Source organism: Nelumbo nucifera, chromosome 5, assembly GCF_055504915.1.
Source record: "Nelumbo nucifera cultivar China Antique chromosome 5, China Antique-T2T, whole genome shotgun sequence".
In the NCBI taxonomy this organism is placed as follows: domain Eukaryota; kingdom Viridiplantae; phylum Streptophyta; class Magnoliopsida; order Proteales; family Nelumbonaceae; genus Nelumbo; species Nelumbo nucifera.
This window is the reverse complement of record NC_142653.1, coordinates 62,066,611-62,138,699: the sequence shown is the minus strand read 5'-3', so window position 1 is coordinate 62,138,699 and position 72,089 is coordinate 62,066,611. Positions and strand designations below refer to the sequence as shown.

Sequence of the window (72,089 nt, the reverse complement as noted above, 5' to 3'; positions counted from 1 at the left end):
TATTCATTTACAATAAACTCCTAAAGTACATCATTCTGATTGAAGCTAAAGGGCATACAAAACTGTCTAACAGCTCCGACTTGCACTTAGGTCCAATCAGGTTCTAGCCAGAGTCCCATGCTTTCCACGTGTTTCTCAAACACTTTCTGTGATAGTGTCTTCGTCAATGGGTCTGCTACATTTTCCGCTGACGCTACCTTCCGAATCAGGACGTCCCCTCTACCAACAATCTCCCGCAGTACGTGGTACTTCCTCTCGATGTGCTTCGACTTCGAGTGGGCTCGTGGCTCCTTAGCCTGAGCAATGCTTCATTGTTGTCACACAACAAAGGGATGGGTTATGTGCTGGATGGAACTACTCCCAACTCGTGAACGAATTTCTTCATCCAGACGACTTCTTTGGCAGCCTCACTTGCGGCAATGTACTCAGCCTCGGTCGTAGAGTCTGCAGTGGACCCCCGTTTGCTGCTTTTCCAGCAAACAACATACGATCCTATCGTGAAAATATATCCAGATGTAGACTTTCTATCATCTGGGTTCGACTGGAAATCGGCATCTGTATACCCTTGGATCTGTAGTGCTACCGTCGAATACTAGACAAAACTCTTTTGTCCTTCAAATGTACTTAAGTATGTTTTTCACAGCAGTCCAATGTTCCTGCCCTGGGTTGGCCTAAAATCTGCTTACTACACGCACTGTCTGAGCTATGTCAGGACGAGTGCACAACATGGCATACATGATGCTCCCTACGGCAGAGGCATAGGGAACGTCTTTCATGCCATCTATCTCCTCAGAAGTCTTGGGAGACATCTTCTTGGAGAGAGTGACTCCGTACCTGAAAGGAACATTTCCTTTCTTGGAGTTTTCATGTTGTATCTTTTGACTATTTTGTCAATGTAAGCACATTGGGATAATCCTATTATCCGCTTCGATCTATCTCTATAGAGTCGAAAACCCAGTATATAGGAGGATTGTCCAAGATCTTTAATGGAGAATTGCTGTGATAGCCATACTTTCACCGTAGTTAACATTCCCACATCATTCCCAACGAATAGAATGTCATCTACATACAGAACCAAGAAGGTAACCTTATCTCCACTGTACTTCCTGTAGACACAAGGTTCATCCGGATTTTGCTCGAAGTCAAACGATTTGACAGCAGAGTCAAAACGGATGTTCCAACTTCTAGAAACTTGCTTAAGTCCATAAATGAATCTGTTAAGTTTACATACCATGTTTTCTTGACCCGTAGCAATGAAGCCTTGCGGCTGCTGCATATAGATATTTTCAGAAAGATCTCCATTCAGGAATGCAGTTTTGACATCCATTTGCCAAATCTCATAATCATGGTATGCTGCTACGGCTAGCAGAATCCTAATGGATTTAAGCATGGCCACAGGCGAAAAGGTTTCCTCATAATCGATGCCCTCTTTCTGAGTGTACCCTTTCGCCACCAGACAAGATTTGAAGGTCTCAACCTTACCATCGGGGCCCTTCTTCCTCTTGTAAATCCATTTGCAACCGATTGCTTTTACCCCGGAGGGCAGATCTACTAGAGTCCAGACTTCATTGGTCTCCATTGAGTCCATCTCTGCTCTCATGGCCTCCACCCACTTCTAGGAGTCTATGTCCAACATAGCTTCCGCGTAAGTCATGAGATCCTCCTCATTAGTCAATGTTTCCCCCAGGTAATTATCCTGGTCATAACCATAACGGACTGGTGGCTTGGATACCCGAGTTGATCTTCTAAGTTGATCACTACCTGGAACTTGTGGGACATCTCCCACTATTCCTGAGCTCTCCTCATCAAGAAAAACTTCATGACGATGGGTGTCCAGGATATAATCGGTTTCCAAGAATTGTGCATTTCGACTGCAGAACACTTTCTGCTCACTTTGGTCATAGAATAGGTAACCTACAGAGCGTTTTGGGTAGCCTACAAATAGGCAACGGCTGGTCTTGGATTCCAACTTGTCTGCACTTGTTCTTTTAACGTGTACTGGACAACCCCAAATCTTCAAGTGTCTAACCCTTGGTTTCTTTCCAATCCAAAGTTCATATGGAGTATTCGGAACCGATTTGGTTGAAACCCGATTCACACATGGAATTGTAACCTAATGGAATGCATATCAAAAGATGCTGCGAGACTCCACATAGGGTTAGCGTGACACCGCCCGCAAAGCAGTAATGTCGTCAAATTTCACATCAGTTAAATAAAGTGGATGAAAGGAAGTAGCACACATGAGCAATGAGGGATCTTGGGGAAAAGGAAAGTCGATCCTTGAGAGAATCTTCATGAGACATGTGGCGTAACCCTAGTAGTGCACTTTATAATTGACAGTGAATTAAATATTCCATTTCCCGTAACGTCACAAATGCCTTTATCTCCTACCTTTTTAGGATCTTGGGATCTCCTTCATAAATAAAGATCCTCCTTGTACTGGAATTCATCCAACCTTGCATCTTTAACACAGAGACCCCATTTCCTTACTCACAGGCCTCTCTCTGTCTTTTAAAGAGACTGCTCCCCAATCAAGCCTTACCCCTCCTACAATCGTCTCAACGAAAAATAGTCCATAAGATCGTGGTGCGGTGACTGATGGAAGTTGCACCACCTTCCTCTGCACCTTTCCTTTTCTGAGTCGACTCCTGCTGGCGGTGGCGGCAAGTTAATGACTCGGTCCTCCACGAGTTTATTCATTGTCATTATTTATTCCTCCTTAGTGCAAGTGAAAGGAGGTGGGATTGGTAGGTTGTTCCTTCTGCCTTGGGGATTGTTGCGGTAATAGGGCCCCTGCTGGGCCCTGCAGTGTTGTGAAGCTTTCTATCAACCGCATGCCGTTCTGTGCTACGTAGGTTGGCCATCGTCAACCGCCACTCTGGGGTGAACCATTTTGATAGAAAGCTTTTGGCCATCTCTGCCCACGAGTCAATGCTACCAGTGATAAGGTTGACGAACTAGGTGTACGTCGTCCCTATTAAGGACTTGGAGATCTCTCGGACTTTCAAGTCTTCATCGAGAGAGAAAGACCCCAAGACATATTCGAACTTGTTCACGTGCTCTTGTGGGCTTTCTTTCTGTCCATCATACTACGACCACTGCCGGGAAGGAAAATAGAAAACAAGATAAGGTTTGTAGAGGATCCGGTTGGAATAGAGCCTTTGTAGGACAAGCGAGGTCTGGGCTCAGTTTTGACTCTCCACCATCGGTCCCTAAACATACTCTCTTAACTCATTGCAGCTGAGCGGTGCTTCTTTTATAGGGTCTGCCTAAGGAGTAACTTGGGATAGCCTGATGATGTGTGGATTGTTTTGTACGGGTACATGGTTGACCCTGGCAGGTCGCTCAGCCATGGTGGGGTTTAGATTGGTAGAATGATTGTTGGTGGGGACAGACGTAGGAAGAGCGACTAGGGTAAAAGGGGACTGTTCAGCCCTGGCTGAATGGCCCTCGTCTCAGCCTGCATTTTCTCTAGATGGTTGAAACAAGACTTGAACTCATAGACCTTGTTTCAAAAGTATTTCAATATCGACCTTCTCGGTCGATTCCACGAACGGATCCCCAACCTCTGGGTTGACGTTTTGTTTGGTGTTGTTGTGCTCTTTGGGAATAGGGGAGAGGTTGATCCGGCGTGTGGCCATGCTTCGTGATCAAGGAACAACCAGAAATTCTAATGTAAGTGAGGTGGGTGTGGCTACGTATGAGGGTCTCCTTAAAGGACAAAGGAAGACCGGGTGTAGGAGGTAGGCTCAAGGCTAGGGAAAATGTTAATGATAAGATGATGATTTCGTTATTCGATGGGTCCCAATTAGGGAGAGATCCCGAGATCCCAAAAGGAAGGATTCATTGTTAGTTGTCAGGGAAAGGGAATATTGGATTCATTGTTAGTTGTCAGGGAACGCTGCTAGGGTTTCACCACGTGTCTTACGAGATATCTCCGAAGTGAACTTTCCTTTCGTCTGAGGATTCTCATAATTTGCATGTTCTACTTCATTTCGTGACCCATTTGACCGACGTGGCATGGGTGACATCATCACTTAGCTAGCACTCATATTCGGCCTATAGAATGTCTCGTCATGTTTGTGGTTTAAAGATGCACATGTATATAATATTTATTCTTGGTTGTATAGTAATCCTGCGTTTGTCATGGGCCTACGATGTCTTAGAGCTCATCGCAGATTTGTGTACATCTAGAACTCATCACGGGTCCGCGCATGTCAAAAACTTATCACTAGTTTGCATGGGTCTAAAACTCATCGCAGATTTTCGTTAGCCAAAGTTCATCGCAACTCATTTCGGGCATGAATTCGTCCCAAATATGTGATGGGCTATGAACTCATCGCACACATGTGACGAGTTATGTACTCATCCCAGGCATCTGTGTAGTATTGACTTGACACCTTCTATGCTTCGATGGTTTGAGTTATTTGAAATCAGTTCTCAAAGTGGGTGAATGAGATGAAATTTTGATGAATATGTTCTGATATATTATAGAATTGTTCTATTACAGATTCTTTAAATCAGAGGCTGAAACTGTGATGGAGATCGAAATCTTGTTGGCAACAAGTTTTGTGTACACCAAAATCATTATTTTGATTATGAGGTCTGTAATTAATTTTTTTTCTTTTCTATAAAGAATATAAAAGGTTTTTCTATTGTAAACTGGAAATTAGGGTTTTTCTATTTTTTTACATCAGAGAAATCGCTGAAGCTTACGGAGAAGACAGAGATTGTAGATGGAGATCGATTTGCATATTGTAATTTCGTAGGGATGTAGTTTTTGTCCAAATTGGATTCAGACCATCACACTATCAACCCTAGCCCTTTATTTCTATTTATTTTCTAATATGATTCTGTTTCATAACCGACAATTTCAGACCATTACCTATGTGAATTAATGCATGTTTTAGACGCCAAACACTAGGCCGATTTGACTTGGTTTTGGTCCAATTTTGTTGGGATGAACCTATGATTCTTTGGGGTCTGATCATAGCCCCTTGCATCATGGTTTAAGTGACGCAAAATTGGTTTTAGGCCAGGGGTTTGATGGCCCATTGCCCATACTTGAAAATCCCTTTTATGTTAGATTAAAGCAAGACTAGCCCATTTAAGCATGCACAGCTATATGGGCCGAACCACTTTTTACAGTTTAGCCCATATACCAAGTTAAAATTGTTAGATAAGTTGGTCCATTGATGGGTTGATCGTGTGTTATTCTAAATGTATAAGGGTTCTACAAGCTTTAAAGTGATTAGGATCAATTATATTTGTGTATGGGATGTGTTGAATGGATGTGCTTTGTTCATGGACCATAAGTGTTTGGTTCATGTATTGACTTAGTTGGGTCTTTGCGAACATCATGGATGAATGCATATCATTACCATAATGCCCATAAATCATTGCATGATCTCCTTTTTTAATGGGCCCCCTAAATAACTTCCTCCCCAAGAGGAACCTTGCGGGAACCTTACGCATTAAGGGCCCATTTGAATATGACTTTATGAAAGTCAGAAGGAGCCACTATGGTATGACCTAAATCTGACCTAGTGACTGATATACACGTTGCCTTGTGATTAATATAAGTGCAATGAGATAGGGAGCATCATATGATGATTTTATAAAAGCTTTCCATCATTAGCATGAAAACATGCCAAATTATATTGGTAGGTGGAGATGCACCAAAAATTGGGTTATCCATTTCACAAAAACAATGAGTGGGATTGCTTCATGAGATGATAGGGGTGTCATAGACTAGTGGGAGGGCCTATCCTAAAAATTTAAGACTTTTCCAAAGTACCTTGGGGCTCATGATATGATGGGTTTACACTTACCAGACATAGAGGTTTAACCTAAAATGGCAATGAACATTGTCTGATGGCGGCCAAAGGGAAATTCATTAGATGGGTGGATATGTGATCATTCACAAAAAGTGGTGGGGTTATGCAGTTAAAACAGTTGGCCCTATGCACCTATATAGCATAAATAAAAGTCCATTGTATGACAGATAACATAAAACAATATTATGGTCGTAGACTAATTATTCATGCCTTTTATCAGAAATGACACACAAACAGTTCAGTAAATTGTTACACGACAACAAACTGAATGGACCCAACTATGTAGTTCGCTAAATTAGACAAGTTTGCCAAAAACATAGAACCAAAACATCCAGGTGATAGGGATTTTGAAGCAAGATTGAGGGAATATCAGGATTGGGAACTGACAATTTCTCTTACCCGGCGTTATGTCATATCCTCCTTGGACAATTATATACAGAGACAATCTGACAAAATTGATATTTGCAAAGATATCCTAGATAGTTTGAAGACCATGTATGGGGAGCATAATCGTTCTATAAGACTTAAGGTCCTAAAACTATTGATGACTATGAGGATAACCGACCAAAATTCAACAAGTTCATGACCATTTTATGTGGATGATAGGTTACATAAATGAATTGGAGACTCTTAGCTCTTAGCTCTCAACTCGACAATGACACCAAGACTAATGTCGTCATAAACTCTCTGCCCTCATCCTTCAATCAGTTTGTAAAGAAGACAAGCTAGTAGCCGTGCTTGTTGAAATGGCAAATGTGGCAAGAATAAAAGGAAGGGTAAAAACAAAGAATGTAATTCCAAATCTCTTATCATAGAGACCAATATGTTGGTCACTTCTGCATTTTGGTGTATTAACACTAGGGCTTCCACTCATGCATGTAACATATTGTAGGAAAGGAAAGTAGAACGATGAATGATGACGGAGTTGTGATTTACTTGAGTTAAACTGCAACTGTGGTATTTACTACTATATGAACAACAGATTTTATTTTTAGAGAAGTAGTTGTTACATTGAAAGATTGTCTTTATGTACCATTATTTAAAAGGAATTTAATTTCAGTTTCTAAACTATGTAAGGATGATCGTTCTATTTTATTTAGTAATAAGATTAAAATTAATTTGAATAACAAAATCATTACTCATGAAGAACATGAGAATGGTTTTTATGTTCTTCATCCGTATTTAAAAACAAATGTGACTAAAACTGTACCAAAACTCATCCTTAAGAAATGAACACGTGATACAGTTATTACCACGTGCATGTGGCATTGTCGACTTGTCTATATAAATATAGAATGTCTTATAAGATAGGGAAAGGATGGTCCTCTATATTTTTTCACTATGGGAGATTTACCAACTTTTGAGTCGTGCCTCCAAGGCAAAATGACAAAAAAGCCATTTACATAATTTTGAAAGATCTACAAGCACACTTGACCTAATACATACTGATGTATGTGGTCCCATGAATGTTAGGACACGAAATCAACACTATTATTTCATAACTTCCATAGATGATTATTATCAGTATGGTTATGTATACCTAATGAGACATAAGTCTGAATCCTTTGAAAAATTCATGGAATTTAAACAATAAGTCATAAAACAGTTGGGGAGATTGATCAAAACCCTTCGATCATATCAAAGAGGTAAATTATCTCTATGATGAATTTAGGGACTACTTAAAGGACAATGGGATTATACCACACTTGTCACCTCCTGCTACTTCTCAATTATACGGTGTGTCGAAGAAAAGGAATCAAACTCTAATAGATATGGTCTGATTACTCCTTGTCCATTCAGAGTTATTCATATCCTTTTGGGGGCATGCATTAGAGACTACAATTTACGTGTTTAACTGGATTCCAACTGTCAGCACCCGATTTTTGCTCAATCTACCACCTGAGCCCCCAATTCACCCCAAACACCCGATCAAACTCTTTCAACCTCTCCGAAACACCCAAAAACCCAGCAAACCCAAATTTCACCCAGAGATCCCCCAGATCTACAATTAAACCCACTCGATACCTATCCGATGGCCCCGATCGACCCTTACACCTCACCCATTAGATCATACACAATTATCAGACCCGGGACATCCCTAAACACCTACCCATGAAATTTGAACTTCGTATCCCTTCGTTCACCCGTCCAACAAAAAAATATTGCATTTCGATCATTCTCACACCCATAGCCCATATCCACCTGATCCGAACACATCTAGACCAATCAAACTTTTCCAATCACCCCAGAATACCAAAAAAACCCCTATATATGAAATCTCAACCCAAAATATCTCCATTTATCCTCCAATCGCATAATGATTCTATTTCAACGCTCCAGATTGACTAGATTCCAAATATGCCTGATCTGGACCCAGTTGTCTCAATCAGATTTTGCCAATCATCATAGATTACCCATAAACCCTACTCCATGAAATTTCACCTAAAATTGCCTTCATTTGCCCCCTCATCAAACAAATATTATATTTCGACCTTCCTGATGTGTATTTGCTACACTAGCAAGTGCACTAGCCGCTCAAGTAATAGAGTGATGAATAGAGTATCGTTTCCCACGATGACTTATGCAGCAACTACTAGCAAACTATCTCTAACGCATTGGATCAAACACCTTGCATGCGAGTTGAGAAGATAAGCTAAGTATGCACAGAATTGGTTCAACAATTAGTTTTCTAGGTCATTCGATTGGATTGGGATTCAGCCTTGGTTTGGTAAAACCCCAAGGCAATGAACAGCCTCTCTCAAGCACATGTTCATTCTATGCATGTGTGATGATTCTTATATCTCTATCAAAAATCTAATCCTCATTCATGCATTAACATCAAGAATTCTAGGGCATCATTTCAGATTCAATGAACACCAACCGAATTGTACAAGTTATATCTAACCTTGTGCTCAATTCGGTTATTGATTAGCATATCCGAATTTCAAGACTCTTTCTCAAGCAATCTAGAAACTCCAAGAAAGAAGAACAGTTCGGCCAAACAGAATTAAGATTGCCTAAATTCTTTCTCAAGCCATTCAGCACAATAGAAGAATGAAGATCAATTCGGTTAGTTGTTCTAACAATTAAAATCATAATCAAGAGAAATCAAGATTGCATCGAATCCATTCGAATAACCCTAGAAAACTAATTACATATCTGAAATTACAAGAAACATCATTCAATTACAGCAATAAATATGAATTAATGGAGAAAACAAACATGAAACCCTAGCTGAATTCGATTTCCACTTATGCAGAAATCAAGGAAAAAGACAACCTAGATTGATCTCCTCCAATGGCTTCTTCTCCAAATTCGAAATCAGCAACTCTTCTTCTCTTGAAGCTTCTTGAGTCTCCCTCTTTCTTCTCTCTTGTGCGCCTCTCTCTCTTTTCTCCCAAGAGAATTCGAACTCAAGGAGTTTGAACCTCCAAGGTTTTTGAATCACAAGGTGTTAACACCTTTTCCCTCCTTCTCTTCTCCTTATATCGTTTTTCCTCCGCCCTCCTCTCTCTTCTAGAAGGTTTGCCGCCCTTAGGCTCCTTGGGATGCTCTTGAGCCATGAATGGGCCTCCCTCTTGATGGGTCGAATGGGCTTTCTTAGAGAGCTTCGGTAGGCTATCTCTTTGGGCTCTCCCCAAAGAGTGTTGCATGGGCTTCAAGGGCCGAATAACCCCTCTTTTGACCTCTAGGCTAGGCTTTTATTTTAATTGGGCTGAAGTGCCTCCACTTTGGCCTCTTTTAGCAAGGTTTTATTCCCTCTTTCCCTTTGACTTGTCTCCCTTGATAATTTCCTAAAATTAAGCTCAATTAGGGTAAGAATTCACACAATTCAGCATCAAGACCATGCATAAACACGAGAATTTATATGTAAATTATGCACACATCACTTCCTCATTAATCTAAACACCTATAGCCCAGATCACCTCACACCCGAACCAATCAAATCACACCTTTAGGCTCCAGATACACCAAAACACCTTCCCCTGAAGTTTCAACCCTAGATTCCCTCATCAGTCCCTCTATCAAACCAAGATTCCACTTTAAAACATCCTATTTACCCAAATTCCTATGACCTCGAGCCTCCGAAGACAGATCAAACCACATCATCAAATCATAGACATCCTCAAATGTTCAGCTGAGAAATTCCTGCCCATAATACCCCTACCATTCCAATGCTCCAGATTCCAAATCTGCCCAATCCGGCCCAGTCAAGCCAATCTATCCCTACCAATCAATCCGGAATGTCCAAAAACCCTACCCTATGAAATTTCATTCAAAACTAACCTCGTTTGCCTCTTCATCCAAAAAGATTTTGTTTCGGCCAATCTCACTAGCCCTCACGCATCAAAGCCCTTCTCAACCATTAGACCCATCTCAACCCTGCAAATTTTTTAACCAGAACCACCCATTATTGAACCATAACCCTGGTTTGAGCCTTTGGACCAGTTTGACCCATTTTATGAACCTTACAAAAATATCCCCGAGTTTCCAAAATTAATGAAATTACCCTTATGCCCCATGACTTTCTTCCTCATTCGATATAATGCACTGTTCACTCTCCCTCACCCATCGACTCACAGCAGGGGATCGGCAAAAATCTCTCTCCACCGATCCCTTTCTCTTATTTTCTTCTCCTTCTCCTCCTCCTCCTCCTCCTTCTCCTTCTTCTTCTTCTCCTTCCTCCCACTATGTTTTCTCTCGGTTCACTTCTTGTAATCGTTGCTACAGGTTGTAGCGCAAATCTGGGCTCTTCTTCTTCCTCTGTATCGAAACGGAACAACAACTAATCGGCGGGGCGGCAGTTACTTTCCATTGGCTTCAGCGCCCCACTGTAGCTCATCCTCTTTGTTTGAACGCAGAAACTACAGAGTGGCAGAGAATTCACTATAGCTCGTATTCTCCTTCGAACCCAGAACGTAGAGCAGAGCAGCGGCTGCTCCAATCTCCATCTCTAGTCTTCTCTCCCATTCAATCTCTCTCAGTCTTCTTTCTTCTTCTTCTTCTTCCCTTTTCTCGTCCCATTTCCGCCGCTGCAACTGGTTGCAACGGATTTGAGCTCATCTTCGATCTGCTTTATCTTCACCATCTCTCTCCAACCATTCACATCTTTGTTTGATGGATGGGTGATTCAAATTTCATGGGTAGGTGTTTTGGGATGTCTTGGGTTTGATGGTTGTGTCTGATCTAACGGTTGAGGTGTGAGGGTCAATTGGGGGCCATCGGATAGGTATCGGGCAGGTTTAATGGTGGATCTGAGAGCTTTCGGGGTAAAATTCGGGTTTTTTGGGTTTTGAGGTGTTTCGGAGAGATCATATGAGTTTGATCGAATGTTTGGGGAAATTAGAAGTTGAGGCGGCAAACTAAGCAAAAATTGAGTGCTGACAAAGCCTTAAGGAGCACCACTCCTATTCGAATTAGGAGTTCCTAATCCAAATCTTTTTTTGGATTTGGACTCTATTAGTGGATAAGACTTATCCTCTTATATGAATGGGTGCTCCAAACCCATATTCACCCAACTCACATGACAAATTGATTAATTTCATTATTCATGGGCTTTAGGCCCATTAAGCAAGTAGCTCACGTCCCAAGATAGTTGTTGGCCCATTTAGGTTCAATTTGTATGGTGTGAGACCCCAACAATGACCTCACATAAACCCACATGGGTTTAGCCCAGCTTCTATAAAAAGACACGGTTGAATTCAGTCAATACGGGCCGAACATTTATAGTTAATTGATCCCCGAGTCCATCCATCCTATGAAGGCCTAAGGATAATGGACTTAAGTAAGATATAGCCCATTTAGTAAATGGCCCTTAATGGTCTCTTACGCTTAACCTCTTAGCCCACAATGATCAAACACTACCCGATAGGGAAGGACCTCTCCCCTGACTGTAAGGTGTAGTGTTGTATTCTCTGCTTGGATGGGTACCGTGAATTAAAACATTTTGCAAACACTTTTCTCAAAACATAATGTATAAATATCGTATAAATATATTTTACAAAAAAAATCTCAAACAAGATTGAAATTGACTGCTGACAGTTTTGGTTTCCATCAAAGAGAGTGCAGTCCCGATCATTCACTTTGTCCGACAAAGGGGCTGATCCTATCACTATGATCATCCACTAAAGTGAATTCTCAAATTGCCCCAACATACCCAAGTTTTGACCCCCAAAGAATTTCACTGATTGGCATATCAAAGACAGCCTGATCCGACACTTAGTGCAGTATCATAATCGAGTCTAGGGGTGATGTGTAACTTTCCAATTTTGCCCTTTAGTCTCAAAGGTTCAGGGCATAACTGGAAATTGGTCTGGGTTCAGTGCTTCAAAGAAATACACACTACATATGCTTTGGGTCTAACCCAAGTTGGTGTGACAGGCCGCCCCAACTTCTTTAACTGCACATCAGTGTCAGCCTTGACAGGATAAACTCCCCAAGTCTATCCAATGACTGAGAACATTCTAAACTAACACGAGTCTCGTAAGTGTTCAGATTAAGGGGAAATTACACAGAAACACACCAATGATAAGATGAAACAAGTTTGTACTTTTATTCATTTACAATAAATGTATTTGTACATCAATTTAATTGAAGCTAAGAGCATACACTATCTAACAAAGTGTTGTGGACTATTCTAGAATCGAAGTCAAATTACTTTATGAAAGAATATATCAATGAAATTCTATGAAATGGTTTCACAGGATTCAACCAATTGTTTCGATCGTGGGATATCATTGAAAAATACTAATCAGTGTGCCATTCATCCACTTTGGTATCTTATTGAACAAAAAGGGTGATATTGTTCCTCCATTGATCAAGAATTACGATTTTTGGGAAGTATCATTATCATCCAATAAGAAAGGTTTCAATTTATTTAAATGAATGATTTAAACACCAATTGATTCTAACAATTGATTGCATAACCTTTCAATTCATAGATATGGATCTCAAACCTATGAATGGGGATATTCCTAAAACTCACAAAGAAAATAGGAAGTGACTTAGACAAAAAAGAGAAGCAACTCAGACAAAAAGAGAAGTGATTTGGACAAAAAGAAATGAAGTAACTTAGACAAATCTCGTTTGTCGATAACCTCGGACCAATCAATCGAATATTGATTAATACGTAATCGATCGAATACTACTTGATAATGGTTCTTCTTATCAGAAACAAAATGTTACAAACGTTCTTGGAAATTATTGCTCCCATTGGACCATTTGTATCTATATGCATTAGGATCTCGATTCATGGATATCTCGGTTCAAGAAATAAGAGGATTGAACCATTTCTTTTGCCTCTTTTTCAAATACAATAAGTGTTTGTTGATGATATATTTCATTATAGTTCTATGATTCAAAGTATTATTTCCTATTTAATCTCTTTGAATTCCATATTCAAAGTTGTGAACGGATCTATTCATTAAAAATAATTGATTTGATACATTTCTTATTTATCCATAAGTTCTATATTGGATTTCAATCAGATTTCAGATCAATCTATGTTGATTGACTGCCTCCATTATATTGTTGTTAGCAAATACCACTCTTTTTGGTTTTGGATCTTCCTAATCATTCCTACAAGAAATTCAAACCAATTTTTTTTTCTGATCCTTCAATAAAAAGATTCATTCTCTTCATAAAAATAAGAGGTTGAACCAATAAAGATTTCTTTTTCAATTCATCAATGGAGTTGAATACCTCATTCAATAATTTTTTATCCAATCCATTGGAATTAATAGAAAAAGGCAAATCCCATATGATACACCGGATTCGGCTCGGTTATTGATAGAGTGAATAGATCTTTCATTTCTTAAAATCTCTCTTTTGATTCAAAATCGTGTTGTAATGTATATACCCTCTGTTCCAGTTATGGAATTGATAAAATAAATCAAAAAATGAATTTTTGCTCAAGAATGAAATCTTATTGGAATTGTCCATATCTGGTTCATCCTTCGAAACCATATTACATCCCGAATATGATGAAATAGGATGAATTGAAATGGTATTTTGTAAATATGTAATTATCTAGAACATATCAACCATTTATTTATTTTCTAATTGCGTGGAAGGGACAAAAGCCCCTCTAGGTGACCGTAATCAATAGGACGGTTACTAATTGCTCATTACTCCTCTCCCGATGACTCTGACTATAAAATGGGCACCACCACTGAAGGTACACACAAGCATACTTAAGTTAGCACTTACTCTCCTGTTGTTACCTCGACTTAACTTTGAACCCTCGACTAATTTGACCGTAGGAGTCTTTGCCCTTGGGAACACTCCCAGGGCCTCTAACGTCCTTTCACTTTTGGCAGGTGGAACTTGCAGCCTTTGAACCTCAAAAATTATTACACTGCCCTCGGCTCCAAATTTCGCAGCAATAGCATTAAATCATTTTTTTATAAATAGTACTTCAAAAATTCATTAATAAAAATTCAAAATTAAGTAACAAAACTTTTGCACATATTACATTAATAAAATTCACTTAATAATATTATAACAATTCCAATTAATTATAATTTGGGTAGATTTAAATTACTTTTAATTATTTTAAAAAAATGATTAAAAATAACAACATTAATAAAGTATAAGTTTAATTAATAAATAAATATAAATTCAAATCAGAAAATTTAATAAGCTTTCAATTATTAATAAAAATTAAATGTATTAATAATTAATAAAAAAATAACAAAGTTCATCTTCCAAAAAATAATATTGGGAGTGAACTCAAATCTGCACAACCCAATTAGAAATGTCACAAGACTCCTTTTGCATCAATTTCTTTTAACAAAAACAATATGTGGATTAATCTTTTGCTTCAATTTTAATCGCCTCACAATTAGAGAGGGACCAAATTCAAAAATCAGAGTATTTTAGTGAAGAATGGAATTCAATGAATGTTATTAGGGTTAATTCCTTGAATATAAGGCTTAATGAGAGAAATTAAAATAATTGTTCAAAATACATTTTTGTCTCAGCCTTCATCAAAGTCCACAAATTTGAAGGCCAAGCTTATCTTGGGCATAATACTTCAATGTTGGCACGGGCCATATCCAATTGTAATAAAATAACAATTTAAAAATTAGTTAATAAAAATATCACAGATAGTTAAATCACTAAAAATAATGAGAGAGGGTGTCTAAGAGAATTCTAAGACATAGGTCCCACCTCTTCCATCATTAAACTATTTTAGGAAATTTCTATAGGCCTCTTCCATTATTAGCCTATTGTATTCAAAAGAGAGAAAGAAAGAAAGAAAGAAAGATAGATACATAGATAGATAGATAGAGAGAGAGAGAGAGAGAAAGAATTTTACTCTCATCTAAAATTCCATTTATTTGTTTCATATTCAAATTTTATTTAATTGGTTAATTATTAGAAAATTGTAATTGGAAACCTAATAACTATAATTAAAAGAAATTAATAAACTTAATAAAAATATTAAATTTTAGCAAGTTTTTATCTAGCAACTATTAAAAATTAGTATTCCATAAAATAAAACATAAATTGCATTTGAATGCCAATTAAGAATAACTAATATTAGTATGATAACTAAAATTAATAATAAAAAGTAAAAAAATATTAAAAGTAATAAAACAAACCATTTGCATTCCATATAAAAATTAATTAAAATAATAAAAATAAAAATAACCCAATTAGAAATGTCATAAAACTCCTTTTACTTGGGGATAATCATTTACAATTTAGGCCATGTTTGGGAATGCTTAAAAATAAGTGTTTATTTGGGTCGGGGCCACGCCATTAAGAACTTATTGGTGTTTGAGAAATAAGTTTGAAATAAGTGCTTATTTTTTTAAGCCCAAATTTATTTTTTAGGGAAAATTCCTGATGAACTTTGGGGGTGTGTCAAGTCAGTATTTAAACTTCAAAATGTGTCTTTGTACCATGAACTTTCAAATTGTGTCAATGGTCCCTACCATTAGGTGACTATCAATTAACATTGTTACGTGACATTATATGCACATTAAATAATTTCAAATGGCAAAATTACCTTTATGGTATTTTTCTGTTCATTTTACCCATTTCATCTGAATAGCTGCTGTAGCAAGAAGTTCTTGAAAAATAAGCCCAAGATCCATTCCCCATGTTGTAATGGCAATACTGTCAAAGGTGAACCTCAAAATCAAATCCTGCAAATAGACCCTTTTCTAGCCACATTAGCTAACAAAGGTAAGAGCTTTTCATCAATTAGCTTCTAGATAGACTGTGTGGCTGACGAAGTTCCAAAACTCAATCAATTTGAAAGCCGAATGTGAAGCCTTCCTCTATGTTGCCCATGTACTCGAAGTTGGCAATATTTACTTTGAGCATGTACTCGAAGTTTTGTGGATCGCAAGTGATCACGTAGTCGAGCTTTGAGAGGCCCTTCAGGGAGAAGGTTTTGGTGCCGAGAGAGAGAAAAAAACTTTAGTTAACCAGTCAGGGAACCTTTGCATGTTTCGGAAACCGTCGGGAGAGAGCCCAATAAAGGCCATTTTGGAATGACTTGGATCTTTAGTTTCTGCTTGAAGAACAAGTACAATCTCAAGAAGAACACAGATATAACGGCTACCAAGAATTTGTACCCGGATATGGATGTAGCAAATTCATTAAACACCATTTTTTTTCAGTACAGTGCTTTTGCAATCGGCAATCTAGCTAGTAATCTATAAGTAGAGACGATCACACCCTCCATGGATCGATGTGTCACCATCATAAATTATATTGGATGAAGTGAGGTTAATGACTTAGTTTTATATAGGATTTTGATGTGTATATCCGCTGCACCACTCGAGATTTAATGTAATAGTAATTAAAGAAATTAATGGCATAGTTTTATATAGGCTTTTTGGAAAAGAAAATTGTTGTAGTGATTAAAGGAGATGGAAGAGTCTAGATCTGCTGCACTATCATTTTCTTGCACGTCTTGCACAAGTAATCAATTTGTGGTGTTTATGGCTAACCCCTGTGTAAAAATATTAATCTTTATACATGTACCCAAGAATAACAATCAACTAACTCATATCTAGGGCCTTTCATGCATACTTTTACCTATTAGGCATGTAATAACATACTTTTGTTTCATTTCTTTTATAAAAGAAAAACAAAAGTTTGGTGGTGTGCATAACTTCTAGATAGACCTGTTCATGGGTCGGGTAGTCTGATTGGTTGGCCCGGCTCGAACCGTTATAAGTAAAGCTTTGTCATAATTTTAGGCTCGCAAGCTTGGGTTCGGGCTTAAAGCACTGGGCTTGACTTTTTTTGGGTCGGGCTTAGGCTTTCTCAAAAAAGCTTGGCCCGAGCTCGAGTCCGACTTGATACTATAGCTAGGGAATGTGACCGTGCCTGGGGTTGCCAGGGCCTTCCCGGGGTTGTTGAGAAATCTGAGCGTGCCTAGGGTTGTCAGGGCCTTTCTGGGGTTACCAGAGATCATAAGCACGTCTGGGATTGCCAAGGCCTTCTTGGGGTTACCAGGGAATTCCGAGGGTTGCCAGGGAATATGAATGTGCCTAAGGTTTCCAGGGCCATCCTAGGGTTGGTAGGGAATATGAGTGCAACCTTGGGGTTTCTAGGAGATATGTGTATATGAGAGACATACCCAAGGGTTAGTACGCAGGTTGTATTGATCAAAACATTCATCGACAGAGAGTTATAAATTTGTTATATTTTCAAAACATATGGATATATCAAGGCTTTATCGCCGAAATTGTAAAAGAAATTTTATCGCAAAATGTGAACTATTAACATATGTATTAGGAATCCATCGCATTTTATTTATATGCAATGTATGATCAATATAATCACATAAGAATGCTTATTTTCAAAGAAAAGACTTGGACAGTATCTTTGATACATTCATCTTTAAAGAAAATACATGAGACAGTAAAATCATATCTTGTACAGTGTTACTCAAAGTAAGGCTTCAACCAGTAGCCATTCATTGTTTCGTCTTGCTCCCCTGTATCTACAGTTTTTAACGCATAGTAGCCAGATGAATGAGCTTCTTTAATCAAGTACAAACCTTCCCACGTTAGAGCAACTTTTGCAGCAGACTTGCCCTGTCTAACATGGAGTGTTGTCTTAAGCACCTTATCTCCTTCTCTGAACTTCATTGGTTTCAGTAGTTTGTTAGTGTTTGTGGCTAGGGCTTGTTTATATTTGGTTTGCCTTTGTAATGCCTTTTCCCTTCCTTTATTGGTACCCTCTAGTTCTTCTGTGAGGTGTTGATCCATGTCTTCTGGCTTGAACTTTTTTCCCATCGCAAGGGCTACACGAGTAGAGACCGTCTGTATTTTTGCCAGTAACACTGCTTATTGGCCATATACCTGTGAATAAGGTGTTGCCTGTGTGCTTTTTCTAATTGTGGTGCGATAATCCCTGAGGTTTTCCGACAACTTTTCTAACCAATATTTTTTGTTATTAGCCACCGTCTTGCTCAATATCCTCAGTAAGGTCTTACCGGTGGCTTCTACTTGGCCATTTCCTTGTGGGTAATACATCGTGGATGTCCCCGATCTTGCACCGTATTGTCCTAAAAGGTCATGGACTTCTTGATTCTTAATGGAAAGGCCATTATTAGTCAAAATCCTCATTGGGACCCTGAACCTATGAACTACATGTTCCCTCAGGAAGTTTTCTATGCTTTCTGCACAAATCCTTCGCAAAGGTACAACCTCTGCACACTTGGTAAAGTAGCATGTGGTCACTATGATGAAACGGTATCCTCTGGAAGGGAGGTGGATTTTGCCTATGAGATCTATTCCCCAGGTGTGGAAAGGCTAGGGCGTGACGATGGGATTGAGGTTGTTAGCAGATTTGTGTATCCTTTCAGCATGTATTTGGCGTTTATGACATCTATGCATGTGTTTTTGAGTGTCTTCCATCATGGTAGGCCAGTAGAAACTTAGGTGCAAGATGTTGTTGTACAGAGCCAATTGTCCTTGGTGTGGAGAAGGCTCTAAGCTATGGGTTGCTTCTAGCACTTCCTCTATTTCTTCACTGGCCAAGCATCGCAAGGGCTTTCCAATGTGGGACTTCCTATATAACATTCCTTCAAGAAGGTAGAACCTCTTGGCTTTGGATAGAAGCTTCATTTTCTTTGCTAGGTCTATTGGCAGTGTGTTATCTTCTAAGTAATTTAAATACGTACTCATCCAATTTGCCTCCCCTACCACGAGGCATTTTCTCCCATCCACCTCTAGGATACACTTATCACAATTGCGTTATACTCTGGCGGCGTCTAACTTCATCGCATGCTAGTATTATCCCAACCTTTGTAATTTTTTGTACAGGGTGTCGGTGATGTCTCCACAATGAGTCTTGTGGGTTTCATTCAAGACTGTCTCCGCCTCTCTCGTCCCTAAGCACCTCGTTCTGACCTCATCTGCCAATCGATGGTGTAATACCCCATTCACCAGTTGGAACCTCAAAACTATCTTGTTATCCTGCATCCCTACTATCGAGCTGCTTAGTTTCTTAATGATGTCGTGCTTCCAGTCGTCTACCGTTATTTCATCTTCCCTTTCCACTCAATCTTTCAACGTAATGGTTGATAGTTTACTAAGTGTCTAGATGGTAATTTCAATTGGGTCTTTGTTGGATTGTATTTTTTATCCCAAGGTAGCTAGTGCATCGGCAAACTTGTTTTTGGCTATGTTTTGGTGTTGAAAATCTACTTCCAGGTTGCGGATTAGTCTCTAAATCAAGGTCCTATATGGCAGGATCGTCAATTCTTTGATCGCCGTGCTTTTGTCGTGCTGGCCAATTACCAATTTAGAGTCTCCAGTCACTCTGATCCTCTTAGCCTTGAAATCTTTTGCCTTGACCAAACCCAAAACCAAGGCTTTGTATTCGGCTATGTTGTGGGAATAGGGGAACTGGAGTTTGAACGAGTAAGCAGAGGTATGATCGTCAAGCGAGGTCAAGGTGATCCCGACACCGGCTGAGGTACTGGTACTACACCCATCAAAAGTCATAACCCATTATTTTCCTTCAGCTATTGCGATCATGGGTAGGTCTCCAAAGATTTCTTCCAATATGGGGAAGTCATCATTGGAGGGAAAAGGCGGCCAGGAGGTCTGCCACTACTTGACACTTGATGGTCCTGTGTTGAGTGTACTCAATCATGTACTCACTTAGTTGCATCATTGACGGGTTGTCGAAGCCCTCAAAATTAATACTAGTCCCACAATAAAATATTTGCAGTAAAAGTGGTTCTAGGTCGAATCCCACAGGGAGCAAATCAATAATCTCTTAGCCGAATGGGTAATGTAATTGAGTGAGAGAATTTAAATACAGAAATTAAAATAAAAGAAAATAAATAGCAACTTAAACAAACAAGAGAAAATTAGTCTTACCGAATTCTGGTTCAAGGGTTTGGGTTGAATCGATTGGCCATTGATCCTAGGTACACTTCAGCATTCTCGCAATTCAATTATTTAACCTTAGATTTATTACGATAGCCATAATAAACCTTGTATTTTCCTAATTCAGTTTACCAAACCCAGCATTCGATCAACACTAATCACCACTCAACTGGGTACGATAGTGTTCCATGTTAAACAGGGATAGCATTAAGATTTGTGAAAACAGTTAAACCAAAATAACAATAATTGAGATAGCTGCAATTACTGAATCTTGTTCCATCGATTCCTTTTAGGTTGAACCATGTAAAAACATTGGTCAAGGGCTGTCACAAACAATTGACCCAAAAAGATTTCAACCTAATTGCTACTTGTACCATTATTCGTGACAATTACGGATTACCAAAATCATGGATAGCAGTAGCAAAATCAACATTAATTCAATTTGTCAAACTAATTAACATTAACATCCACTAAAAATATGCTCAAGAATCAATGAATGCTTGAATTAAAAACAAGAAAATAAATTAACTACAGAACCTCACAATGACACAATCGAACCTCCCCCCTTGAACCAGAAAAAGAAGCTTAGCTACTCATGATCTGCACAATCTCCATGCTTTGCTTCTCCATGGCCGAACTGCTTTGTTGAGCTTTCTTGGTCTTCTTGATGATCTCTTAGATCTTGGAATGAGTGATGCCTAGATCTGGCCGCCCCCCTCTTTATATAGCCAAAGGAGAGGGCTATTTTCCAACTCCTTCTAGGAGATCATCTTATCTTCAGGGAGTCCTGATATTCTCTGAACTAATCCTATCCTATCTCTTATCTAATGATCTAATCTCAATATTCTTATCTCTGTAGGATTACATTCAACACTTTAGATCTTATTATCTTCAGGGACTCTCTCTTTGGAGATTACATTCGAGATTTAGACTCTTGACTCTTGAATTCGAGTTGGGCTGCTTCAAGGTATTTCTGCGAGTTGGGATTAAGTTGTGAAATGGGCCTGGCTACGAACTTGCTCCGACTTCGGGCTCGTTTTCGTACTCGATGTGGGCAGAATCTGTAAAAACCCAAAACATAAAAGTTGTGGGCCTTTCTATCTTCTTTCCAATGCTTCTTGAATTTTTCCATTCGGAATCCAGAATTGAGAGTTAGGCCCAGATTACTGACTGTTGCCGAAACTGTGCAAAATCACCTGATTTGCCCTGTTTTCTTCCAATTGCCTTTTTATTGCCCTGAATCGAAATACAAGAGTAACGAGTTCATTTAAGTGCTAAAATAATTTAAAATGATGAAAATTAGGGGACAAAAATAGGGCTCTTTTCAGTCTCATTAATCATTCACTTGACAAGTCTACTAGAAATGGGAGGTCTATCCATAAATAATTTGATTGGGTCATTCCATGTGATGAGTCTCACCTTTTGACCTAAAGATGTAATGTCTGAACTTTTGTACAACAAACACCAATGCAAGACATTGTTGTTCCATGTGAGAGTAGTTTTTCTCGGCTGGTTTGAGGGTTCTACAGGCGTAGTATATTGGACACTCAACTCCTTGAAGGACAGAGGAAGACTAGGGATGAGGAATCAACTGAGAGGCCAGGGCAAGGAGGGTGATGAAACGACTTGAGTAGGAAATCCAATGATGGGGTTGATCAATGGTTGAATGAATGAATTTTGTTATGAGAGGGATCTCTATTTTAGGGAAGATCTCGAGATCCTGAAAGGAAGGAGCGAAAAGTGTTTGTTTTTCTACTACGAAAGGGAATATTGGATTCGTTGTTGGTCATCAAGGAGCATTGCTAGGGTTTTGCAACATGTTCCTATGGGATCTCTTCGAGGATTGACTTTCCTTTCACCCAAAGATCCTCATAATCCACGTGTGCTACTGTCTTTTGCACCTTACTTAACCGACATGGCATAAGTGTCATCATTGCTTGGTCTGGTTTGTTTGTTTCAAGATGGGATCTCTCCTACCTTTTTGGTTTCAGATATAGTCTGGTTTGTTTTAAGATTGATACTAGAAAATGTAGTTTTTTAAAATAGGGAATGTGATTCCCACATGGGATAAAGATAATTTTTTTGAAATTTTGCCCAACCTTCCTGCAAGGTTTGGCCATCCATATGATGGATCTTTCATCCCTTCAGTGGTATTAGAGCCATGCTCAAATCTTGAACCAAATTAAACCAGATCTGGATCTGCACAAATGGGCAAAAGGCGTTCTACCCGATTTGCGCAGTTAACATTTTCAAAGAAATTTGTTCCCAATTTTTTGGGCGATTTATCTGAAATTAAATCTTTATAAATCTGATTTATATTTAGAATTGTTCTATATATTTTTCTGGATTTTTGGGTTGTTCGTATGGTGGAGATCGAATTCTTTAATGGCGCAAGAAATTTGCGCACCTGCTGTTTTATTCATTCTTGGTCTGTAATTAATTTTGTTTTTAATTTTTAGACGGAATGTATAGGAATTTAAATATGATGTAATATTAATAGAAAAATAGGTTTTCTATTCTATTTCATTCGATGATGAAGCAGATTGTGCAGAGGAGAATTTTTCGCAAATATGGGTTCAGCCATTTGCGATTTGCAATTTTGGAAACTGCATACTACTATCTAATCTTTGTTTTGCATGGTAGCAGTCTTATGAACAGCCCTCTACTGATTATTGATTGTCTTGTATCAGTTATTTATTTTCATATCATCATTCTTGAATTGAATATTGAATTAAAAATCAAACCCTAGACCCATTCGAACCAGATTGGACCGAATCTATGGTTCGACGGGGGTTGTTCTCAGCCCTAAAATTTCATATATGGGTCCAAGAGTTGATAATTAATTGTAAGATGCAATTCGGCCCACATTTGTAAAACCCAATTTTAATTTGTTAAAACTGCTTCAGCCCAATTCGGCATAAATGCTATATGGGCCGAACTACTCTTTGCAATTCAGCCCATATACCTAGATAATATTATTTGATAATGTTATGAGCTTTAAATGGGCTTTACATATGAGTTTTACAGTTATTTAATTGATTGGATCAGTTATGGATTTCATGCATGTGATGTATGAATGTGTAATGTGCTACGTTCATGGGCCATAAGTAGTTGGCCCATGTTGATTTGACAGTGGCTCTTACGCACACCATGGCTGAATGTACATCATTGCCATGGTGTCCTTGAGATCAGTGGATGATCTCCCTTCATGGTGGACCCCACACCAGCCTCCTCCCCAAGAGGAACCTTGCGGAACCCTATCCGTTTAGGGCCCATCTAAATCTAGCTTTATGAAAGGCAATGAGAGCCACTTTGGTTTGACCTAAATTAAAGTAGGGCGTAATTATTTGTTCACTCCTACAAATATAAGTGCATGCAATAGGGAGATTTATATGATGAACTCTCTAAAGGCCTTCCATCATTAGTATGAAGGTTGACTATATTGGTGGGTGGGGATGCACCATAAAATTGGGCTATCCATCTGCTAATGAAGTTGGTTGGATTGCTTCATGAGATGATAGGGGCGTCATAGACCGATGTGGGAGGGGCTATCCTAAAATGGAAGACTCTATCACGGTACCTTGGCATTCACGAATATGATGGATAAGCACTTACTGGACATAAAGGTTTAACCTAAAATGGCTATGAACCTTGTCTAACAGAGGCCAGAGGAAAAACTCATAAGATGAGTGGATAAGATCCTCATAGAAGCTGATGGGGTTATGCAGTTGAAATAGTTGGTTCCATGTACTCTATGTGATTTCCCACATTTCTAGAGACACAACTATCTCCGTTATCGAGATTGGAGGGAATCTCAGAGATGCCCAAAATGGAAATGGAACATATATTAAAATCCTTATCCATGTGATGACATGAATCAATTAGGTTGTGGTCTTACAAATCAGCCTTGCCTTTTATCAGAAATGGCAAACGGACAATTCGTCGGACGGTTGGACGATAACAAACTTAAGGACCCAAATTATGGTAACTGGTTCTGAAACCTTATGTTGGTCCTAACGTCCGAGAAATTGGACAAATTTGCTAAAAACCCTGCTCCGGATCGTCCGGGTGACAGGGCTTTTGAGGCCAGACGAAGAGAGTATCAAGAATGGGAGGAGAAAAATTTTGTTGCCCGGTGTTATATTATAGCCTCTTTAGATAATCCGATACATTGACAATTCGATAAGATCGAAGTGTCCAAGGACATACTGGATAGTCTAAAGACTATATATGAGGAGCATAATCGTTCTACTCGTCAGAAGGTCTTAAAATTGTTATGACTGCACAGATGACCAAGAGCCATCAGGTTCATGACCATTGCTTAAAGATGATGGGTTATATTAATGAACTGGAGGCTCTCGAGTCAAGGCTAGACCATGACACTAAAATTGATGTTGTCATCAATTCCCTGCCTCCCTCATTCAATCAGTTTATCATGAACTATAACATGAATAAGTTAAATGTTAGTCTTCAGGAACTCATCAATATGTTGTAGAGGGCTGAATAACTGATCAAGAAGGATAAGCCAATAGTCATGCTTGTTGAAGGTGGCAAATCGGGCAAAAGAAAGCGAAAGGCTAAAGGGAAGGCTTAGAAGAAAATTAGCAAAGATAGGAAGCAGAAGAAGGATAATGCATCGGATGCCTGCCACTTCTGCAAACAGGCCACTAGAAGAGGAACTGTCCTCAATTTATGGAGACTAAGAAGAAAGGTAATTTCGAATCTTTTATCATAGAGACCAATTTGTTGGTCACTTTTGCTTCCTGGTGTATTGATTTCGGGGCTTCAATTCATGCGTGTAATTCACTGTAGGGGTTCAAGTTAAGTAGAAGACTTAGTGACGGAGAAGTGACACTCTACTTGGGGACTTCTGCAATAGTTGCAGCTACAGCCATAAGAACTGTAGAATTAGTTTTCAGAGAATGAACCGTTGTACTAAAAGATTGTCTGTTCGTACCAAATTTAAGAAGAAATTTGATTTCTGTCTCAAAATTGTGCATGGATGGTTATTCTATTTTATTCAGTAATGTGATTACTATTAAACGGAATAACAAATTCCTCGCATATGGAGAACTTGAGAACGGTCTCTATGTTCTCCATCCTTCTCTGGAAACAAACCTTACCGAAACTACGTCGGAAATAATCCCCAAGAAGAGGACCCGTGATACAGATCCAGGGGTATACTGATGCCGATTTCTAGTCAGATCCAGATGTTAGAAACTCTACATCTGGTTATATCTTTACGATAGGATCGTGTGTTGTTTTGTTGGAAAAGCAGCAAACAGGGGTCCACTGCATATTCCACAATCGAAGCCGAATACGTTGCCGCAAGTGAAGCTGCCAAAGAAGCCGTTTGGATGAAGAAGTTCATTCAGGAATTAGGAGGAGTTCCATCCAGCACATCACCCATTCGATTGTTGTGTGACAACACTGGAGCCATTGCTCAGGTTAAGGAGGCCATGAGCCCACTCGAAGTCGAAGCACATCGAGATGAAGTACCATGTACTGCGGGAGATAGTTGGAAGATGGGACATCTGGATTCAGAATGTAGCATCAGCGGAAAATGTAGCAAACCCGTTAACTAAGCCAATGACACAAAAAGTGTTTGAGAAACACGTGAAAAGTATGGGACTCCGGTTTGTACCCGATTGGACCTAAGTGCAAGTGGGAGTTGTTAGACAGTTATGCCCTTTAGCTCCAATCAGATTGATGTAACTTATTGACATTTATTGTAAATGAATAAAGTACATGTCATTGTGGTGTGTTTCTGTGTAATACCCTTAAACTGGACACTTAATGAGACTCGTGTTAGTTTAGAATCTTCATAGTCATTGGATAGATCTGGGGAGATTTATCCTGCCAAGGCTGACACTGATGTATCGCCAAGTTGGTTGGGGTGGCTTGTCTCAGCTGCTAGGGTGAGACCTGATGTACATGCAGTGTGGGATTTCTTGAAACCCTGAACCAGACCGAAATTCTAGTATTTCCCTGGACCTTGGAGATAGATGGACAAAATTGAAATGTTACACCTAACCCCTAAACTCGAATATGATACTACACTAGGTGTCGGATTGGGCTGTATTTGATATGCCATTCAGTGAGATCCTTAGAGGGGGCCAAAACCTGGGTATGTTGGGACAGTTCGAGAATTCATCTGAGTGGGTGATTATAGTGACAGGATCAACCCCTTTGTCGGACAAAGTGAATGATCGGGGATGCACTCTCTCTGATGGAAACCTAACCTGCTAGTAGTTGATTTCAACCGTTGAAATATAAGATTTGGATTAGGAAACTGCTAATAGGATTAAGAGAACTTCTCTTTAAGGCTATAAATAGGAGAGCAGGGTGGACTTCCATAAACATCTCATAGTCTGCTGAATTAAAAGAGAAGACAATATACAGTTCGACTGCTCTTGTCTTCTACTCTTGTTCTTTCTTGCTCTTACCGCCCTACCCATTTCGTTGTCCACCTGTAGGAGTGATCAAGAACGGTTCTTGATATTGTCTTTTGCTAGAAGAGGCAATCTGAAGTCGTGCCCATCAGCCCTCCATCATATTATTGTTGAAGAATTCGCTTTTTGTTGAAGAATCGTCCTGCTGATTATGCTTCACCCCACACCGTTTCATATTCAGTGGAAGCAGTTTTTGGTTTTTTTCTTGGGCGTGAACACCTTCATTGGGAGTTACTGTTACTCCGTATCAGGTTATCCCTTTCCTACCTTTTTGGTTTTAGATGTAGTTTGGTTTGTTTCAGTATTGATTATTGAAAATGCAGTTTTGTAAAATAGGGAATGTGATTCCCACATGGGAGAGAGAGAGAAATTTTTTGAAAATTTGCTCAACCTTCCTGCAGGGTTCGCCCATCCATATGATGGATCTCTCATCCCTTCAAGTTAATATACCTTTAGTTGATATAGAATGTTTTTTTCAAATTGCCAATTTATTCATCATTTTCTCTTTGATATGAGTAAATGTGTTATTTGTAACTCTTATTATGATAATGGGGTCCCCTAAATAAAATTAGATTTAGCCTCCAAAGGGATTTTGAGCATTTTAGAGAGCATCATCTGGAATCTATGAGGAGTATTTTTTGAGAAACAAATTGCAGATTTGTTAAAATTTGGACATTGGCCCGAGAGTTTTGCATAATTTGTAATGATTTCCTTAATTTTCATGCATGCAGGAATATATTTAGCCTCCAAAAGGATTTTGAGCATTTTAGAGCATCTTTTGTAATCTAATTCTTATTTTGGAATCTATGAGGAGTATTATTTGAGAAACAAACCACAAATTTGTTAAATTTTGGACATTGGCCCAAGACCTTTGCATAATTTGTAATGATTTTTTTTTTAATTTTCATGCATGAAAGAATACTAGTATTTGCAAAAATTAAGTAATCATTTGCAAATTGTAGGATGAGAATCTTTGAACCCCATCCCGAGATTTTGCAATCAATTTGCTTTTTATTATCCCCTTGCTTCTTTTTTTCATTTAAGAGTGCTTAAACACATAAAACAAAAATGTAAGGATATAGAGGGTCTCATTGTCTAATAACTTTACAAAATTTAAATTCATCGGCCGGACAATAGTTATAAATGGATTAACATGTCGACTCTATAAACTCTCAGCTGCAAGGTGACATCTGGTAAGTTCTCAGCTGGTCGTAGCGGATACTTGGCATCGAAGGGTATTTTTGTCTCTTTGGATTTGAAAGTCCCATGTGCGAGTAGCAATCCGTGCGAGCACTGTGGGGAGGGAGTCCCCCTCCGCGTCTGTTCTTTCTAAAATTCTTTCAAATATAGATCTGGTTGTATATCTCTCTCGCTGGCTCGCTTGCTTTCTCTCGGACCAGCGGCACTACGATCTTCAAGGTACAGTTCTTATTCACTGTGTCTGATCGACATTTAATCGTTTGTTCTATCTCTCCATTTGATTCGGATGATGGATAGGTCAAGGGAGATTGAAAGGTGAAATCTTCGGGTGCTCTTCTTTCATTTCCAGTTTTAGGGTTCGGATCTTAGCCGTTAGTGTCCTAATTAGCCTTCGAGTTTGTTTCTGGACAAAGATCTGATCAATTTAGACATGCTTTTTTTCGGATCTACTGCCGGCATTTGAATTCGTCGGGTTTCAGATCTGGTTATGCCGCTTACGCTTTTCTTCTTAGTTTTCACTCTTGCCCAATTCCTTTTTGAATGCATTTATTTTATGGAATTCTTCTAGTTGATTCCTATTTCCTCAGAAAATTTCTGATTGTTAATTACTTTTGTTGATCTCTATAGACTGGATTTGGTCAGTTCAGAATTTTCTGCTGCGTTGTTACTTTTACGTTTAGAATCGTGCTTAGTTTATAAATCTTTTGACTGAATAGTCAAGTCTCAGTTTCAGGCTTTTATTTTCTTGATTTATTCAATTTCAAATTTATGGAATTGATAATTGGAATTATTCTATTATTGTCCTCTGTATGTCTGGTAATTTGAATGGATACTGAGTTTGTATTGCATTGTGAAATCACAAAAAGGATAGTTAAGGTTTAATTTTGAGATCCAAGTTTATTTTTTTTGTATTTTCTAAGTCTAATGCATTTGGAGGAAATAGGTTTTAAATGAATCCTTGAGTTGAGTGGTTAATTGATATAAGGAAAATGAGTTGATTCTTACATGAATCCATGGTCCATTGTTGTGAAGAAACTAAGATCATTGTATGTATTAGTTAGTTTCTTTCTTCTGGCACATGAGTTGGCGATACATGATGGCCTCTGTCACGTGGAACCTGAAATATTACTTGTCATCATAACTTTTGGTTGTCTACTAGTTTTACTTTTCAGTTGGTTATAATCTTTTGTTTTTAATTAATTAATAGTGTTTATTATTTTCTTGACTGGCTTGCTTTTTCCAGGCGTTCAATTGATTGATCACAAGTTTCCCTTACCCATTCAAGTGTGCTGCCTTTGTGTTGGTGATTGTTGGATTTAGAAAGTATCAAAATGGTAAAATCCTCATTCATTTCTGATATACAATTTTTTTCTCCTTGTATGATTCTTGAAGCATGAGTTACGAGGTACATGGTGGATGGATGGAAATGCTTTGCAATTAAAAATGTAGTTGCTCTATGTGAGCAAATAAAGCTGCTGCTTTTAGCATGCTTCAAAAAATGGTGTCTTTATGGTATTGAATTGATGCACTTGAGTGATTTTTCTTTCTTACCCTTTTCTTCAAATCCCACTTCACGCCACTGTATAAATTAACTGGACTCAACTCCTGCATTCCATGAAACAATGCAGTTTTTTTGGGACCAAGCTCTACTTGTCACCCTAGAACTGTTATTCCTAGGGTTCCATGCAAGTAAAGAAGGAAGAAGAGTTTAGGAGATGTATTTAAATGAATACCCCCACCTCCAATGGGTAACTTTTATTAAGAGGGCAATAGCTATTTACAATTACAAAAATGCCCTTGGGATTTTCATAACAAGCTAAGCTACAACAGTCCTATCATATTATAATAGGATAAGAGATAATACAACAAACAATAACTACATAGTTTAAAAATCTGTCCATCTTTCCCCTCAATTCTTTTTTTTTTTTTTGATTGACAACTGCAAAATTTTATTGATAGATCATTATATGATTGTACATAGCAAAGACATAAGAGTGTAAATGACAAGTCAGTGAGAGACAAGATCAATTACATGCAAAAGAAATTAATGAAGAGAGCAAGTCATGGCTTTGGTGAAGATGTTAGCTAGTTGAAGATTAGAGGAGACATGAAGAAGAGTGATAGTGTCAAGAAACTTTAGATAAAATTACAATCAATCTCTATATGCTTGGAATAATCGTGAAAGACTAGATTGGAAGCAATGCATGATGCTCATATTTATCCACATAAAGTGGTGTGGGTCAAAGAGAGTGGAATGTGAAATTCTTTAAGAGGACCCCTCAACCAAATAGTTTCACTACACGCAGCAGCAATGGCACAATCTTAGCTTAAGTAAAGGATTTGGACATAGTAGGCTGTTTCTTGCATTTCCAGGTCATCAGGTTTAGAGAGAGTGGAATGCGAAGTTTTAAAGGACCTCTTAGCCAAATAATCTCATTGCAAGTAGTGGACATGACACAATGCTCAGCTTCAGTAACGGTTTGGAGTTTGGACATAGTGGGTTGTTTCTTGCATTTGCATGAGATTAGGGAGTCACTAAGAAAAACACATCTCTAGTCATAGAGATGTATCTGGATACCCAGTCTAGTGAGCATTAGATAGGCAAGATGAACTGTGGAGGACAAAGGAGAGAATAAACCTTTTTCAACAGTGCTATGAAGGTAATGGATGATGATGAATCACAAGTAAATGATAATGATGTGGACTTGAACTTAAGACAACTAACAACTTGGACAACATAAGCAATGTATAAATGAACCATCATAAGGTAGATAAGACTGCCAACAAGTTGGCAATACAAAAAAGGGTTCTTACAATGGTTCTCCTTCATTTTGAGAATACTTCACATTTAATTACATAGTTCTTCTCTGTGATCTCCTTCTTTAATAAGAACAACCACAAACCACACCTGACCAGAATATTTTTTTTAAGCATGAGCTAGGTTCCTTCTGTAGTGGCTTTCCTGTAGGAGAAATGCCTGATGAAGGACAATTTGCTTAGAAGAGGTATGGTGTTGGATGGTCAGGGATGCACTTTCTATTCCTCTCATCAAGAATAAGTAAGCCATTATTTCTTCACTGTGAAGGAGTAAGGTATCCTCGGGCAAGTTGACTTAATATGTTTAGGGTGGAGTTGCGTTTTTCAATAACACATTACTGGAAATTTCTGGTGCTAAAGTAGAGCACACAATGGTGCTAACAGACCTACTGGTTGAGGAGTATATCAACTGCATTGCAATGGTTTAAAGGCCACTAAAAGAGCAGGGAATCTAAGTCCCTTTGCCCATACTCCATTAGATTAGAGATACACATGGAAGATCAGAACTGCTTCCTTTGTATTTACAAATTTCCAGCTCACCTGAATATTACATAAGATTTCATTTCTATATATTGATTTGAGTCTCTTATAGAGCATGATTTAAGCTACTGCTGCAGAGAAACTGGGAATCTTATTTGGGAAATACTCCCTGTTAGCTTAAGTTACAGCTTCAGACCTTCACTCTATGAGCTGATTGTGATACCCACATTTTTAAATAGCTACAATGCCATGTAACAAAAGAAGAGGGCAATAGCTATTTACAATTACAAAAATAACGTTGCTCCATACAATATACATAAACTGCTAAGCTACAATACTCCTATCCTTGGTGTAAAGTGCAAGGCACAAGGCTAGGTGAATGCCTTTTTGAAGCAAGGGACAAAATTTTTAAAAAATTATAAAATTTCCAAAAAATCCATGAAAACAAGTGAAGGTGGAGGAGAAGTTTGTAGGGACTGGAAGTGGAAAAGAAAAGGTTTTTACTGGAAGAAACAGGTGGAGGGTTGACGATCAAAACCAGAGAAAACAAAAGATCCTTGGTGGTTCTAAGCAGGGAGGTGTCAGGTTGGTTGAAAGGCTTTGTTGATGGCACAATCTTTGGAATTAGACTCAGGCTAGAAAGGAGAACTGGGTCTGCAAGGGAAGAAATTCACTGTGGAGAAGAAGTCTAACAGTAGGGTATGTTTAAAGCTAGTGGAGGAAGGCAATCTGGAGAACTGGCAGAAGAGGAAGGGTGGTCAGGTTGGTTAAGAAGGTTGAGGACTGGGATGGAGTAATGCAAGATGTTATGGCACTTTCTGTTTGTTGAGAAGGCACTATTCATTCCGTTTGAAGAGCAGCCATCCTTGACCTGGTGGACGACATTACTTGATTACTATAGTGAACACCCGTGAGGGGAAGGCGTTAGTAGAAAATTGGAATCCATGCTGTAACGAGAAGGATCTTGAGGATGGAACTCTCCATGCTAAGATTTTTGGGTCTCCTTTCAACCTCTGGATGGAGGAGGTCTTCGATGAAGTAGCAGCCATTTGTGCTGGGTTTCTCATGAGTGTGAATACTTAAGACCTTCAGGCGGCGAGAATCAAGATTGGTGGTTCCAAACCAGAGAGTCTCCCTAGATCCATTGAGGTGTTCATCAATGGGAGGTGGAGGAAGGTCTGGCTCGCATCGGAAGCTGAAGTGACACTAGTGCTGGTAGGAAGAAAGGAAAGAGAAAGTGCTGATGTGGTGGGGTGGACTCCATGTGGCAGGAGAGAAGAAGGCTTGCTCCCCCGCCAGCGGTGGCGTATCGGTCAAGGGAGGTGGACCGTCGAACAAGGCTCTATCTGGCTCCGATTTGTCATTTAAGGCTATTTTTTTTTTTCAAAATTTTTGAATTTAAAAGAACAATTGAGATTGAGGTGCAGGTCCAGCTTCATCCCCTTCAACTTCGGTGAACTTGTAGGGGGCGAAGTCTGATCAGTTGCAGTGGGTCATACACCCATCATCTTTCCAAGACAAACCCAATCTGCGGTATACTGGAACTAAAGTGGATTGGAGGGACGATATTGAGGACGTGAGTTGGAGTAGCTGCAACAATTCTGAAGAAGTTAGTTTGTTTGATGATGAGTCAAGTATTGGTAGTGTTGGAGAAGTGGTCCAGGTCTGTTTGGACAAAGAAGATGACCTTTTCTTGGCCTCTCTCTTCTCTTTGGAAAAAGGTCAGCTGTACATTGTTTGGTGATTGGGGAAGTGGTGGAAGAGGAAGAGAGAATCAAAACCAGTATAGTTAACTTCTACAAAAAATCTTTACAAAGAAGACTGGAAATACAGGCCCGAACTTGATGGGTTAAATTTTGATGGGCTGACAAGTGAGCAAGCAAGGGAGCTATAGAGAGAATTCCAGGAAGTGGAGGTGAGAGGCAATTATGAATATGGAAGGGGACAAAGCTCCAGGACCAGATGGTTTTACCATTGGCATTCTACAAAAAGGTGTTGGGATTTTCTGAAGGTAGATATTGTTGAAGTTTTAGAGGAATTCCATACATCAGCAACCTTGGAAAGGAGGCTAAACTCTACTTTTATCACTCTGGTTCCAAAGAAGAAAGGAGCTGAAGACATTAAAGATTACATGCCTATTAGGCTGATAGGCAGCATGTACAAAATTATTGCAAAAGTGCTAGCAAAAAGGATGAAGTTAGTTATGGGGTGCATTATATTGGAGTGCCAAGGAGCTTTTGCAGAAGGAAGGCTGACGGTGGATGGGTTCTAGTGGTAAATGAGCTGATTGACTCATGGTTGAGAAGTGGAAGGGGGGACTGATCTGCAAAGTAGATTTGGAGAAAGCATATGATCATGTGAACTGGAGCTTCCTGGACTACGTGCTTAGAAGAACGAACTTTGGCTCTAAATGGAGAAATTGGATGAAGGTTTGTGTTGGTACTCCATCATTTTCAGTTCTGGTCAATGGGAAAGCTTCTGGAAACTTAAAAAGTTTGAAGGGGATCAGGAAAGGGGACCCACTATCCCCTTTCTTGTTTTTGTGTGTGTGTGTGTGTGTGTTGGAAGCTCTAAGCAGATTGTTGAGGAGCCTGGTTCAGGGGTTTTCTAGAAGGTTTTTCAGTAGGTAACGAGAGGGTGGAGGTTAGTTTACTGCAGTATGCTGATGACACTTTGATCTTCTGTGATGCATCGCAAGAGCAGCTTTATTTTGTGATGTCTGTGCTGAAATGGTTTGAAGTAGTGTCAGGCTTGAATGTTGACTTAAACAAAAGTGAGTTAGTGGCTGTGGGAGAGGTGCAGGAGTTGACCAGTTGGGGCAGATTTGTGGGGATGTAAAGTGGCAAAGTTGCCTCTAAAATATTTGGGCATGCTCCTAGGTGCAAAATGTAATTCCAAGTCAATTTGGGAGCCAATTGTTGAAAGACTTGAAAAGAAGCTAGCCTCCTGGAAAACCAAGTATCTTTCTTATGGAGGCAAGGTTACCCTGGTGAAAAGTGTGCTATCCTCCCTCCCAATGTATCTGCTATCTTTGTACCCAATCCCGGCAAGAATGGCTGCTATCATCGAAAAGAAGATGAGGAGTTTCCTTTGGAGAGGCTGGAAAGTGCAGAAGTATTACTTGGTAAACTGGAACAAGGTCTGTTAGCCCAAAAGCTGTAGGGGGTTTGGGGGGTTAGAAGGGTGAAAAGTATCAATACTGCTTTGCTAGGGAAGTGGTTTTGGAGATTTGGAGAGAGTCAAGGAGGGCTGTGGAAAAGGGTGGTGCAGGCCAAGTATGGTGATAGAAATTTTGGATTGTATCCAGGAACTTCAAATCAGTCCTATTGGATGCTCAGTTTGGAAAGGTATTGAAAAGACTTATCATTGGTTTGTAAAAGGTGTGAAGTTCAAAGTAGGAAATGGGGAGAGCGTCAAATTTTGAAGGATGTTTGGTGTGGGAAGAGGCCTTTGAACGAGAGGCTCCCTGCTTTGTTTGAAGTTGCAGCAAACAAAGAATCTAAGATTGCTGAAAGCTTGCAAATTCAAGATGATAGCATAGTTTGGATCCTACAATTCAGGAGGAATCTAAATGATTGGGAAGTGGAGTGGATGGAACTAGTGCAACTCCTTTACAGTACACAGTTGGAGTCAGCAAGGGATGATAGTAGAATCTGGAAGTGGGAGAAGACTGGAAAGTTTACAGTTAAATCTTTTTATAAGGCCTTGGATAGTTCAGAAGGACATTCAGTTCCAACCCACATTGTTTGGTGTAAAAATGTGCCTTCAAAAATTTCTTTTTTTTTTTTTTATCTGGACGGCATACCCCAACAGAATACTTACAAGGGATAACCTCTCTCGGAAGGGTGCTGTACTGGATTCAACTAGCTGTGTCCTATGCGATGAACAGTTGGAAACAGTGAATATTTCACACTTATTTGAAGTGAAAAGTTGCTGCCCAGGTTCAGTAGAGGATTTTGTAAAAGGTTGGAGGGTGGAGGGCCTGAGTAAAAGAGGAAAATTATTTTGGAATTTAACCCCAACAGTGGTTTTTTGGTGTTTGGCAAGAAAGAGACAATCGGGTCTTCAAAAGCAAGACAAGTTTTGTAGATTCCATTTTTCAAAAAATTGTGGGGAAGATGTTTTCTTGGTTGTCTATGTCTGGTGACAGGCTGTTTAGGTGTGTAGGTTTTGAGTCCTTTTTTGAACATGATAAGCTTTTTGTAAAGCAAGGTGGGGATCAAGTTTAGAGGGAACAATTTTTTCTTGTTCCCTTAGTACATCATCTTGATGTACATTTTGTTCATATTTAATACAATAATACTTTATTGTCTCTAAAAGAAGACCTTTGCGGATCAGTTTATCGAGGTTTAGAAGGTCAGTTAATGAGAGATGGCTAGTTGAAGGTCTTGATTGGGAGGTGTTGAGTGATAATCAAGTGGAGTTCTTGGAAAGAGGGTTTGAGGAGGAGGAAATTAGGGAAGCAATCTTCTTAATGGACAAACCCAATGCTCTAGGCCTGTTGGTTTTACAATGGCTTTTTATCAAGATTGTTGGGATATAATCAAAGTTGACTTGGTCAGAGTGTTCAAGGAGTTTCATTAAAGGGGAGTAATTAGTCCAGGAATGAACTCAACTTTCATAGCTTTGGTTCCAAAGAAAATTGGTGCTTGTCATCCTAGGGATTTTAGACCTATTAGTCTAGTATCTAGTATTTACAAGAAGATTGCTAAGGTACTATCCCTTGGGATCAAAAAGGTGCTCCACTTATTTCCCAGTTTCAAGGGGCCTTCATTCAGGATAGGCAAATTGTGGACCAGATTTTAATTACTAATGAGTGTGTGGAGGCCTAGAAAAGATTAAGGAAAAAAGGAATTGCGGTTAAGTTGGACTTTGAGAAAGCCTATGATTTAGTGGATTTGGAGTTCTTAATTAATGTCATGAGAAGTTGTGGTGTAAATGGATCAGAGGTTGTCTGCAATCTAGTCATTACTTTATACTTGTTAGTGGCTTGGTGGTTGATTTCTTTGAGGGGATTTGAGGTCTTAGACAAGGAGATCCACTACCACCCTTTCTTTTTACCTTGGTAGTTGAGGTCCTTAGCAAGTCAAGAGCCAATACCATGCGGTTGATTAAATGTTGGTTTGTAGGGAGAGATATAATTCTCCTATTTGAAGAGTAACTAGACTAAAAGCTTAGTGGTTAGCATCAACATTTAGGGAGGTGATTTCAGGGATATGGCTCTTTGGGATGTGAGAAGGGGGAATGGTCGCTAAGATATTTAGGGTTACCTCTAGGTGACAACCCTAGATCACCTAGGTTTTAGACCCTAATGGTGGAAAGGTTTGAGAAGAGAATCAAGCGATTTTTTTTTTTGATCAGTAAAAAGACTTTTATTAATAACAGAGAAGTATTGAATTACAATAGATATAGGTTGCAGTAATGCATTAACCCAATCTATAACCCAGTCTACAGACACATACAAAACAGTTATAGTTCAGCCCAGTACAAGGTAGGTCTATTTGCCCCCTGTTTTGCTAGGGTATCCGCCAATCCGTTTGCAGTCCTAACCCAACCAAATTGAGAGTTGAACCTTCTTGCAATTGTGTCAATTTCTTTGTAGATAAATTTGAGCTTCCAAGGTGTTGATGTGATGTTTTTAGCCCAAGAGATGACCAGTAGTGAGTCTCCTTCTATTTCTAAGTCTGTTGTTCCAATCTGCTAAGCCATCTTTAAGCCTTGAAGAAGAGCCAGAGATTCAGCCTGTATTGAGTCACCAATACCTATTGGTCCTGAGAAGAGTGCCACAACTTCACCTAGATGATTTCTTATCACACCCCCTATGCCCGCCCTTCCCAGGTTACCAAGGGAACTCCCATCAAAGTTTAGTTTTAATTTGTTCATTGCAGGTGGCTTCCATTCCGCTCTCACATCTTCTTTGGGTACATCTGTCTGTGCTACTTTAGTCCAATTTCTTAGAATTTCATTCATGGAGAAGTTTTTGAATAGTTCCATGGTCATCACCCAATGTGCAGTTCTGACTTTTATGGTTTCAATGACTTCATCTTTTGTTTTACTTTTTTACGAAAAGAGTCTTTGGTTTCTTTCCTCCCATATGGTCCATACCACAACAGCTTTTGCTGCCTTCCATAAGCACTTTCCTCTTTTCTTTTGCTGCCTCATGAAGGAGGGGCTGAATAGACTTACCACATCTTGTGGGGGAGCCCATCTGCATCCAAAGAGAGAACAAACAATTTCCCAAATACAAGAAACAAAAGAGCAGGATAACAGTAAATGGGGTAGGGTTTCACCACAATCTTTACAAGAACACACACATGAGGGGAGAGGCATTTGTTAAGAGAATCAAGAGATTAGTTGGGTGGAAAAGGAATTATACCTCTTAAGGTGGGAGTATAACTTTGATCAAGTCCACCTTAGCTAACCTTCCTATATGCTATATGTTGGTTTTCAAGATGCCCCAAGTTGTTGCGAGAAAAATTGAAAATATTTTGAGACTTTCTGTGGGGACCCGGGGAAGGGAAGAAAGATCACTTGCTTAGATGGGAAAAGGTGGTAAAATTGAAAGTAGAAGGGGGCTGGGGATTGTAAAAGAATCTTTTACTCATAAAGAAAAGGTTGTGGAGGTTCCTGAAGGAAAGTGAGAGATTGTAGCACAAAGTGGCAAGTATTCATGGGCTGTCAAACAATGGATGGGATGCTAGTTGTCTGCATAGAGCTACTCTGGCTGCTCTTTGGAAAGCTATCTGTGATTTTGTTCCCTTTTTTGGATCAATAACTGAATGAGGTTCATTAAATATAAATGAAGAAATTACAAAGAAGGGGAGATAAACTCTCTTAGCTCCACCCAAAAGGTCAAACAAAAAATACAACATAGCCCACAAAAAATTGCTTCTTCCTACCCCTTGCTTGGCCAAAACATTAGCTAAACAATTAGCATCTCTCTTGGTCCAATGCAACTGAATTTCTATGCCTTGTTTCAGGTACCTGAACTTCCTTTTTTCATTTATGTAATCCCACCAATCCATCTCCTCCTCCTTTTGAAAAGCCACCCACTACAAGCTCGAGCTCCCTTCAATTATTAACTTAGAAATATTTAATTCCTTGGCCTTATGAATTCCTTCCCTCACAGCATAAATTTCAGCTCTCAACGAGTTACCCACTCCAATAGGGCCTGAGAAAAGAGCCCTAATGAAATCATCCTCGTCTCTGAAAACACCTTCAAAAGATATGATACATCAGGTATGTTTTCCTCAGTCACATCAGCTATGACTTGGTCTCAAGTCAGAAAATTAGGTTTTAGGGAGATATTTGGCTTGGGGAGTCACCTTTGAAGGAGGCCTTTCTCTCCTTTTTTTCTCTTTCCAATCTCAAAGGTAGACTAGTGTTTGAGTTTATTTGTCTCGATCTTCTTTTTCTGGGTTAAACCGGAACTTGGGTTTCACTAGGAATCTTAGAGAGTCTGAGTTTCCCCTTGTGTCTGCTTTGCTACCCTTGCTGAACTCTGTGGTCCTGGAGGAAGGTGGTTTGGATAGTAGGGTGTGGATCCTTTATCCAGCAGGAGTTTTCACTTTCAAGTCTTTGTTTATCTCTCTTGTAGCCTCCTCCCCTTCTCCTTATTTCCCAGTTAAAGAAATCTGGTGTTTCCCCATTCCTCAAAATTAAGTGCTTTTTGTTGGAAGTGCTTCATGGTTGTATAAATCCTTGTGGTTTGCTTTAAAGGAAAAGACCAAACTGGCACTTGTCCTCGAACTTCTGCTGCTTATGTAAGTTAAATGGTGAGACTGCTTTCATCTCTTAATCTCCTGTCCCTTTGTTGGCTCTATGTGGGATTGGTTTGCTTTGCTTTTTGGTTGCAGTTGGTTCCCTCCTAATATCTTGGAAGGGTTGTTGAGCCGTTGTGTTTGTAGTTGCACTAAGAGGAGGGGCATGTTGAATTGTTGATGTGAAGATATACTAGGGCAGTAGTGTTTGGACAGTTTGAGAAGAAAGAAACTTGAGAAATTTTGGGGATAAGGGAGGAGTAAGGAAGCTTTGATAGAGTTCATAACCTTAAGAGTGGCACATTGGGTCAAGATTTTGAATCTCTTCTCAGACTTTTAAGGTTGAAGATTTCTTCAGGTCTTGGGGGGCTATAGCTGATATCCTCTAGAAGACAAAATGGGGCTGTGGACTGGTCACCTCCAACTAGTGGCTGGCCAAAGCTGAACTTTGATGGGAGTTGTGTGGGCAATCCGGGCTCCTCAGCAATGGGAGGGGTAATCAGGGATGAGGAAGGAAATATATGTGCCTTTTCTTCAGGCCCAATTGAGCAGGCTGATGTGGCCACAGATGAATTCTTGGCAGCAGTTTTTGGAGTTGAGAAAACCAAAGAATTGAGTTTGGAAAGTTAATTATTGAAGGTCAACTGAAAATAGTTGTGGTCTGGCTGAAGAAGGGGGAGGAATTGTCTTGGCACCTAAGGAATGTTCTTAGGTGCTTCAAATGACTCTCTAAGGATATGTTGATTCGAGTTAACTGGGTTAGAAGATCTGCAAACAGTTTGGCGGATGTTCTGGTGCTAAGCAAGTGGTTCAGGGACATTCTATTTTTTCGGCTTAGTTATAATACTTTGGGGTTTAGGGGTTTAGCTTTGAGTCTTTTTTTTTTTTTTTTTTTTTGAGAAGGTACTTTGAGTCTGTTTCTTTCACAGCTTCTTGTTGTTTTGCTCTCTTATATTTTTAATGAAATTATTTTGTGTTGCTGATAAAAAAGAATGTTATTGATTCAAATAAAATACATAAACATAACATATAAAACATATTCAAAGTGAAAATGTAGAAATAAAATCAAACATGGCATAATTAATCTCTCAACAAGTGAAGCACGTGAAAACTTTAAATATCTTTGTTTCCCCAATTACTTAAAGTAGTTAATAAAATACATAAACATTTTGCATTCTTAATTCTAAGAGTTGTTCTATACCAAGCCCCTTGAGGCAAGGCCAAACAAATCCATGCCAACGCTCTAAGAACCCCCTTTTTGTTCGTGTTCCCTCATGTTTCCTAATACAAGATAATTTTCTAAAGATAAGAACTAATTAAAATTACAAAATAATCTTTTTGCATAGAAGAATTTAAGAACATAGATGTATTTGTTTGGGCTTGCCTCAAGGGGCTTGGTTTTGCCCTGACCCAGCCACTATGCTTGAAACAGCGCAAAACTGACTGAGGATGCCTGGGCTGAGGCACAAGGTGCACCAGGCACAAAGAATTACTATATTATTTTTTTTTTTAAGTAGAACAAAATTACAATATTATCTGTCTACATCATTCAGTAAATATCCCTTTTCTGACATTCAAGTTTGATTTCAAAGCTTTTCCCCTTAATTTTTGTTTCCAACAGGTGGTTCTTGCAGCTTCCATTATAAGCAAGTCTGGCAAAGGTGAGTCTTTTTTTCTCCCTAAAGAAATCCTGTTGGTGTGATTTTCTGGATTTACTGTTTTTGAATGTTAACTCATCTATCTATTTGCATATTCAATTTGGTTAAATGTAATAACTTTTATATTTATTCTTAGTGTACAATTATAGTTGTTTGGTTTGCCCAACGCATGCTAACTGCTTCTATTTTGGTTTTTAGTTGAGTATTTTCTTTCTTTCAAAATACAATTATAGGAATATTTTTTTTTTCTATCCTTGGTTCTAATTAATTGATTGTCCAACATATTTTGACCTATTTCTTGGAATTTAATTTTTTCTAGTTGTAGTATGTTGATGTGATGTTTGTTATATTACTTTTACCATCTGAAATGGCTTTAAATAGTTGCACAGACGAAATTGTTCTATATCTTTCAATTTGTTTTTGAGCTTAGTACTTAATATATAGGGGTGCAACTCAGGTACTCATGTAAAGGATTTTACACTGCATTGGGTTTGGGCCTTTGTGTTGGGCTCATTCAAAATTTAACAAAATCCCTGTTGATATATTCAGAAGCTTGAAATGGTATTTGAATGATTGGGTTGCATTCTTCTCTGATGGTGGTGGGGATCAATTTCTTTCTATGTAACAGTTTGTACCTCCTGAATTGTGGTCTTGAAACTGAAAAAGGAGAATTATCCAAAATACATAAAATTTGTTTCATACTGTTTCTCTTTCTGTCTTATTTCTAGTTAATTTTAATATTTTATATTTTCTGGGAGTATTATAATAAATTGCTCTTTATAGTTACTAATAAAAAGGAAGATTAATCATTGGTTTTATGCTTTCAGTCCTTTAGCCGGTAATTTTAAACATATAATGATTATACTTCTGAGTTTTTTTATAAATGAGAATTTTTATTAGAAAGTGGAGAAAAAAACAGATACAAGTATCCATGGAGAGGTATGAGCTACAACCTCTCCTAGCAATCAAAACCAAGTATGCATGGTAATTTCTGGTCGACTATTCCCTGTTTGCCCCTTGCTTGGATAAAATATCAGCCATAGCATTAGCTGATCTCCCCACCCATTGTTTTCTGACACATTTCTTGGTAGCCATTTGAATTTTTTAAGATCATTTTTAAAGCACCAAATCACAGTCTCTGGGTTCTGTAGACACCCCACAACCACCTTGGAGTTGCCCTCTATTAATAGCTGTTCCAATCCTGCAAACTGTGCCCCTTGAAGGACAACTAGTAATTCTGCCTTGGTGGAGTCCCTCACACCTAAAGGGCCTGAGCATAAGAGAGTCACATTACCACTTTCATTCTTTATAACCCCTCCCATCCCAGAGGGACCTGGGTTACCCTGACTACTGCCATCAAAATTTAGTTTCATGAAGCCTTCAGGAGGGGGTGCCCAACGCATTCAGACAGGAGCTGCTTGCCACTGCTGCCCAATGCCTCCGTGGATCATTAAAAGAAAGCTGGTGAAATAAGTCCAAAGATTTCACCTTATTCTTCTCCAGGGTTGATTTTTATGTAGAACAAATTTGTTTACACTAGGCTCTGCTATTGGGTTTGCTTATTATTTTTAACCCATTTGTTGCCTTTTCATTTTCTTATGCACCATAGTAAGATCATAACGGACTTGCGCTAGCAATTGAATAATGTAATGAGGCCCCCATACTTGGTATTCATTTTCAATATCTGTTGTACTTGTTTGCAGCTCTTGTTTCAAGGCAGTTTGTGGACATGTCTCGAATAAGGATTGAAGGATTACTTGCAGCTTTTCCCAAATTGGTTGGCATAGGAAAACAACATACATATGTTGAAACTGAAAATGTGCGCTATGTCTACCAGCCAATTGAAGCTTTGTATTTGCTACTAGTGACAAACAAACAAAGCAACATTCTTGAAGATCTGGAGACACTGAGACTTCTCTCTAAGCTTGTATCCTTTTTATGTTTGTCTTTGATTATTTGTACTGTTATGTAGCTGAAGTTCTGCTTTGGTTGATTTCATTGAGATAAATTAAATGGGACAAGAGCACAGTTGTAAAAATGTCGAAGGTGAAGCACCGTTTCCAATCAACAGAAAATAAGTCAAAGGTGAAGCTAGGCTATAGAAGAGTGTCTAGACACCTATGTGTTACCTAGGTGACGGATTTTGAAAACAAAAAACCAAAGTCCTATGTTAATTTTTTGTTTTTGAATAGTAACCAGCAATCATCCACACTAGCAATTAACAATAATATTCATCAAATAACAACAAATTTTATATCACAATATAGAAATATCATCATATTCATGATAAGATAGACATTTGAATATGTTAGTCTCAATATCTCAAACTATTATTGCAATATAATAATAGGAATTGAAAACGTCAACTATATTAAAAAAAAACTAATAAAGAAGAAGAATAGACCCTTGTTTGTGTCCCAGAAAAGAAGCAGAAGAAGGGGATTTTGCTCCTATTTATGTCCTAGAATAAGAAGGGAATAAAATCAGGAAAGAAGATTGCGTCCCCATTTCAATCCAAGAAAAGGAAGTAGAAAAAGAGGATATGGAACTGCTGCTTCAGTCGAAGAAAAAGAAGTGGAAAAAAATTCAAAAAATTAAGAGTGCAAATTGTTGCCTGTTTCTGCTCAAGAAACGCGAGAGAAAAGGGAGCAGAAGATACCTGCCTTTTCTGTTCAGTTGGTGTAGCAAGATTTATTCTAAGCAAGGTTTAGAAATGTTTTAATTGAAAGGGACTGCCAAGCGGTTATCTCTTGGTTCAATGCTGAAGAGGAACCACTGTGGGGGTTTAGATCTTTGGTTGGGGAAGCCAAATCCTTTGGATGTAGCCTGAACTGCTCGTTCAGGTGGATCCCTAACACACTAGCTGATAGATTAGCTAGAGCTGGATCGATGGCATGATTGTAAATTGTGCCTGGGCCTGGGGTGCAATTGTATAAGTAAATATGGTCAGCTTATGCTGTTTCTTTGTACTTCCCTACAGTTGATCCTGGACATGTTTTGGGGTTTCTTTTAAGGCACTTAATATGATTCCATTGTTATTATCAAGAATAAATGGCTTAAAATGTTGGGCTCAGTGGAAATTTTGGTCATCCAAATATAGGAAACATGTCAAAATGTCATATGGAAATATTGTAAAAATTATATTCATTCTTGAAACGTTGAGAAATATAGGGAATATACATGATGTTTTATGAAACTATAAAAGATGCATATGTACATCCTTTTAGACTGTTATCTTGGTCCAAACCATCAAATAAAGCTAGGAAACTAAGGTTAATGGATAAAATAATATGCTTTGAAATTGTCCTATGTACTTTAAGAATCAAAATTACATAATAGAGTAAATTCAAACAAAATTTGTAACGTGTATATGATTCTAATAGACCAACCAAATAATCTATTGCACAAACAAAAAAATAGGATTTAATTTCATGTCCAAAATGAATTTCAAGTTGGCTCAAAGTGGTAATCATTCCTATTAGACAGGCAATAAAACTGCTATTCCAGACTGAAAAAATAATACCGCTATGATATAAAAAATATTGTTGCCAACTTATGCTATAATACCATCTTGTGTACTCCATATAGGGTTGGTAGCTTTCACTAGAGAATATATCAGTTTCTGTAATGTGTTGGTATCCATTGGAAATAGAAAAATGTCTTTGAAATTTTAGAAATATATTGATATTCTAAACCATGATTCTTATATTATAAGCATGCAAAATAAGAATACAAACAAATTATGAAATGCCAGCCCTGGCTTTAGGTGCCCAACTTGTTGCCTAGGCAAGGGCCTAATCTATTAATCTGTGCCATATCCAATCCTCTTGGCATTTGAGTGGGTCAATCCCTCCTTGCTAAAATTAGAACTGATGGCTTCCATGAACTTTTATAGACCATTTTGTGATGGTTTGTGAAGTTACAAACAATAGATGGTAAAGATCACACCTTTGCTGTATTTTTTTCCCTTTGTCAAACAATTTGGTGATTTAAGCAATTGACCAGGAAATTAAGTGAAGTACTCCAGATACAAAGTATGGAAAGGTGTCTATAACTTCTCCACCAGGACCTACCCCCCGACCTAAAGTAGCGACATGAGCTTCTCTGGTATGAAATGAGCCACTTCAAATAGGTTCATTGCTCTGGCCCAAAATACAATTAGTCCGGCATGGGCGATGTGAGCCCCAAGTAGTTTACCGGACAAATTGATAAGTCGGGCATTCCCGGCCCACCAAGCGAAACTGGTTGTTTCTTGGTCATGACCAGCTAAAGCTAAAGTTCCATTAAAGAGAATTTCCATGTGGTAGAACTTCCTTAAGTAAAATGATCCAATTAATAAATGATTGCTTTTACTTAAATTTTCTATGTTTTTTCAAAAAAAGAAAGAAAAAGAATGAGGAAAACAGTTTTGTTTTTTGTCATTTCTTCAAACAAGTTCAATTTGATACTAGTACTCTGGTGCTTCTTCAGGTTTTGAGTCTTAAATTTTATTTTTACCTTTTTCTTTTCAAAATATTTCAAAAGTCCATGAGACGTATTTCATACTTTTAATGTTCCTCCTCATCATTGAAGCCTTGTCCCAACTATATGGGGACACCTACATGAATCCTGTGTTTTGCCATTCCATTCTGTTTAGTGCCATATCCATTGTTAAATATACCTTCAATGTTCCTATATTACCAAATTTCTCTACCAAAGCAATAATGCACAGATTCATCAAGTTTATTCCTTAAGTATACAAAGGTACCTGAATATTGCTCCAATCTAGATGAAGAGGGCATTTGCAAGACAGCTTTTGAGCTGATTTTTGCATTTGATGAAGTGATCTCCCTTGGACACAAAGAAAATGTGACAGTTGCACAGGTTAAGCAGTACTGTGAGATGGAAAGTCATGAAGAGAAACTGCATAAGCTTGTTTTGCAGAGCAAGATTAATGAAACTAAGGATGTCATGAAGCGTAAAGCAAGTGAGATTGATAAAAGCAAGGTAGTTTATATAAAATTGATGCTTCTATTATTTATATTTTGTTTTGCTTTCACTTTTTTTTTTCTTTTTTCAACTCTCAAACTATTTCTTATGTAACAATGTGTACACATTTTGCAGATAGAGAAGAACAGAGGAGAGAAAGGAGGGTTTATGTCTCTGACGAGTTCAGGAAGGATAGAGAGTAGCTTTAGTGAGATGAGTATATCTAGTGGTGGAGGTGGTTTTGGAAGTAGTTCTGGATTTGGACTGAGCACTGAAGTGGAATCCTTTTCTAGTAAAAATAAAGGTTTGTGTCAGTTCTGTGCCTTAATTTTTTTGATTAATAACTGCAGATTCATTAAATTAGAAAAATATGTGCACAGAATATAATACGAAGATAGAGATACACTCTCTTATCTCTCCCCAAGCATTATGTTTTTACAGTTGCGCCCAGAACAATTTTTCTCTTCCCACCCCTTGCTTTGCCAACATGTCTGCAAAGGAGTTTGCACTTCTCTTAACCCATTGTACTCTCACTTCCATATCCTTAGTCAACCATTTGAACCTTTTATTCTCACTGTTGTAGTTCCACAGCTTCATTTATTTCACTTGTTAACCACTTCACTACCAGTTTTGAGTCTCCTTCAATAGTTGATTTCCTAATGTTCACAACCGTCTTGCCCTTTGTACTCTTTCTATTTTTTCCATGGACTCTGCCCTGAGAGAATCACCCACACCATCCGGGCCTGAGAATAGAGCAACTATCTTCCCCTCCTCATCTCTGAATACCCCTCCAATTCCTGACAAACGAGGATTCCCTATACTGCTGCCATCAAAGTTAAGTTTAATGAACCCTATTCCAGTGGAGACTACAAGGGAATGGTGATGTTCTTTTTGTAGGATGATTCAGCCACTTCCTTCCAATTTCTAAGTAGATCATCCGTTGTGACAGACAAGAAAGTTTTCAAGGACTTCAACCAATGGGCTACTCTAATTGTAATGGACTCAATTAGAGCTTCCCTACTCTCCCTCTGTAAGAAAATTCTTGAATTTCATGTGCCTTAATCCTATAAAGGCTGTTTTTGTTCTGTTTTGACATGTTAGCGCTTCAAGTTACTGTTACTGATAGAAAATGGGAAAAATTAATTTGTATAAATCTTTGCATTGGAGAATGTGACAGCACCATTAGGAACTGAGTGGATGGCCTTCCACTGCTGAAACTGATGTTTGACAAGGTAGATTGAAACAGTGGTATGGTTATATTCTCTGGACACCAAAAAAGATCGAAGAAAGTTTCTTAATGTCAGGTCAATTGTTCTTTCTTCAATAGGCCGTCGGTAAATTGGAACATGATCTGGGTCTCCAACTGAATTGAATTCATCGTTCAATGGTAGATCCATTTGTTATCAAATTGAAATTATATTCTCTCTGACATATCTGTATGCATGTATATTGTGCATACTTTTTCCAGACAAATAAATTCTACTTCTTAAATGCTTAATTTTGACTGATCGATGTAGGATTAATCATGCTACCGAAATTTCACTATGTAGAAAATGTGACCTGATTTTTTATATTTCAGCTGGTGAAAACTTCTTTTAATATTGTTTTTGCTTTTTCAGGTCGTCCATCTGCATCTGCTACTGCTCCTCCTAAAGGTCTTGGTATGAAGCTTGGGAAAACCCAAAGGACTAACCAATTCTTGGAATCTCTGAAAGCTGAAGGTGAAGTGATTGTTGAAGATGTGCCACCAACTACTACACAGTCCAAATCTGCTGTGCCTCCACCAACTGATCCGGTAACATTGACTGTTGAAGAGAAGATTAATGTGACACTCAAGCGAGATGGTGGGGTTAGTAACTTTGATGTGCAAGGCACTCTTTCACTTCAAATTCTTAACCAGGAGGATGGACTTATCCAAGTGCAGGTGCTCTCTCTCTCTCTCTTGTTTGTATAATGCTTTTCTGCTAGCATAATCTGATGGCTCTGAAAAGAGGAATTGAGGAGCAAATTGAAGCTGGTGAAGCTAGTGAGAAATGATGAAAAAGGCATGCATATTTATAAAGGGTTTAACATTGGGTAATGGTGGAGAAAGAGTTGTGTACTGGCTCTATATAGTTGGGATAGTTGTTGATGATGATTATGATATCATAGTGATAACTTGGTCTGCAATGCACATTGTAAGTTGGAAATTGAATCAGGATTTGTCTTTCACAAAAAGAAAAGAGGTAATATCCAATTTGAAAGGATGAAAATCTCCCAAAAAATAATTCCATCATGTAGTGCTAGAAACTGGCATTGAGAACAAAATAAAGGTTCTAATTCTGTGTGTTGAATTCACAAGTTCAATTAAGCGCTCCTTTATAGCACAAAACTCAATGGTTATTTTCAAATGGAATTTGTATAAGGCCCTTGATGGTATTTCTTGTTTTGCTTTTTTTCCTCACCCCTTGTAAACAATATATTAAAAGTTACAGTTTGAGCTGACCTTTGATAGTCATTCCCCCAAGGCCCTTAGACCCTCAACAGTAGTTTAATATCAATACTTTTTAAGGCAGACAAGAAATAACATCTCATTTTTTTTTCAGTCCTTAAGGTCTCATAGTATGAGCATTTTCTTACAGATTTTGAGAATTAAATGTGTTTATAGCATGATGAAAATTTGGTTATACAGATTTAAGGGAACTATATTGGTGACAGATGAGTTTGATGGTTCATCATGAGAAAATTTGAATTATTTGGGGCAGATTTTTGCTCATCTGTGGCGTTGGATCGGAGGAGATAATATTTTTATTTTTGTTGCATTGTAATCCGGAAGTTTCTTATACTTTTGTATTGTGATCTCTCATCACCTCATTGTTTCATGGTTTAATGCCTTCCAGTTGCGCCTTTTTAAATGAAAAGTTTGGGTGCTTATGTCATTATTTGATTATTGTATTGTCTCTTTCTCAGATTGAATCTCGGGCAGATTCAGGCATCCTTTTCAAAACCCATCCTAACATCAACAAGGAACTGTTTTCAAATGAAAATATTCTAGGTCTTAAGGATCCTAACAGGCCTTTTCCAACTGGACAAAGTGGAGATGCAGCAGGTGTTGGTCTTTTGAAGTGGAGAATTCAAAATTTGGATGAGTCTCTTGTGCCACTGACAAGTAGGTTTTTTATGATTTATTCTGCTACTCTAGTATATGCCTTTTCCCTTGTCAATAATTTCTCAATATGTTCATCCATTTGCAGTCAACTGCTGGCCCTCTGTTTCTGGGAATGAAACTTATGTCAGCATTGAGTACGAAGCTTCTTCGATGTTTGACCTGCGGAACGTTGTAATATCAGTACCTCTTCCTGCATTGCGAGATGCACCAAACGTCAGGCAGATAGATGGGGAATGGAGGTGCACACACTAATTTGTTCTTTATTTGCAAACAATGTGGCAGTTAACTTCTATAAAAGTTACATTTCTTTTTTCCATGTATGCTTCTATTGAACTCAAATGGCATGTATATTTATGTCTTGGGGTAGCAAACTAACAATTATGATACTTGAGTTACTATTCTTTATGTTTATAATTTTTTGGTCTTAATTATGAATAATTTAGTCTTGGAGTCCCTGAATATGTTATATTTTATTTATTTATTTTTTGTTTCACATGTAAAAAAATCAATAAGATATTATTTAGTTTTTTTTGTTACATTTATAGTTCCATGTTCTTTTTATCCATCTTTTTTTTTTTGATTGGAAACAATAGCTTTATTAGAGATATTTTAAAGTACAACTTTCAAACCCTAGTATAGGGTGTTCATCCAAAATACAATCAAAGTACAGCACTGCCCAAAGTATATTGTTCCTGATAGTCCCTTGTTTGGCTAAGGTATCTGCTAATCCATTAGCTGATCTTCTTGTCTACTTGAGGCAAGCACCAGCCTCCCTTGTTAAGCTAAAAATTTCCCTCAACAATTGTCTGTCCAGACGCCCAAACAACCTGTCTGCATCCAACCAATTATCAATTTAAAGCCCCTTCTATTTCGATTTGGTATAGCCCCAACTGTTTGGCATATATAACACCTTGAAGCAAAAGCCATGACCTCTGCTCTCAATGAGTCTCCCACTCCTATTGTTCCAGAATACATAGCAATTGTTCTCTCTATCCATCTAATGCATTTGATTTGTGCAAATTACTTGTCATAGCTGCACTTGCCTTTATTGGATGTAACAAGGTTTTAGAAACCAACCCAGAAACAGAACAGCTTTTTCCTCTGGTTCCTGGGTCAGTGGTTTGACCGTCTAGTCAAATGGGTCAAAATGGTTGAGTTCAATTTACATTGTATATTGCATCCTGACCATTAGATTGGAATATTAGGTTAGGTTAGGAAGATATATAGGTCATATACATATATTATAGAAGAGAGGGTGAGAAGGGAGGCTTAGAAAGAAAGAAGAAAGAAAGAAGAAAGAAGGAAAGAAAGAAAGAAAGCAAGCAAGAACGAATGAAGAAGAAGAAGGCGGTTGCCTCCTCCCTCAGATCTCTCTCTCTCTCTCTCTCCCACAGCCAGTCAATTTCTTTCTCTCTTTTTTTGTTATTTTAATTTTTAAAAAGTAATTTCAGTTTTTGATTATTTAACTGTGAACCTTTGGCCATATCGAATGGTTCAGCAATTAGACCATCCGGGTCAGTGGTTTGTTGACCGATTCAATATTTCTTTACAAAATAATAGGCCAGGTGGTAAACAGAACCAATATGGCAGCCGGTTGCCGAGACCCAAGTTCTACTCTGGGTTACCAGGTGATTAACTCAAGTCTTTTCTATAAGCATCTTGTTGTGTCACCAACATCGGCCAAATACCAGAGTTGCTGCAACTCTTCCATGAATCTTCAATATGAGGGCATCCAGGAATCCTCTGGACCTATAGAAGGCTTTCTACACACTACTACTGGTTGGGAATGAAAAAGTGAGTGAAGGGTTATGTTGCTGCTTGCAATCTATGTGAACAACATAAATACAATAGCCAGTCTCCAGTAGGTTTGTTACAACTCCTATCTGTCCCCTCTCAGGTATGGGAAGAGATTACCATGTGTTTCATAACCAGACTTCCAACTTCAGGAGGTAAGTCGGTTATTGTAGTTGTGGTGGACAGCTTCACTAATTTCACGCACTTTTCAGTGCTATCTCTTATTTACATGCTTAGGTGGCCAGATATTTGAAAACGACAGCCATGCTTCATGGAACACCCCTGGTCATCATCACTGATAGGGACCCCACATTTGAGCTTTCTGGAATAAGTATTTCAAGGCCATGGGGACAGAGCTACACTACTCAACCAGTTACCGTCCTCAGATTGATGGTTAGACCAAGTTGGTAAACCAGTCCTAGGAAACCTACCTAAGGTGTTTCACTATGATCAACCCAATATTGGGCCAAGTGGTTACCCTGGGCCAAATTATGGTACAGTACACCCAACCATGCATTTGCTGGCATCTCCCCCTTCCAAGCTCTATATGGATGTCCGTCGTCTGCAATCTTACCATATGAGAGAGGATCTTCAGCAGTAGCAGAAGTAGATGCCCATTTGATTGAAAGGGATGAAATCCTCAAGGCCTTGAAGGTCCATTTGCATTAAGGCCTAGGAGCAGATGAAGCAGCAATATGACAAGAACCACATGGTGTGAGTATGGTGGTAAGGCTATGTGTGGGGGTCTCCTTGAAGGACAAAGGAAATTCGAGGGCAGGGGGTAGGCTGAAGGCTAGGGTGAACAGAGTGATAGGATGATGATCTCGTTATGAGTTGAACCTCTATTTATAGGGAGAGATCCCGAAAGGAAGTAGCACACGTGTATTATAAGAATTCTCAGACGAAAGGAAACCATGTCCTTGAGATATCTCATAAGACATATGGCGAAGCCCTAGCGGTGTTCCCTGACAACTGACACCGAATCGAAGATTCCCTTTCCTAGTGGGAATCAAACACTTTTAGCTCCTTCCTTTTGGGACCTCGGGATCTCTCCCTATAAATAGAGGTCCAACTCATAACGAGATCATCATCCTATCACTATTCACTCTAGGTGCAAGAGGCGTACGTCTCATACACTTTTTTCATGAGGCGTACGCCTCATGTGCCTCATGCACATCTTAGATAAAAAGACAAAAAAAAAAGAAAAAAGCAAAAAAGAAAGGAAAGGAAAGGAAAAGAAAGGGAAGGGAAAGAAAAAGAAAGAGAAGAAAAAAGAGAAAAAGGAAAGAAAAGAAAAGAGAAGGGAAGGGAAGGGAAGGGAAGGGAAGGGAAGAAAAGATTAGGGGAAAGAAAGTGGTTTGCCCCCTTCCCCTTCAGCTGGGGGGCTTCGCCCCCTAGACCCCCCACCCCCTTTTCAATGCAGTCCAATTTGTTTTTTTGAGTTAGGGGGTCTTGCTCCGCTTCGACAAAACTCCCCCTTTCAACTAATGTTATGCATCTTTATTCTTCTTAATATAAAAGATTTTTTATTAAAGATAAAGAAAAAGTGAGATCCTCCTTCCTCCTCCTAACGCCCCCCTAAGGAGGCTTACGCCTCCTTGTGTTCGGGAGGCTTATGCCTCTTGCGTTTTGAACTATGCCTCTAGGTAGTGGAATGCCTCGCGTCACGCTTCCGTGTTTTAAAACATTGCCTGCAGCTACTCCTCCAACGGTCATCTGGGACAGAATGATCCCCTTTCACTCCAGCTGGCCCCTCCACATCCATCCCCACCAGTCACCAATTTGCTAACCCAAATCCTGCCAACCCTGAACAACCTCCTAGAACCAACCCCACCAACTCTATCACTCTATTCACCCTAGCCTTTAGCCTTTGCTAAAAGACCTATCTGAAGCTAGTTCCCTGGTATTATGGATTGTTTAAGGTGCTACAACTAGTTAGTGGGATGGCCTATCGTCTTGATCTTCCACCTACATCTAAACTTCACCTGGTGTTTCATGTTTCTATGCTCAAAACATGCCCCGATCCCACAGCTCAAAGAAGTATAGACTTGCCTGAATTCTCCAAAGATGATGAGTTACAAACTCGGCCCATCAGGATGCTTGACTATTGATGCAAGGCAAGAAGATCACCAGAGAGGTTTTAGTGGCATGGGCTGGGCTGCCAATAGAGGATTCTTCATAGGAAAACTGTAAGAAGCTTAAACAGAAGCACCCCAACTTCAACCTTGAGGACATGGTTGTTGTTGGGACCCAGCCAAGCCTATAGCCCAGTTCATAACAGCCAGGTCCATGATGAAGCCAGACCGAGCAACTGTGTCAGCCTGCAGTCACCCTAGTTCCCCCCATGAGCCATCTGTTACTTCTATACCAGAAAGACACATCAGCACAATTAGTTAGGGGAGAGATATTTGTCATAAAGTTATACAAGGGGGTGAGGTCGAGTGAAGGGAAGCATGCAAATTGCTTGAAATCTGTTATCTTCTCCTCTCTGTCCTTCTCTCCTTCCTGTCCTCTTCAGTTCTGTAGGAGGTGAAACCCCTCCAAGTGATTCATGCGTTGGGCAGTATCCCAATTCCCAACAATGAACTTTCTCCAAGTCTAATTTATAAACCCACCCCTTTCAGCCTGTTCTTTTTAGGTCATCCACACATTAATTGGCTCTAAGGCACTGATCAATAATTTGTCTACCCTGTATAAACACGCCTTGATAGTGTGTGAGTAAATAGAGGGTAACCTCTTTGAGTCATAGTGACAGTACTTTAACTATTGTAGAGAGACTGGGCCGAATGGGCCCTAGTATCTATCCTTTTATTCTTTGTAATGTGTTATCTATTTGTTTTGTTAATGGGCCTGTTACTTCTTTTTGTAAGCTTACTTTAAGTTCTTGCTTAGCTGGCCGCCCACTTAAGGGCATACTTGTAAGTAACCTAGTTAATGAAGATTAACAAAAGGATTAGAGAGGGGAGAGAGGAGATTATCAAACTCTTCTTCTTCCTCTTCTTTTCTCCTTCCTCTTCCCTTGTACTGCCGTCTTCTACCTTTCTTCTACTTTCTCTGTTTTTAACCAAGTTTATATCAGTTTTAGAGGACTGACTTCTACTATAATCATATAGAGGCTCCCCACCAAGCTTATGGGCCTTAAATCTTTTGGGTGGTCCCCACTAGCTTTCTTGGGTATAACGGCTATGAATGTGGCATTCCCTGCATTTATTATTCCACTGTCATGAAGTTACTGAAACACATCCATCAAGATTTGTCTTCAGAGAAATAGACCAATTTGCAAGGAGGTTTAATACTAGCTTTGGTTCGGTAAAGAGGGAAGCAAATGGACTTGCAGATGTCCTAGCCAAACAAGGAGCAGACAGACCTACTTTATTTTGGGCTATATTGTAATCTGGGTCACTACATTGCTGTAACTTTAAAACCTGTGATTGATGATTTAATAAAATTTTATTTGCTGATCAAAGAAAAAAGAGATTGGTATGCTGCAGCTTTCTTGATAAAATAGCACAGGGATCAGGGCTAAGTACTTTGAATGTATCCATGGATCATGCTGATATTCTAAATTTCTAATTTCCTTCAATTTGCAAGGAAGGTTTTGGCAATGTTTGATAGGATACTTTAGGGGAGGTTTATCAAGATAATTCAAGAAAATTGAAAGGTGACTTGTCGAGGAGCAGTTCAGTTCTTTGTTTGATGTTGAGCGTGCACGGTGGAATTTTCTTTTGGGCCTTAGATGATTGTTAGCTTCTGAACTGAGAAAATTTTAAGAGAAAACAGGAGAAAAGACTTGCTATAAGAAAAGAGAAAAGAGAGAAAATAAAACCCATGAATCATTTGTAGTGTTCCTTAAATTACTCTTGCACTCACCAGACAATACATATAGCAGAAATAATCTCTAAAATTCCTTAACCACGTTTTTTTTCCAACTTTGTGCATATATACTGCCTAGGGTCAGCCAATCTCCTTTCTAAACTAAAAACTAAAAATTATAAATTCTTTAGACTACTTAACCAGAAACTGGTATTTTAAATTCAAGAGCAATGGCAATGGAAACATCAACATCTATGTTGAGGGAGATTAGATGTTTGACAAGGGTAATAAATACCACCTTTTCTTAGGCCTAGAGACTCAGCAAATTGTATGGATGACACTCTAGCCAAGCATGGTGACTCTTGGCGTATTTATTCTGGGTTGCTTGGCGTATTTATACATATTCATTCCTTCATTGTATTTAAAAAATAGTTACCAAGAAAAACATAACTAACTACAACTAAACAAATTAAACTAGTAGGCTGGACCCACATTCAAAGATGAAACTGACCAAAGTATAAAAATACAAAAAATAAATAAAAATTCAGAAAACTATATATATCTGACAACTCCATTACTTTCTCTTTGATGAAAGTTGCAAGTTGCACCTCTCTGAAGGAAAATAATTTTTTTATTATTCGAAGAATTAGAAATGTCTATGATTTTATCCCACAACTGTAGTAATTTCACAGGGATGCAAGTGCTAAATGCAAGTTGTGGTGATATCTAAGAAACAAGGCTGTGTTTCCACTTTCCTCTAGAAAAACTACAAGCTTGTTCGAGTGCTCCCAACTTAGAAAGTATGGAAGTGAACAATAGCTTGTCTGGTTTCCATAGCATCACAGTAAACATTAACCATTCAACAACTTTACTGATTTCAAGCTCATTTCCTTCCTCACCCCACTTTTTCAAAGTAAGGGGTTGGGTATAATAATTATTATCAGGCATGCATTTACTTTTTTTTTTATTAATTTGATTTGCAGGTATGACCCAAGAGCTTCCACCTTGGAGTGGTCCATACTTCTCATTGATAGTTCCAACCGCAGGTCAGAGTGCAACAAAGATTTAGTTTCTAATCTTTATGCATACGCAATTTGTTCTTTAAATTCTTCCCCTTGTATTGTATCATATATCTGATTTTCCACTTTTTCATCCTTGGCAGTGGATCAATGGAGTTTGTTGTTCCTCCAGCAGATTCATCAGTTTTCTTTCCCATTTCTGTCAGGTTTACTGCGGCTAAGACATTTAGTGACCTAAAGGTTTGTGAAGTCTGAATTCTTGTTAGGCCCTTTCCTGAATTTATAAGTAGCAGTAGAGTTTCTTTTTGTATCTTTTGAGAATAAAGGGTTAGGTTTTACCTCGGTCTCATCTTTTACTAATAAAAAAAAGAATAAAGGGTTAGGTTACAAGAAAAGGAAAACCTGCATAAATAATGGAGGTTGATGTGTTCTTAACCAGCACTTCCGTGACTTCTATTTGGGTCTCTATATCACTATTCTAAAAGGTGTGCCTAGGCACAGATATTGTGTTAATGTTTTCTTATGAAATATGGTTATCATATTATGCCATTATGGAGGTTTAGGTGCATTTTATTTGATATAGAAACAAGATTTTTATATTCCTTCATGTCAAATTTTTATTTTATATGTTTTAGGAATGTTGTGCCTCACTAGTTCAAGCGTGCACCTTGTGTTGTGCCTTGCTTCTCAGGTGTATGGAAGCCCTTGCACTTTTGTTCCTCTTTCTTTTAAAACACCGCTCTAGATGTATCCATATAGTCCAGTCCAAGTTCATTATCACAGCATCTATCACAAGCCCATGCTTACAACAGAATCAAAAGCTCATGACTATTTTCCCAGGAATCATAAAACCGCCATTAAATGTGGATGGTTTTTAAAGGAACTTTGAGCATAAAAATTTATTAGGAGTCAGTGAAGTATAAAAGTTTTATAGGTGGTTTGCAGCAAGAGCAAATATTTAGTGTGCAGGGAAGTAAAGGGGTACCTGGGTTTAAAATGGTCTTTCTTTTTGTATTGGAGATAGTTAGGTTGGTTTTCCTAGAATTTAACTGCTTGTTATGATTATTAAGATGCATTAGCTTGTATTATGTACCATGGTAGCTTGTTTTGAGCTTTGAACCTCTAGCACGCATTTTTGGCAGTGTGATACTCCAAACCACTTTTAGAGGTAGAACAACTCTATGATTAGTGTTATTCCATTCTTGAGTTTATTGATAAAAAAATTCTATTCTTGACTTTTTATTTTTTTATTTATTTTATTCTGTTGACCATTTGTCTTCTGTATAATGACGAAAGGAAAACCCCCATTGACAACCCCATAGGACATGTTGAAGAGGCATTCAATAGAGAGATAAGTCCAAGAAGTGGTTATACACTTTGGCTGCTATCTAGAAATCTCGAATAATGTGGTTCACTGCCATTTGATATTTTCTCATAGAATGCATTCATTTGGGGATAGAATCTATTGGTCTTCATTTTAATTATAAAAAAGTCTATTGAATCCTTGTTGATTTTTTTTTTATAAAATCATTTATTTTAATTATCTAAAAAATGTATTCATCTTTCCACATGCTTTGAATTATATTTCATGTATTTCTTTTATTATGAGGCATTTCATGTATGGTTTTGGAGGAGTCATAGATTTCCATATGTAATTTCCTTGTATGGAAAGTAACTTGTGGTAATTAGGTACATCTTTGATTTCATATGAATTGTCAATTTTTTTCCTTTAAATAATTAGTGCACTAAATGCACCTCATTAACTTGTATCAATTCCCCCATCTCTCTTTTCAGAAACAGAAAACAACTTTTATATCAAATAACTGTCATTTAGTGTATAAATCTTTTAAAAATATAAATATGCATACTTGGGTTTGTTGCTCTAGAGGAGTTAAATGAAGCATACATGAATTCAAGAAAGATATTTGTGGATTGAAGCAGTCTCCCTATGAATGGTTTTGTCCATTCAATGTAGTGGTGAAACTTTTGAATTACAGTGACATCAAATATGTTACTTGATGTTCAGATGTCATACAAAGATGGGTATAATTCTGTTGGTCATTTATGTAGATATATTGTGGTTACAAGTCATGGTCTTAAAGAGATAAATATGCTGAATTTATCTCTTCAACATCCTTTGTGCACCAAAAGACCTAGGGAAATTAAAATAGTTTCCTAGATTTTGAAGTTGCCAAGTCAAGAACTGAAATTAATTTGTGAAAAAGGGACTGTGCTATTATGCTGGATCTACTTAATGAAAAGGGTCTATTAGAATCAAAGCCAGCTAGTACTCCAACGAACACCAATGTTAAATTGAATGAAACTAAGTTGTTCTCCAACTTTGGCTGTTCGGCAGATACAAAAAGATTAGTCAGAAAAAAAAAAGATGAATTACTTCACTGTTACCAGACTTTGATGTTTCATATGCAGTGGAGAGGTTCATATGGAGTCTTATGTGATAGGAGAATACCAGTGAGGCTAAAATGAAAATTTTATTCAACTGTTTTAAGGCCAGCAATATTATATGGAGAAGAGCATTGGGCGGCCAAGAAATTTCTTGTCCAAACAATGAATACACAGCAGAAATGCGAATAGTGGGATGGAATAATGGGAAATGATCTCATTCGGAGCAACCTTGGAATAGCTCCAATAGGTGATAAGAATGAGGGCAAGTAGACCAAGATGATTTTGACATGTATAGAGAATACCATCTATTAGTAATGGTAAGAAGTGATCTCAATATTGAGGGTGGGGTGACCAAAATGGACATGGGTTGAAGTAGCGAGAAACCGTTTAAGGGGCCATATTTAACAATGGCTTTGGCATTAAATAGAATGAAGTAGCTGACCCCATATAGCTGGAGTAGGCTTGGATGATATTGATGATGATGATGATGTTAGAATTACAAAAACAGCATACTGATGAGATAGACTCTAAGAAATACAATCTGTGATTAACTGGTCAGCCTGCTTTTCCTTCTCTTTTCCTGGCTAAATGGTCAGTAAAGTATTAGCTGATTAGGAAGTCTACCTGAGTGATCTTTTTGAAGTGGCAGACAGAGTCTAAAGCTTCTCTAGTGGTAATTACAATATTATAACCAATTTTACTGATACATAAATATTGATTTTATATTAGATACAAGGTTTACAAGCATGTTTGTTTATCATTGGATCAAATCACATTGTGGTTATATTCACTCCAATTGCTTAATTGGATCAAGATTTTGTACAAGTGGATTATGTTAGCTGCCCAAATTTGTTGGTGGAGATTCAACAAGGACAGAATTCGTATCTTATGACTAAAATTAGAGCATCTTTAAGACCTGTAAAAGACACTAATAGGTGAGCCTTCCAGATTGAATGGTTCATACAGATTGGTTCTAGGTTCAGTCTGGCAGATAGCTTTGGTACAGTGTAGTAGGGAGCTCCTAATCCTGATTTTTTCATTATTGTATAAGCTGATTAGCATGTTGTTTGATAGTGTTTTCCATTGAACCCTCACGTGAGCTTTGGTACAGTGTAGTAGGGAGCTCCTAATCCTGATTTTTTTATTATTGTATAAGCTGATTAGCATGTTGTTTGATAGTGTTTTCCATTGAACCCTCGCGTGAGCTTTTTTCGATAGTGTTGGTAATTAATCTTTTTTTCCTCCTTTTAGAAAATATCTTCTGATCATGTTTCTGATAAAAGAAAATGAATGAAAAAAGGGAAAAAGTAAAGATTGTTTCATGGTTTGTCTGCAGATAGCTCTATTTTGCAAGGTTTTTAAAAACGAACCGGAAATAGAACTGGTCAGGGGACTGGTTTCTGATTAAGCGGTTCAACAGTCCAGGTCGAATGGTTTGACCAGTGACGTCATAAATAAATTAAAATAAAAAATATATTTATAAATAATAAAAATAGCATAAAATTAAATAAAAAACATAAAAATATAGAAAATACAGAAAAAAACAAAAAAATAAAACTATCTAAATACAAAAATGACAAAATACATAACAAATAGTAAATACAAAAAGGACAGAAACATTGTCCTCTCTGTTCCCTTCTTCACTGTGATAAAGAGTAAAGCTGACAATCTCTGTTCTTTGTAACAAGGATGGAGAAAGTTAAAAAAACAATAAAATGAATAAATTAATAAAATAAAAGCAAGAGTATGAGGGAGAATGAGAATGAGAACAAGAATCAGGTAAAACAAATGGAGAGATGGAAAAGGGGAGGAGCAGCGATACTGTTCTCGCTGCTTGCGAAGCAGAGTAGATGTGCTCCTTCGAAAACAAAAGCAATAGATTTTTTGAGAGTTATCTTATGTAAAATCGCCGGCCGCCGCCGCAAAATCGCTGACTGCTGCTGCTCCTTATTGCTCCTTGTTGCTGCTGATTACAAGAGGAAAGAAATCTGCCATTGCAAAATCGCCGGTTGCCGCTGCTCTTGTTGCTCCTTGTTGCTGCTGATTACAAGAAAGAAATCTGCCTCTGCTCCTTGTTGCTTACCGCAGTAAGCCCTTTTGAGGAAGGAAATCCGGATGACAGTCGCCAGTCATCGTGATTGGTCGATGTCAGTCGTGGATGTTGCAGGTTGTCGGTCGTGGCTGCCACAGGTCGTCGGTCATGCTGTCAGAGTATGAGAATGAAGGCTGGGCCTTGGAAGGGTTAGAACGAAAATGACCTTTGGTTCTAACCCTAACTCGTAAAGAGGAACCGTGGGATATGAATGGATTTTTTTTTTTTTTTTTTTAAATCGGATGAAAATAAATTTTGCCTACCCACGAACCACTGCCCAGGTCGAACAGTTTAGCGGTTCGACCGCCTGGGTCAGCGGTTTTTCGACTTTTTCAACAGTTATTTATTGAATAACGGTTTACAGTATAACCGGACCTGGGGGGCTGAACGGTTACTGGTTTTTCTGGTCCGACCGCCCGGTCTGGTCTGGTTTTGAAAACCATGCTATTTTGTTCATTTCCCTTTACAGTGAGTTTCTTTTATGTTTGCAGGAAGGTTGTGATCAATATTTGCTACATTAATTTTGTGAAAATATGTTAATATCTTTAATTATTGAAAAATGTTAAATGCATAACGCTCCAATTTAAATTCCCTTGCAGGTTTTGAATGTATTGCCACTGAGAGGTGGGTCACCTCCAAAATTTTCACAGAGGACACAATTGATTACTGAGAACTACAGAGTGGAGTGATTGTGATAGCTATAATAACAGATGGATGAATGTATGAGATTTGCGTAATGATGTTCTCATTGGAACAACAGCACTAGTTCTTGTTTTCTTTACTCTTCTTATTTTAATATAAATTTTGAGATTGAACATCTAGGATATTTTTATTTACAAAGAAATAAGTTGGTTTTTGTTTCCTCCAAATCATCTTTTATGTGGCATAGATGATTTTACTTGAGATATTTTCTAGCAAGGAAAATTTTCTGTTTAATGCATATTCAAGCGCATTTTCAACATGGGCCGTGTTGCCATATTGCCATCAACATTGTGGTAGTGTCAACTATCATGCTTGTTACTTGGTCAATAGTTGTCAATTTCGTGTATTTGGCCATCAGTCAAAGATCTAAAATATTGATAGATACGTTTTTAGGGGTGCGGGTCTTCGGTTCCAAGGTCCTGGAACTTTTCTTGTCTAGATCGGTTCCAGGGTTTACCCGTGGAACCTGTTCCAACAATAGTTCAAAATTTATATTTGATTAAATTGAATAATATAATAATTAAATTATCATAATATATTCATATATAGTTCCAAATTTATCATTATAATTTAAAATTTTTTAATATTACCTTTTATGTTATTTATTATACATTCAAATATTAAACTGAGAAAAATGATCAAATCAATTGATTCAATGGTCTTTATAACAATGAATGTTTGGATTCAAAATTTCACATCCATTTTTTTTTGGGATTTATTTCAAAGGAAAGTTTGGTTTCAAGGCCGTTTCCCAAGTTGAGTAAACCCCTAGACCTTGGAATCAGCTTGGATGGGGTGGGTTCCAAGAATTTGGAACTAGATCTTACCCTCAAATAGATCAGCTTGGATTTTCTACCCACGAGAGCTCTACCCACTTATCCACAAGACATCACAGCTATACATAGGAACATTGTCTGTTTTTGTAACCTATTATGCATGGGGAGATGTTCTAGATGCACGGTTTTAGTATATAGTGGGTAGATGCATGTAGAATTCTTGTGGGAGGAGATCCAAAGTTGTAATAGATTCGGTAGGTCAACTCAAGGCCAATTCAAAGTTGGGTCCACTTGATGCAAGTCTGGTTCCTGGTTGATTCTCCAAATTGGTTTGGAACTTTGGATAGGATAAATTCCTATATCATGGAACCAGCCTAGGTGAGGGTGGGTTTCAAATTATCAGGCCCTACCTAGTAATAGATTGGATAGGGTTGGTTCAAGGCCAATTCAATTCAAAGTCGGTTTCATTTTATTCCAAGTGGGACCTACCCATTTTTTCACCTCTACTATGTTGATAGAGAGCCCCATAATTCATATAATAATTGGTTAGGACTTGTGAGATGCATGTGCTTTGTTGAGAGCAATTGAGGAAGGATCTCTATGAAATTTCCAATTATGCAATGGTCATATAAGTCCAATTCAAGTATTATTTTTTGGGTTATTTCTAATTCAAGGTTCTAAATATCCATACAGGGCGTATCAGTCTGTATCGGTGTTTTTTTTTGTGTTTTATTTATTTATTTTTTCAAAACCGGTTCAGAGGGATCGGTTTAAGTCATGGCTACCCTCTGAACCATGGCCTGACCTGATACGCCCCCTGTTGGGGCATATTGGGAAGGCCCCAATACAATACGTATCCACCAATATGGGCCAATATGTAACAATATTTTGAACCTGGTCTAATTTATCCAATCACAATCCAAGTTATGCTTTAGTGAGAGTGGCCAATTTCCTATGCTCTACCTTGTGTTTTGGTCCTAACAAAAACATCTATAATTCTGAAAAATGTGCAAATTTCTCCTTTCTATTAGCTTTTCAATAACAAAGATGCTGAAATTAACAAAATATCCTTATTGTTGTTACACATTATCATACACAATTTAAATACTCAACTTCACCCTCCACTAATTTATTTTCACTGTCAACTCTAAAAGAGTAATTCTCTCTACACCTCTTGGACGAAGGTTAAAAGGCAAAGTGAAGTAAAAAGCGAGTAAATCTTTTTTTAAGGTATTTCAGTAAATTTACATCTAAATGATGAAGTTCGTTAAGATAAATTTGATAGTTTAAAAAAGTCAATGCATTACATCGGCATTTGATGGAGAGAAATAATTGTGATGGAGTTCTTGTTTCAATTTCTGAAATGGACTCATGACATGGAGCAGGGTTGGGAGCCATCTGTTGTTCCCATTTGGACTTCTTTGCCACAGCTCTAGCTTAACCATTATAATCGCAGATAGTGGGACGTGTTCTAAAGGTGGATTAGGCTACTACTATAGTGAAGTTAATGAGAACTATGGCTGCAAGAGTTTGTGTAGAAATCTTATCAAACAAAACCTTTCTAGGATTTGGGTTGGTCTAGGGAAGGAAGGATTTTGGCAGAGAGTCTACCAGAACATTCCCCTATATTGCTCTTTTTGTTATAAACATGGTCATTTTGAGTCCGATTGTAATTAAGAGGGAAGAGAAAGGAAACTGAAAGAAGAATAAGGACCAGAAGGGAAAGGTGGTTATTGAGGAGAAATAAGAGAAAAAAACCATAATTTCCAAAGAGAAAATCTCCTAGTTATCAAGCAAGTCTTTTAGACTACAAGTAGGATGGTTAACTTAAAAACCAAAGACGAAGAACATAATGGCATTCCTAGCAGGAGTGAACATGAAAAACCAAAAAACTGAATCAAACCGATAGACCAAACCGAAAATTCCGGTTATCTATATATTATAAATGATCATGTATATGCATTATATATATATAATATTATTTATTATTTATAATATAATATTATATATTTCTAGTTATTTATTATATCTTTATACATTTATTTGTAATTTATATTATAAAAAAATTGATGAACCAAATTGGTGGTTAAACGAATTGATCAACTGATTAACCAATTTACTTCAGTTTAGTTTCAGTTACCGGTTTTCCAAAAATCATTACTTTGAAAAATAGGCCCATGGTAACCAAACCGTGAGCACCCCTAACTCCTAAGCCAGTATTTAAGGACATGAATCACGAGGTATAACTCTCTTCTTTTCGACTCTTCAAACACATTGGGCCTCTTTCTTTTGCTTTATTTCTATTCAACAATGTTTGGCTAAGACCAACTCGTCCCAAATAGCTCAGCCTAGCCAACCCCTTTACCTCTTACTAACTTGAGCGTCAGAGTGCCTCTCCTCAGGATCCTCCTTAGGGCCTCTAACCTTGCTTCTTCACGGGTTGCTCGGTATCCATTAGTTTGTCTTGCTCTCCTTTAGCTTGACACGCCTCCTCTAGCTTGGCTAATCCAACTCAGCAAGATTAATTTATTGCTCATCCACATCAGTCCTGATAGCATTAGATTGGCATCGTTTGTGGGAACCAGAATAAAAAGCCTTCAATTTATCCCTCTCACACACTAATGACCATGCCTCCTAAGAACACCCCTGACTGCTATGGCGTTCACTCCCTAACTAGGGTATCTCACTCTAGACAGATCTCACTCTCTTGCACTTCCTATAGTAGTTCTCCGGAACAGGGTGCTCCCTCAAGATGTTCCTCTTGCCAAGGACCCCAAAGGGAACCTAGAAGACCTTGTAGGAGTGCGAGCGATGCCCTTTGCCTCAGAAGTCTGGCTCCAATACTTGGAACTGAGCCTAGAACACTCACTCTAGAACCCACAATCTGGTTAAGGAGCATCTAGGACCCCAGGTACAACAATGGCAACTACATCAACAATACTCACATGCTGACACAAGCTTGGTGAGAGATTGGAATGCCTCATAGAAGCTAGTTAAGTGGGTTGATATCGACAACCAGATCTAAGACATGTGTGAGTAGTTGAATGAGCTCAAAAGGAGCCACTTTGACCGTCACATATAGTGGCAACCTAAATTGATTTATGTTTACTACATAGATATGGCTTTTAATCTATGTTCCATTTTCATTTGTTCATCTCTGAGATTTCCCTCCTATCTCAGTGACAGAGATTGTGAAATATGTCTATGGAAATGTGGGAAATCACATATAGTGCATGGAGCCAATTGTTTTAGCTGCATAACCCCACCACCTTCTATGAATGATCATATTCACTCATCTTATAAGCTTTCCCTTTGGCCTCTATCAGACAAGGTTCACTGCCATTTTAGGTTAAAACTTTCTATCCAGTAAGTGTTTACCCATCATATTCGTGAACGCTAAGGTGCTGTGAGAGAGTCTTCCGTTTTACGATAGACCCCTCCCACATCGGTTTATGACGCCCCTATCATCTTATGAAACAATCCAACAGATCCAACAACAAATGGATAGCCCAATTTTATTGTGCATCTCCTCACTATTGAATGACCCATCTTCATGCTAATGATGGAAGGCCTTTAGAGAGTTCATTATATGAATCTCCCTATCACATGCACTTATATTTTACTGGAGGGAATGAAATATTATGCCCTAGTTCTGATTTAGGTCAAACTAAAGTGGCTTCCACTGACTTTCTCAAAGTTAAATTTAGATGGGCCCTAAACGGGTTAGGGTTTCGCATAGTTCTTCTTGGGGAGGAAGCTTATGTGGGGCCCATCAAGCAAGGAGATCATCCAATGATCTTATGGACACCAGGGCAATGATGTGCAATCAGCCATGGTGTGCAAAAGAGCCACTATCGAATTAACATGGGCCAAGTGGTTATGGCCCATGTACGTAGCACATCACACATCATACATCATATGCATGTAATAAAACCACAATTGATCCAATCAATTTAATCATCTGTAAAACCCTAAAATAGTTAGGTTAAATTAGTATCAGCCCATTAGAGCCCATAACATTACCTAGGTACATGGGCTGAACTGCAAAAGGCAGTTCGACCCATATAGCTGAATCAGGGCTGATGCAGTTTTAACTTAACAATACTGGATTTTACAAGTTGGGCCGAATTAAAACTTGAAGTGGACCATCAACCCTTTGGCCAAAATCGAATTAGGTCAGAAAAACCAACCCCATCGAACCAATAATTCGGTCCAACCAGTTTGGACCAAATCTGGTACAAATCGACCCAAGTATTGGTGTCTAGTTCAAGATTTAATTCAATAATAATGATCTGAAAAATAAATTAAATCAAGATAATCATAATTATCAAGAAAATGAAATCAGAGGGCTGCACTATGATAATCTTGGATATCCTACAAACCTGCAAAGGAAAAATTAATCGCAGATCACAGAATCGAAATATGCCAAATCACAAAAATTTACAAATTATTAACTAATATTTTAATTTACATTAATAAATAATAACAACATATTTATTATTTACAAAGTATTGAAGAATATAATATTAAATTGAATCTATCAAATCCACTAATCCACTTTTATTTCAAAAAAATGATTTATCATTTCATAAAAATTATAGAAATAGAATATTAATAATGGAATAATTATTTTAGTAGTTAAGTTAATATTATATTTTTGCAAATTATTAATTCATATTTTAATTTGTACTTGAGAATTTAATATTTTGTTAATGTTAAAAAATTAAAACAGTAAAATAAAAAATAATTGATATAATAATTAAAATATAATAAGTTCACATCTTTAATGTCTTGGACTCTTTATTTCTTTATATATATCATTAAAAAATACATTTTCTATGCATTTATATACTATTTGTGACTATTTTGATTTTAAATTTTGTGTCATTAATGTGTTTTATGGAACTTTTATGTATTTCCCTAACGTGTCTATGCATTTCCATATTTTTGGTCTGTATCCATGTGTTTCCAAAGTATATCCGTATCTGTATCTGTATCCAAATTGTTTGATACAATACTCAATACTGATACTATAATCCTTGCCTTGATCTCAACGTATCACATGGTGATCAAGTTCTCCACCAACCACAGTACCAACATAGCCCAAGGAGATAAGAGCATTGCTTGGTAGTGCTATGTTGCAACCCTAAATGGAAAAGTCATCTCCTGATAAACTCTTGTTGTTGATGGCTAAGACCCTTTAGCACGACCTCTACACCAAGCGTAGTTAGCCCGTTTAGGGTTTAACTTAGTGAACATGTTAGGGATCAACCCCTAGGTCATAACCCACCAACTTAGCACCGACTCACGCTTCCAACCTGTGTGGTAGAAGAAGAGAAGCTTCACACTGGAGCGGTGGCAAATAATAAATGAGGTCAACAAACTCCTTACCATGGACTTTATCATAGAAGTAGCCTACCCAAATTGGTTAGTGAATGTGGTGATGGTGAAGAAGGCTAACAAGAAGTGGGGAAATCTTCATTGACTTTAACAGCCTCAACAAGGCTTGCCCTAACCATAGCTTCCCTCTTCCAAGGACAAATTAGTTTGTTGATGCCACTATAGTCAATGAACTACTCACCTTCGTGGATGCCTTCTCAAGCTAGTACTAGATCCAGATACATCCCAATGACCATGAGAAGACTACCTTAAATCAATGACATGTGGGTGAAAAGTTTGATGGCTAAGCAGCACCTAGCTAACCTTGAGGAGGTTTTTAGTCTTCTCCAATAGTACTGGATGAAACTAAATCTGACCAAGTATGCATCTAACGTTAGCTCAGGTAAATTCTTGGTGTTCATGGTGAAGAGTGATTGAGGGCTAACCTAGAAAAAATATGAGTTGTCCTGAATGTGCCTTCACCTTGGATTCATAAGGATGTACAACACCTCATAGGTTGGATTGCCACACTCAACAACTTTATGTTCAAATCTGCGATTAGTGCCTTCCATTTTTTAAGGCATTCAAGAAGGTGAAAGATTTCAAATGGATAGAAGAGTGCATGCAAGCTTTTCGACAATTAAAGCAATACCTAAGCTCATCACCCCTGTTAACAAAGTTGAGTCTTGGAGATTAGTTGTTATTATACCTCTCACCTGGTGATAAAGGGGTCAGTTTGGTCCTTGTAAATGAAGAAGACGATACACAAAGGTTGATTTACAACACCATCAAAGTGCTTATTGATGCATAGACCTGATATCTGAACTTGGAGAAAGTTTTCATGGCCTTAGTGATTGATACCCACGTCCTCCCTAAATCATCTCGTCAAGCAAGTGTTGTAGAAGCCAGAGAAACTTTGGGGTGCTTAATAAGGTGGAGCATTGAGCTCAGCGAATTTGACCTCGAATGTGCACCTTAGTCCACCACAAAGGCTCAGGTCTTGGCTGACTTCATTGCGGAGTGTACTTTCTTCGTCTCGAATCCAACTAAGGAATCATCCACTTAGACTCTGCCTAGCTCAAGAAATTGGTGCAAAGCACATAAAATCCTTTAATGACTCCCAACTCGTGGTGAACCAAGTTAGTGGTAAATTTGAAGCTTGAAAGCCCACTATGGATAGTTATCTAAAGAAGGTCCAAGAGGTCACTACCCTATTTGAGCACTTCTCTATACAGTAGATACCCTGGGCCAAGAACATTCAAGCCAATGCCTTGTCCAATCTAGCCAGCTCGTTGTGAGCCGACCTCGGAGGGATAGTCCAGGTTGACACTCTAGCTCATACAAGCATTGTCGAGGTGACCCTGATGACCTTCCCAAATCAGTCCCAACCATTATGGAAGGATCCCATATTCTGCTACCTCCAAAACGACTCTTCCAGAAGATCGAGCTGAAGCCAAAAATGTGATACATCAAGCAATTCAGCATTGCTATCATTAGAGGGGGGAATCTATATCAGAGTTCACACATTATTGTACTTGAGTGCCTTGCCCTCGATGAAGCTGATTATGTGCATTGGGAAATACATGAAGGAATATGCGGTAAACACCCCAGAGCCTAGACTCTTGCCTATAAAGCTCTTCAACAAGATGTAACCGCTGGTTGCGGTCCAACTTGCTCCATCTGGTTGCAGTCCCCTTGACGCTGATTAGTAGTCCTTGGACTTTTGCCTAGTAGGGAATGGACATCCTCAATGCCTTTTCCCTTGTAGTTGGTTAAAAGAAATTCCTCCTCATTGTTATTGGCTACTTTAAGAAGTGGGTTAAGGTCAAGCCCTTTGCATGAATAACAACCCAAAATGCCCAAGGTTTCTTATAAAGATGCATCATCTACCACCATGACATCCCTCAGGTACTGATTATAGATAATGATACCCAATTCACCAATAGAAAGTTCAAAGAGTACTGTACCAAGCTCAACATTGACCATACCACTACAATTCACTATCCATAGAGTAATGGCTAGACCAAGGTTACCAACCACCACAATTTGCTACACGACCTAAAGGCACGCTTGGACCAAGCCAAGGGCTGAGTTTTAGAGCTACCTAGTATTCTATGGGCATATTGCACCACTCCGAGGACAACAACCGGGGATTCTCCTTTCAGCTCAATCTTTAGAGCCAAAGCAATAATTCTAGTAGAGATTGGATCTACCAAGGTCTAGAGAGAGTTCTATAATGAGGCCACCAACAATGAAGACCTTCAAGCCAAACTCGATCTTCTAGAAGAAGCTAGGGACCGAGCCCAAGTTAGAATGGCCACTTACCACCAAAGGATGGCCAAGTATTACGATGCTTGGGTCCATCGTAAATAATTCAAGAAAGAAACCTCGTCCATTGGAAGGTTATCATACTTGAACTTGGTATCAGCAAGCTCGGATTGAGTTGTGAAGTATCACACAAAATCAACAAAGTGTTCAGGTTGAACTTCTACTAATTAGAAGATCTCGATAGCAAGCCTATACCTCAAAGTTGGAACATTGCTTACCTAAGAATGTATTATCAATGAATAATGTTAAGCAAAACGATGGCTAAAGCTCAACTGACCTGGTGCAATGGAGAATTGAGCTGGCTGAAAACCATGGCCCACCCATCAAGGACCCTCCCACATGCTCATGTATGACCAAGCTCAATTGAGCTCCCTCACTTGAGACTAAATCTATGTGATTAGAGTTTAGAAGTTCTATGGCCATATTAATTTGAATGACATCCAGGCAATAATAGAGACCTTGGCACAATGCCTTAGCTAAGTATTAAGTAAAAGGCCTCAGTTTCGTAAAACTAGAGGCCACGCCATGCATAGGTAAATACAATAAGAAATTCAAAGTTATAGATTTATATGAAAAAAAATTATTTTCATTGTAATGAGTCTTTTACATCGACTTCTACTTGACTGAGTTGAGCTCTACAACTTCAAAAAAAGGGGGAAGGAAAAAACAGAGAACAAGAAGAAGAAAAATGAGATGCGATTTATGGTTAGTTGAAGGATTGTTAGTGTCTGCCCTCTTTCCCTCCCTATCCTGCCCAGTAATTTCTCCCTCCTTGACCTAATCACCTCCTTGACCTTACTGCGATTGGTTAAGGGGTAGAAAGTTCATAACCACCTTGGCCACGTCTAGGAACATCTTGTTCACCTTCTTCTAGCAATACTATTTTGAGGTGTGGAACTCTTCCACAACATGGACCATCACCTCTACACCTGCATAGATTTTCACCTCGGATGCTGCAGAAACCTCTAAAGGGATGAGAGATCCATCATATGGATGGCCGAACCCTACAGGAAGGTAGGGCGAAATTTCAAAAATTTCTCTCTCCCATGTGGGAATCGCATTCCCTGTTTTAGAAAGACTGCATTTTTCAAGGATCAACCTTGAACCAAGAACTGAACCAGATCTGAACCAAAATAGTAGGGGAGGGATATACCTGATATGAAGATGCAATATCTCCCAACGAAGGTGTTCACGCCCAAAGAAAGACTCCAAAGACTGCTCCCACTGAAGATGACACAACAAATGGTGGAGCAGAATCAACAGGGTCCGTCCAACAAACCGAATTCTTCAGCAAGAATTCGATGAAGGCAGTGAGCACGACTTCTGATCAGCCTTTCTCCAAAGACTAATATCAAGACACCTCTTGATTGCTCCTACAAAGGAAGGAGATCGAACTAGCAGTATTGCGGCAACTGGAGGAAACATAGGGAGAAGATGACATAGTCACACTGTTGCTGTCTACTCTCTGGGTGCTCTGAGAAGCTTGGGATGCTGAGGATGAACTGAATGGTTCGCCCCCTCCTCCTTTTATAGCCTTGAAGAGAGCTCATAATCTCTTTAGGAGTTTCCTAATCCAAATCCAGATTTGGATTAGGAGTTCTCTTTAAGAGATAAGGATAAGCCCTTATTTTATCTACAAATTAGATCAGCTCTCCCCTAATCTCATTAGGAGGTTTCCAGATCTGAATTCAGATCTGGACTCGCTGAGTGGATAGGGTAAGACCCTATTCTATCTGCTAATTTAATCCCAGATCTGCCCCCTTTATTTAACTAGTCAAACTAGGCCAGTTCGAAATGAGCTTTAGGCCCAATAAGTCTAAGTGCTCAAACTGCTTCCAACCTGCTGCCCAGTTGGGCTTCTTTGTATGGCGTGGGACCCAAACATTGATCTACACATCAGCCACATGGGTTCAGCCTAGCCTTTGTTACAAGGCCTGGCTGAATACACTGAAAAGACAGTGAACCCCCTGAAGCCCATCACATGGACTCCTAATGGGCCCAACACTTACACTAAGTGGTCCTTGGGCCAAGCCACCTTATAGAAACCCAGAGACTATGGACAGATGCAAGATTAGCCCATCAAGTATTACCTTCAATGGTCTTACACTTAACCTCTCAGCCCATAATGATCAAACACTGCTCGACAAGAGAGGACCTCTCCCTCGACTGCAAGGAACAATGTTGCATTCTCTGCTCACATGGATCCCGGGAATTAAAACCTTTTGCAAACATTTTGAAACCATAATATATATATTTATATCCAAATATAAAATATATTTTGTAAAACAAATTTCAACGATTGAAATTGGCTGCCGGCAGTCTTGGTTTTCATCAGAGAGAGTGCATCCCCGATCATTACCTTTGTCCGACAAAGGGGCTGATCCTATCACTATGATCACCCACTCAGATGAATTCTCGGATTGTCCCAACATACCCAGGTTTTGACCCCCGCTAAGGATCTCACTGATTGGCATATCAAAGATATCCCAATCCGACACCTAGTGCAGTATCATAATTGAGTCTAGGGGTTAGGTGTAACTTTCCAGTTTTGCCCATCAATCTCCAAGGTCCAGGGCAATATTGGAAATCTGGTCCGGTTCAGGGTTTCAAGTAAACCTACACTGTATGTACCTCGGGTCTCACCCTGGCAACTGAGACAGACCACCCCAACACTTGGCAGCACACTAGTGTCAGCCTTAGCAAGATAAATCTCCCCAGACTTATCCAACGGCTGTGAACATTCTAAACTAACACGGGTCTCATTATGTGTCCAGTTTAAGAGTATCTCACAGAAACACACCACAATAACATGAATCAAATATGTACTTTATTCATTTACAATAAATGTCATAATGTACATCAATCTGATTGGAGCTAAGGGCATACATTGTCTAACAATGACAACCAATTACTTCTTCAGCTCATTGATGTGGTTACATGCCTTCTTCCCCTCAAACCTTACCCTAGATGTCTCCACCTCTAGGTGGCCCTTGACAACCTTTAGCTTGCCTTCTAGTGAGTTGATGTAATGAGACATCTCCCACATCCGGTTCACTAGGTGGACGACCGAGCAAGTATTCTATAGAATAAA

At 38.5% G+C, this 72,089-nt stretch overlaps 2 protein-coding genes across 3 annotated transcripts; one reads left to right on the top strand and one right to left on the bottom strand.

The window, feature by feature from the left end:
* Positions 1-17,746: 17,746 nt before the first annotated feature.
* LOC148791676 (uncharacterized) lies at positions 17,747-18,340 on the bottom strand. The gene is made up of 2 exons (XM_088888285.1): positions 18,185-18,340; positions 17,747-18,127 (listed from the first exon to the last, which is right to left on the bottom strand). The coding sequence occupies exons 1-2, from the start codon at positions 18,338-18,340 to the stop codon at positions 17,747-17,749; spliced, it is 537 nt and encodes a 178-aa protein (XP_088744411.1).
* Positions 18,341-27,853: 9,513 nt separating this feature from the next.
* On the top strand, positions 27,854-60,682 carry LOC104589974 (clathrin adaptor complexes medium subunit family protein). 2 transcript variants are annotated; one of them, XM_010248463.3, is made up of 12 exons: positions 27,854-28,077; positions 29,102-29,192; positions 40,537-40,576; positions 42,277-42,500; positions 45,317-45,559; positions 45,677-45,845; positions 47,161-47,465; positions 48,491-48,689; positions 48,775-48,928; positions 55,280-55,342; positions 55,459-55,555; positions 60,413-60,682. In XM_010248463.3, the coding sequence occupies exons 2-12, from the start codon at positions 29,190-29,192 to the stop codon at positions 60,500-60,502; spliced, it is 1,587 nt and encodes a 528-aa protein (XP_010246765.1). In that variant the 5' UTR covers positions 27,854-28,077; positions 29,102-29,189; the 3' UTR covers positions 60,503-60,682. The 2 variants fall into 2 exon arrangements, with proteins under 2 accessions (XP_010246765.1, XP_088743661.1); XM_088887535.1 differs by having other exon boundaries at positions 28,030-28,173.
* The last annotated feature ends 11,407 nt before the right edge of the window (positions 60,683-72,089 follow it).

What these genes read in the sequence shown, in the direction of transcription:
- LOC148791676 (XM_088888285.1), bottom strand. Translation starts at nt 18,340, where the DNA reads ATGTATTACCCACAAGGAAATGGCCAAGTAGAAGCCACCGGTAAGACC. An exon ending in CAATTAGAAAAAGCACACAG is followed by an intron (nt 18,128 to 18,184) that starts GCAACACCTTAT and finishes GCAAAAATACAG; the next exon opens with ACGGTCTCTACTCGTGTAGC.
- LOC104589974 (XM_010248463.3), top strand. An exon ending in TGAGACTTCTCTCTAAGCTT is followed by an intron (nt 42,501 to 45,316) that starts GTATCCTTTTTA and finishes AAGTATACAAAG; the next exon opens with GTACCTGAATATTGCTCCAA. An exon ending in AGACATTTAGTGACCTAAAG is followed by an intron (nt 55,556 to 60,412) that starts GTTTGTGAAGTC and finishes ATTCCCTTGCAG; the next exon opens with GTTTTGAATGTATTGCCACT.